The sequence below is a fragment of the Sturnus vulgaris genome, chromosome 1 (genome assembly GCF_052056855.1).
Source record: "Sturnus vulgaris isolate bStuVul1 chromosome 1, bStuVul1.hap1, whole genome shotgun sequence".
In the NCBI taxonomy this organism is placed as follows: domain Eukaryota; kingdom Metazoa; phylum Chordata; class Aves; order Passeriformes; family Sturnidae; genus Sturnus; species Sturnus vulgaris.
The window spans coordinates 42565566-42622011 of NC_142243.1; the positions used below are offsets into that span (position 1 = coordinate 42565566).

Genomic DNA, 56446 nt, shown 5'->3' on the forward strand with positions numbered 1-56446 from the left:
TAAAATTATGTTCTTACTATGCATTTGTAGAAGATAACTATGGAGGGTCTGATCAAGCCACGATCTGAGTGTCCTTGTTTTCCATTGGGAGACTAGATATATTCCCTCTCAAAGCACATTCAGCTCTTTCAGGGCCACATGGTATAAGTACAGTTGTTCTACTGGTTTGAGCAGGATAATTTCTTCCAAGAGAGAAATGGCCCAGGTTGTTTGGTTCGTTTGTTTTTGTTCTTTAATACAATACTGTTTATTCAGAAAATATATATACGAATGAATAATTTTTCAGATTACTGTAGAGGCAGTCAGCAGCAGGCACTTCCTTGTGTTTTATTTACAATTCTGCTTTTTCAGTGACTTCTTTACCTCAGGGAACTGAATGACTGTTTCTCAGGTTTTCTTTCTAGTGGCTTTTTGATTGCCAGATGGCATGGCTATTTGAATAGGCTAACATAAAACAAGGAAGGATCTGTGTTTGTGATGTGGCAGGCTACTTCATGCATATTGTCTTAAGCTGTCCATGGAGAATTTTGTGTTTGCTCTGTCCTCAGTAGGAATAATAAGGTAAGATACCTTCCATTTATTGCAAAATAAGTTATACATGTGATTTCCTCATTTTTTCCCTTTCACAGTCTAGTCTTTGAAGCTCTATGGAGTTCAAAAAATATGTATGTACTTCCTTAAACTACTGGGTTAGAAATCACAATTTTAACTAAGGGGTATGTTGTTTCATATGTTGGAGGAGGATATTCTTTTCTGTATTACTCTTGCTGTGAATGATATCTTTGAGGATGATGTCCTTTTCAATAAAATTGCCTAGTAAAATCATCCTCCTCCTCAGAGCTGCATAAATGGATGACTTCGGTTAGTATAATCAAGTTATGAATGTATGACTAATCTGTACTGTACTCTCTGTGAATTGGTAGAAAAACATAGCCCAAACAGAAAATAAGTAAAAGTTGTCCATATGAGGAACTGCCTTAGAATACCCTTAAAGTGTCTTAGGATGTCTAACAGAAACAAAAAAAAAAGTTATTAATATCATAAGAAGAGAAATACTGGCAATGAGAGTTGAGAGTTCTTGCTTGAAAGCAAACCTAAAAGAAATAATATATTCGGTAAACAAAATTACGAAGGTTCTTTAGCATGGAAGGAGGCCTAATTGTTTTGGGGTTTTTTGGCTTTTATTTAAGTCCTGGCAAGATCTATCCTTATGTTGTAATAAGAGATGTAATCCACAAAAACAACGAGCAAAACTGCCTGCAGAGTGCCAAGAATATGTGTTGTTGAGACACATTTTTAACACATAAGACAATATTTGAAGAATAGGGAGGGAGATACCATGGCATGATGGGAGAACATCAGATGTCGGCACAAGGCATTTGTAGTTGTCCTTGTGATAAACAGAGCAATGGGACAGAGCCATCATGGCCCTTTGCCTGACTGGTTAAAAATAAGCACTGTACACACTCCATATGCATCTCTCCTTTTAATGTGTGGGAGGAGAGAAAAATCCACACAGGAACAGATGCTCTGTTCTTGTCCGGTTTGTGGCACCCTCCCAGGTTCTTATCCCCGCCCTTCACTCAGTGATGCCACACTCAAGGGAAGGGCCTCTGATTCTTAATCCCTGTATGATGGGAGCAGGTCTATGGATGTAGTTGAGGATTACCTGATTTTTTAATAAATTTATTTATTCATAATAAGGGAATACATCTTTCATCTTGTGGACCATAAAAAAACAATTTCTCATTACTTTGGTAAGAATCTTGAGAGGATCAAGAAAAAGCATAAAATCTTAATTCAGGTCCTGTTCTATGAAACTGATTCACAGCAAGCATACCTGAGTGAGTAAAAGTAACAAAGAAAAGTAAGGAAAGAAAAATTCTTGATTTATTCATGTTTTCTAAGAAAATCAGGGGGGGCTTTTCTCCCCCCAAAAGTTGTATAGTTGTCCAGTGTTCTGCTTGTCATTGGGGCTTCCTGTGTTTGGTTTAATTTTTTTCTCTAAATTCTTTGTAAACTGACAACACAGCATCTATCTTTAAGATAAAAATTTGCTAACACTTGGCTATATGACTACAATGAAAGTATTTTAGCTAAGTACTCTGAAGATTTTGAAGTGATTATTGATATTTATTAATGCAATGTTCCATGTTTTGGAAAGAGATCAAGATCAGTTGAAGCATTTGTCTGGTTCACATCACATTACATTCAGATTGCATCTGAAATCTCCAGTTGCTTTGTTTTGCCTTTGGACAGGCATTCAGAAGGTTAGTCAGGGATGTTGGATAGGTATATGGGCACATTGTGGGGCTGATTCTTCCCTTGACTTGAACTAAATCAAGTGAAACCCCTATTAAGCCAGAGGTATTGCAACAAAGCACAAAGGGCATGAAAGGATAGTAAACACAGAATGTTTCCTGCAGGCTGTTTCCTCATATTCATTCATGTCTTCAATGTGTGAGGAACACAGAAGCCAGGTACAGTGGCAATAGGACATTAGGATAGCAGAAAGGGAAAGATGAAGTACCACTGTCCTGCTTCCTCTGCTAAGCAAACACATATCTTTCTAATTACATAATCTGATTGGAGATATGTGTTACAGATTAAAAAAAATGTTAGAAGATAAATTACTGTAAGGTAAACATTGTATGGTTTCATATTGGGGTAAATACATAAAGGCTGTATATCCAAATTCAGTAATATTTTGCTTTCATAAGAATAAATATGCATATACAGCTATTATGTGATACTATTCAATAATCAAATCTAAATTTCTGCAGAAGGCCACACATTAAAAAAAAAAATCTTTATTTTAAATGTTTTCAATGTGTCCTTTCTCTTAAGTGACTTTATCTTTCACAGCCCCTTTCTTACTCATCTGTAAAACATGAATGCCCCTCATCCTCCTACCCACACACTGGACCATTAAGGTCCTGAAGCTTCTGCTGTTGTGGCACTTGGGGGCATGATTTGGTGTTGTCAGTGTTAGGTAAATGGTTGGACTCTAGGATCTTGGAGGTCTTTTCCCACCCAAGTGATTCTATGATACTATGTTTCATTTGCTCTGTGATACAGCTCTTTTTATGGTATCCCTATGTTTTGGAGCCCTTTAATGTCCTCAAATTTTTTTTTTTTTTTTTTGAGGTTTATGTTGATCTTTGTGCTGGTCTTTCCTTCATGCTTGTGTCAGGACAGAATCCACTAAACAATTTCTCTCATTCCCGCTTCTAAACCCCTGCCCTTTCAGAATTCAGAAAAAGTGCTGATATGACAGTGAAGCACTCAGTGAGATAAGTGGTAGACTTCCTGAAACTGTGTTCTGTGTGCAGTGTCTGTTAGTAGGAGTGACTTGCAGCAACAAATCTGCAGTGTGGAATGCAGCCAGAGAAACCATGAGGAGTGAAAGATGTCCAGGTTACCTAAGCAAAGGGAAAGATTGGAATGTGTGAGAAATTAAGATAGACTGCTCTTAAAAAGTGCAGGACCATTGTCAAGTGTTCTGTCAATCTTGATTTCCTACTGTTTTAACTGCCTTTCTTCCCTTCTTAGGCATCTCTTAGGAACTTGGTGATGGTGATGTCAGTTATCTGCCACTACTGTATTAAGATGTTCCTTCCAAAACGATAAGAAGTGATGTCATTCTCATAATAGAATTGTCACTAAGCTTCAGAGTCATGATAGGGACTTGCAGGGCTCAGCATTCCAGCAAAGTCCCTAGTGTAAATGCTGAAAATCTTTTCAGTTTGTGTGTCAAAGATTATCATAGACTTTGAGATGTATGGAAAAATTGGAGTCTGTTCCATGGAAATTCTGCATTCCAGACAGGCAAATCAGTATAGAGTCAGTGAGGAGCAAGAGCTTGGTGATCCATGGGATTGGAAGTGTAGAGTGGGAAATTAAGAGTGTAATTACACTACACAGTGAAGTATAGTATATAAATAACTGATCTAACCACCACTAAACTCTTTGCAGAAGTGAGTTAGTGCAGCCACGGTAGTTTGGCTGTGAATACATGCTGAGGAAGACTGGCTGTCTCAGTGACAGGGCACATTGGCCTGAAAGGAATGTGCTAACCTATCTGCACAGCTCTTGGGACCATGAGGGGCATGTGGGTGTAGAATGTTTGCAGTGTCTGCTCTGACAGGCCTGATGTACAGCCAGCTGGGACCTCTTCACTTTGCATACCATGGTAGGAGAGATGTGCTGTGAAAGAGCTTGCCTCAGTGAGCCAAGCTATGTGAGTAGTAGCAGATAATATAATTTCCTTCTCTGAACGTACCATCACAGAGGTAAAGCTCTCTTTAAGCCAAGGAACTGTGTTAGTAGAAGAGCATAAGTCATGAACTGACTAGGAATACACCGACTCTAAAAATCAAATAGAATTTCCTGTCTGGGGAGAGACACTTTGAGACTGCCATCTGATAGAGTAGTTACAAAAGGTACTTTGGTCAGTTTCTGAAATAAATTAAGTGATACAACTGCAAGTGTAAGAGTTGAGTACTTGCAGTGATTCAGGAGTTCCCTTCTGTTCCTGTGTCTCACCATTCTGTTCAAGCATCAGAGTCAACAATACATCCCACTATTGAATTACTTGGGAAGAGCAGGTCCTAATTATAACCTTGTGGAGTAATATTCTGTTCTTATCTTTCATATATCTCTTATCTACATATATTTCAATTAACACAGTTGAGGTGTGAAAGAAGTGTTTTGTCTGGTAGCCAGAATTTATAATCTTAAAAATGTGTAAGGAATTAGGCTGCTTCAGTTGGACAGTTAATGAAACAATTTTGTTTTATCGTGATTCTTTTTCAGTAGCAGTGATAGAAGCAGGGAGCTCTTGGCCAAATTTCTTGTAACAATATGCCAAACAATATACATCGTTATTTCAGTCATTGTAGTCATGAGGACCTGAGAACTGCTGAATTCAGCCACAGAAAAAGTCTACCTAATCTAGTAAGAAGATACTTATGGAACAAATGTCCGGAGGCAGTCATGCTTACAGTGATTTTTTCCATGATGCTCTTCAGGCCTTCAGTGACTAGGAGACTCTTTTGTTTAACAGTCACTGCTGACCTACTGAATAGCACTGCTGAATCAATGAAGTTGTGATTTTTCTGATCCATGTACAATTTGTGTTTTGCAATATCCAATGAAAGTAAGTTTAGTTTATTATTAAAAAAAAAAAAAAAGCATGCCTTCCAATATTTATATTGTGAAAACTTGTGAATAGCTATTACCAGGTCACCTTTTGAATAAAGTTCATTACTTGATACAGTGCTCTCATATTTGTCTCTAGATACTTTTCTAATATATTTTGATAATCTTTTTGATAATGAAATTACTAAAGCTCCATATAGTATTCGTAATGTGTTTGTGGCCTGAGTGTTTACAGGGCAGATTTTTCATGGTTTTCCCTGTTAATTTTTAAATAAATCCCAGGTATATTTGTTCCTTTAAGCACCAGATGTTTTCAGATTTCTTTCCTGATGATACTAACACCCCATATATATGTGTATTTTTTCTTCCCTTCTTGATGTGCATTACATTTAATGACAATGAATAGCCTCTGGCATTTTATCACCCATTCAGTATTGAACTACCTCCAGAGCTTTTCATAGCCAGCCCTAGATTTCCTCAGCCTAATAGTTTTGTGGCATTGATTTTTTTTTCCTTTGTTTTATTATGTGTGTTCTTTTCCACATTGTTTATGAATTTATTGAAGGCCCACATCTGTCAGCTGAGCCTAAGTCAGTGAATCCTGAAAAAGAATATAAGCAATATAAAATTCAACCTATAAAAATAATTCAGCCTTTTTTCTTCTTACTAATAGGAATTTTACCATTTTAATTTTATTATAATTTATTACATAAGTAGATGTATTTTAATTTGTTTTCACAATACAGTTCTGCTTTTCAAAGCACTTATAGGATAATGGAAATAGAAGACAACAGAAATTCACTGCTTTCTGATAACTTAAATATCACATATATTGATGTTAATAACTAACATTTTTATTTCATATTTCACTGTATGGGATTCTGGCCCATACTGACAATTGAGGGTGATTGTCAGAAAAGAACCATATAAAAGAAACTGTTCTTTTTATTTTTTTAATGTTAGTATGTAAAGGTTGTCTTTGACTGTCTACAATCTCCTATTGGCTTAATCCACTATACTTACTTGTTAAGCTATGAATACCTGCAAATCCTTTAAAGGATTAACTGTATCTGCCTGCTAAGCTGTCCAAGGCAGTTAAAAATAACTGCAGGCTGATTCTACTGACACACTAAAAATTGGACCTGCTCTACATTTTGTGTTGTATTTGCTGCAGCTTTGACAGATGTGAGGCAGTCTGGAGGTACTTAAACCTTCTATGAAGTTGGGTTGACCAAGTGCTCTCAATACTGCAGTTCTGACTAGCAGCTGTTTACCCTTACAGCCCATAGAGGATCAGCTTTGTCTCATGAAAAATGCCAGTGACCAAGAACATACGAGGTGGAAAAAGAAATTCAGCTTAATATCAATTCACTAAATAAAGGTGTCCTTCTCTGAAGAAAAGGCTTTGATTTATACATGTGGTCTGCAGTGCAGCCCTTCCTGTTTGATATGTTTTTCTTCTCTAGCTGTACTAATTGACTTCAGAAAATATCTCCTTTCCACATTTACAAAATTTTTATATTCTAATACAGTATAAGCATGTATGCTGGATGCTGCTAGGTATTGTTGAGAAGGCAGCCAAACATATGAGATTGATCACAGTGGAAACCTTACAGGGAATGCACAGTTTCTCTTGATGGGCTGGAGAGCGCATGAGGCAGCAGCATATTAAAATGTGTACTGACTATCTCTATTCCTGCTGGCTGTCAAAGAAGAAGAGTTGAACTTCCCCACCTTCCTTGATCAAGGAAGTTAAATAGTGCAATAAATAAAATGGAAACTTTGAGACAAGACTTTGCACTTTCCGTTGTCTTTTGCCAGCTGTTTTCTCTTGGAAGTCTCGTACTGGTAAAACACAAATTACTGGCTGCAAAAGGATACCGTAAATGCTGGTGTTTTCTTGCTGTCAAAGGACATAATGGGACAGTGATTCTCTGCTACAGATAGAACTATCTTCATTAACAGATTGTTTAGGTTCCTGCAAAATAAAAGCAGAAGTTCAAGTGCACATAGCAGCTGAAACTGGTTCTCACTCTTACAAGAGCTGAAGGAATGTGACATAGCATAAAGTTATTTTCCCCCCAAGTGATAGGCACCAGGCCAATTAATACTTAGCTGGGTGCATGAAACTTGCATTTGTTTAAAGCTGAAGGGGGAATACTGAAAACAAACTTCAGTGAGATGCAGGTACTCAAAAGGGACAACTCTGTCAGCATCCATTATAGCGAGCTCCTGACTGTAAAACAATATATGAATATTGAAAAATACGAACTTGGGTTGGGGTTTGCCAGCCACCCTATTAGAGTATAAAGCACTGACACAAGTGCAGAAGGAATATTGGATCCATCAGTGTGGATTCAGCTTTCAATCCCCAAGAATATAGCTGCTAGAATTCTTTGGCTTATCTAGTTCAACAGCTAGGTAGGCACTTAATTATTATGCTGTTTGGCAGTAGGAGGGCTGTAGATTCTCCAGCTCTTCTAAATATGTTAGCAAACTGAACAACCCAAGCTGAAGGTTCTAACTTAGACACAATAAGCAATATAACTACATTAACATTAATATGTGCTAATTTATGTCTTAAATGTGGATTAAAAATTGTGCTGAGACAACTTCATACTGAGGTATATCAGGAAATCACATTACACTTTTACCATTTCTAGCTAAGGGAAGTCAACAAGAACTTGGGAGAGTTACATTTTAACCCCTTGTTCCAGTCAATGTCTGCCTGTGTGTGGCCCTGGTATACCCAAGGAAGTGCCATGGGTAAGCAGATACATTGTTTGTGATACTTCTGTGTTTCTTAGAAGTAATTGTAGAATTTCTACAGTGCCCTGTATTGCACTACTTAAGCAACAGATGACACAGATGTACCAGGTAGATCGTATGGTTCTATTTATTTCAATACTAATTTTTCTAATTAGGCATATATTCCTTAATGTTTAGTTTTATCTGAATTTCACTACAAACTGTCAAGTTAAATTTTACTCAATATGTATTTTTAGTGGGAGAAAATGGGCTTGTACAAAATGCATTTCCTAACGTAAACTATTTAGTATTTTGTTGTGAGGAGAAAGTAGCATTCTTATGTTTTAAAAGAGAAGTCTTGTGGAGCCCAAGCTTGTCAAATTTTTGCCAGAAACTTGCTGGTTGCCTGCCAGCTCTGTACCCATGCACTTGGCAGGTGGCCCAGCCTTCCAAGAGCTGCAGCTGCCTCTGAGTCAGGGCTGCAGGTCCCTGAGCAGGTGTCCAGATGGACCCTCCCAAAGGGTCCCTGTCACCCTGGGGTGACGCGCTGTGCCTCCTGCCCCCGGCAGGGATGGAAGCTAAGGAACTTCCTGGCCTGGAAATGTTTTATCTTCTGCCAGCTTTTAGTAGTTCTTTAAGAAATCGTTTCATAAGTGGACATTTTATTTCTGTCCCTAAGGAAGGCCTCGTACCTGAAAACAAGGATGGATGCCTTTAACACATCACTTTGCAGCAGTCCTGCTTTTGGAGAAAGTTCATGAAGAAATGACACAAAATGCAACAGCAGAATGTTGCTTTTTAAGTTGGAGTTTGCCTTCTGACATTAGTATTAGGTTTTGTTGAGGTTTTCTGCTTTCCTTTTATCTTAACATTCTTTTTTTTCCCTAATAATATCTAATCTTATTTAAGATTCAATCAGACATCAACAATATCTTGTGGACTAACATGCAATTTTTTAATCAGTTAAATATTCATGGTAGTTGATACAACCTTGGTATTAATAATGTATTGTGAAAGAACTGTAAGAATAAATAGAAGCTGATAAGCTTTATGTTGGTTGTGTACGTGGTTGTTGACCTTAGTATTTTTATCCTATCTTTCTAGGTCTGATAAAAGTACAATTTAAGAGCATGGAGCATTCTGGGGTATGTAACTCTTTGTATTAAAGTAAGTGCCAACTCAGGTTAATGAATAATAAAAGTGCACAAAGCAATTTTTCTGCCTTTTCCTGATTATTCTTTAATATTTTTCTGCATTTTGAATAGCTTGCTAGAAAATTTATCTTTCCTAATGAAACTCTTCTCCAAAAATAAATCAATTCCACAATAATGGACAGGGTTGAAGAAGAACTATTTTTTCTGCTCCAGCTATTGCTTGTAGATTGCTACTAGATGTCATGTAAATAAATAAGTCAATCTCAACTTTATTGAAGCTAAATAATGATATTGAAAGACACATGTGAATGTAATGAAGGAACTATGATACGCCAAATATTTCATAGACTGTTGTCTGGAGATGATACCTTTTTATGACTGCTGTCAAGGAAATGTAATGAAGAATTATTAATCAACTTACTACAGTGAAGCATATGAAAATCTGTAATTAATTTGGCAAATAGAAACAGTGGTAGATGACATTCTGATAAAATTTCTCCAGCTTAGTAACTTTTTCTGTAAATTTGCTTAGTGATTTTACCTCAGAACTAGCCCCACTAAAGGCAGTAAGTCAATTCCTGAAGTTCCTAGTGGGGTAGAGTAACAGTTTAAGAGTCTAGGTGGATATTATTTTGGCTTATAGAATGTTACCTCACAGTGCAAAAAGTGAAGGACTAAACACTGCCTTATTTAAAGAACCAATAGCCTGACAAATCAGTACAAAAGGTGAAAGCATTATAATTAACAAAAAAAAAAAAATCAATATTCCTCTCTTCCTCTCCTGTTTCTCAGCTAGTACAATATACTGGAGTGGAGGTTAGCCTTGTTGTGCATTTTGCAGATGCTTCCAAATAGCTGCCCAAAATGAAACCAAGCTCAATTGATTTGCCCCTGTGCTACTGCAGCTTTATGTGTATTGAAAGCACTGGGGGTCTGTTAATAATAAAATTAGAATCAAATAGGAATCAATCATACACACTGATTATTGCTGATGTGATGACAAGTAGCTTCTCTTTGGTTTTACTACTCTCTTGCACTAGCCAATATAAAAATTTTGCCAGCATGTTTTCTACAACACTTGCAGATTACCAATAACTGCCTAACTCCATTTCTGCTTCCAAACTTAATAACAAGATGCTTACATAAAATAGACTATGATGGTCACATCTTCAGCTACATCCTGGCATAGCTCCAACAGCATAGCTGCTGACTTCATGAGGATTTGGATACAAACTTAAAGTTAAGCCTATGCTTAAATGCTTTGTCAATCTGTCTCTCTCTCTCCCTGTCCTCCTGCTGTTACTATCATATAACATCTATGAGATTTAGCTCATGCTGACATATGAATGAATGTTCAGGTATTTCTCTACACCCTTTGTACACAAAGCTGTGATTGATTTACTCGTGTTTCAAGCCTGAAGAAAAGACTGATACACTGTGACTTCCAGAGCGGTGCGAGCGTGTGTGTGTGTGTGTGTGTTTATGTGTTCTCTAAGGCCATGTGTGGGCCTCTCATCCAACCAAAACTTCTGTAAGAAGGGAGACTGCATTTCTGAATAAAACATTCTCTGGGATTCCATGCCAAAACTCGTGCTTTTTGTAGCAGTTGTAAATTAAGTCCTCTTCTTTTTTGGTTTTTGATTTAAATAATTTAGAGGTATCAATAACTTGATAAACATTTTTTTTCATCGTATTTAAAAACATTTACAGCAAAATACTACATCAGCAAACAGTAGCAAATATTTAGAAAGTGAGTTGTATAACTACTATTATATATAATCTCACATACAAAGCAAAAGTTATTACACAAAGGAAGGTATAATAAAATTATGACTGTAGGCAGTGGCTTTCATGAAGAGTGTAAGTTTTTCAAATACTTAATAAACGAAGAGATTTTACCAGAAGTGTAACCTTGTGTTTATGTGATTTATGTGCATTCTTCCCCCAAAATAGGATTCAGCTACAATAAGGTTTAGTTGGGCATTTATACATGACCACACACATCAATGAATGTGATATTTGACTGTCTAGAGAGCTGTGGATATATTAAACAAAAGGTTTTATAACTACTTTAATTATTGTGATAAATCAGAGGCAAGGGACAATATTGTCATAAATTAGAGAGAAAAAATATTTTGAGCACGTATTTCCTTAAATTTTATCTCCTAAAAAGTTGGACAGCATTTCCATGTATCTCTTCATAGTTTAATATTTGCTAGATGTACTGTTGTCTCCCCTGGCATATGTGTTCTGTAAGGCAAGGCACAACAGAATCAAGAAATAAACATCTGACCATGTCACAAATCCAATTAACTCTGACAAGGGCTAGTAAAGTCAAGTGAATAACAAGGCACTGCTGTCTGGAAGCAGCTTTGCAGACAGTAGGACACCAGCTGGATGAAGCAAAAGTACTTCAGGCAGCTGAATTTTCTGCCTCCACTAAGACCATCTTATATCCCGGTGAGGTCACAGTGCTACAGCATTTTCAAGTGTCAGATTGCATCTCTTCACTGTTTCTAAGCGGCAGAGAGGAGGAGGGAAGCGTTCCCCTCACAGAATGTAAAATATGTGCTAATGTCATTACAAGGTAATGCAGCGAAGCAGAAGCTGCAGTTACCATTGCACAGCCTCTCCTCAACCACCACCACAGCGTTGGGTTATGATAGAAACCTCCCAAAGATTTCAGTGCAACAATCCTTGGGCAGAAATCGTGGTGGTTTTTTTAATCCCAAGGCCTGTGTGTGTTCAAAGCAGCTCTCCTTTTTCTAGCTCTTGACACTTGTAGCTGCCCTATATCCCATTTAATAAAACTGAATGATTAAATGATTGCTTCACCAGTCTGCTGCGTTCATCCATGCTTGAGACACAGAAATTGAGACACAGTGGGGGAATTTCTCATCTGGAGTATAGCAGTATCAATCTAGAGACATTCCTTTGGCAAAGTTATTTTGGGTTTATCTTGAGAGGAGAAGCCACTCCCTGCCCATCTGACTGAAATTGCAATTCTTCACTGTGTGTTTCCAGATAGAAAGGAAATACGTGCTCCGATTTCTTTATCTGTGTAACCCAAACAACACAATGTTACCCTTGGAATCTTTCCTTGCTCTAACCTATTTTCCTGTCATGCAGTATCCTTAGGTAAAATGCTTTCCACTTACGCTGTAGTAATGGAAGGAATCTTAGACCCATACACAATACTCAGTATTTTTACTGTTAATTGTCAACATCATTTGCAGTTCCTAATAACCTACTTTTCTAGTAGCCAGCAGAGTCAAATATGTAGTTTGTCAGCTTTAACATGGGTTATAAAACTGACACAAACAGATATCCTCAACTTTGGGATGCAGGAAGGAATATTGCTTAGGAAACAATAGGAGAATTGGGGTTAGCTCATAACTCACAGCTAGTTTGCAGCTGAAATTTCCCAACACTTTTCTAATATTTCTATTTAATTGAAACTAAAATTATATTAACTTCAGCAAAATTTTCCAGAGGGAGATTTTTTTAGTTTTCTAAAGAAATCTCCCTTTGGAAAATTTTCTGGATTCTAGAAACCAGAAACAAATACACATAACGACTCCGTGATTAGGTTATTCAATTACTAGATTTAGAGCAGGAAACCGCAACTGTTTCCCCTCTTTTAATTCTATATGTTTCTATACACTTCATCTTTTGAATCTTTCACCCCCTGGAACTTAAAAAAATATTTTTTTAATCTTGGAGTTGGTCCCAATTTTCCTGATCCTGAGAATTTAACACGGGGTGAGATGGGTAAATTGAAGTGTCAAGATGGTCTCTGAAATCAGAAAAAGGAGCAAGGAAAGAATAAATATGTGCAGGATTGCTTCTACGGAAAATTAAAAATTAAACATGTCATCATGCTTGTACATTTTTCAAACTGCATTGAAACTTGATCTTCTTGCTATAACTTTGGACACAAATAGAATTTAGCAAATGGAGATATGCTGTGGAAGCAGCACAGGCATATGCTGACATACGATTACCATATGTCAGTCCACAGTGATTCTCAAGCTCCTGAGACATGTTTTGTTCTTTAAATAGTTTTCCATCTTTTTAACATTTTGGAGCACATTGACTATTTTCGTTATGCTTTTTTCCTCCTTCCTTTGAAGCCACATGCATTTACAACTGACTTAGATTAGGCAGGAAGGACAGATATAAAGAACTTAAAATAGCTTTCAGAAATTACTACTACAGTCAAATATATTTGGAACTTCAAGAGTCAACATGAACTATTGAAATAAAAAAAAGTCTACATTAATCTTTATAAATAAAGAAAACATGTGGGTTAGGATTTTTGTCCTGCATTCTTCCAGGATCACATGCAGTATTTTCTTCCTGAGATGAAGTTAAAATTTAATTAAAACCCCCCTTTGTATTTAATCATGTATCATTAAAACCTGAGGTTTTGAATTGAACTGGAGTCTGAGTCAGAACCTCACAGACTCACACAGAGAACAGTAGCTGCCAGCAGGGTATTTCCTGTTGCTTTTCACAACAAGCAAACAAAAAAGGGATATTTTTGTATGATCTGCAGATGTGCAGCATGAAGGCATTTAGATGCAAGTTTTACAGAGACCTTCAATTCTAGGCAAATAATAGATAAAACCCTTCCTATTTCTTAAAAAGCCAACTCCATCACTATAGACTTAACATCTTTCACCAAATTGTGTGGCAGTCTTATGTTTCTAAGTTCCTAAAAGTTTTGGAGGAAAAAATACTTCAAATTTACTCAAATGCCCGTGAGAGCTTAAAAAAATATGGAAGAACAATGAGAACATACACAAAAATTCTACTGCACACTCTTAAGGTAGAAAAACTGTACTGAACACATTTTTTGGTTTTCACAACATCTCATATAGGCTTTATCAGAAAAATAATTTGTTTCTTTAGTGAAAAGAAATTGCTTTATACTTCTCAAGAGAGAAATAATCTATTTCTGAATGTCTGGAGAAATGCTGAGAATAATAACTACAACAAACAAGTCATTAGTAAGAATTTACTTTTTCAGTGCCTGGAGACATAACACAATTTCTTAATAAGCTCCAGCCTCCTAACTGTTGCAAACCAAAGACATCTAGTATTACACTTTCCTACTAAGTGTACATATCAGCTTGGGCCAGCACAGGAAGAATCCTTAAGGCTGGGCTGAAAGAACCAATGTTTCCTCAAAACCTCTGATTCGACATAGATACATTTGCTTTCTAATTCTGTGTCTTAAAAAGGGTCAAAGCTCTGCAATGTTGAAGGGCATAAAGTAGTGCTTGACACATTGAACATTAACACATATGTCATGCAGACATCCTCCTGTTAGGAATAAATCAATTCCTGCTTGCATTAAAAGGCACGGATGTAATCACAAAATGTTTTAGAGACCTTTTACTCCTAACTGGGTAACACTGGAAATTTTACCCCTCTGCAAGTTATGGATTGGGTCTTAGTATACTTTTGTTGAAATAAAGGTACTGCTGTCAATTTCAGAGCTGAACTGGAAACCAAAGTTCTATAAGATTTGTGCTGGCCTTCTCTACAGAAAGGTCAACAACCCAAAGTGTATGGTGAGATGTGAATAGTTGTCCTCCCACAACCTCTTTGATTGCCAGTGTAATTGTAATTGGGTAGGCAGATTTTTTCTGGATGACACCAGAAGAGAAAAATGAAGAAGATTATACAAAACCGTATTTTGTCTTTTATCCTAGGAAAGCCTTACATGGCAAAATTTCGATGATCTCTGGACTTAAATCCATTACCAGGAAAAGATAATGATGCTATTGTGAGAGACAAATGAAGGGAAAACACGTAATACCATATACAAGGAAAATCAGAAGAGATCTTGAACGAGCAAAGAGGAGGTACATGACAGAGTTATTTACCGGGTACTACAATGTGAAGAAAAGCAGAGCACCTCTTCTCAACAGGGAATTGAATTACAGAAATTTATTGAAAATATTTTAGCATCATTCCTCTAAATCCCTTATGCTCCACAGTTTCCTGTTTCCCAGTGGCATCCCCTTGCTGTCAGAAGTTTTGCACCCACTTGTTCTTACCACATCCCAACATCCTGTCTGTCTAAGCTTGCCTCCTAGGCTCAGCATCTCTGACTGTTAACAAAGCTGTCACAGTGGTAAACACTGTCAGAAAGATATCCTGTCTCTATTTTTTTTGTATGTGAAAGCAAGGGGTAAGAAAGGTGTACTCAAGGTGTTTCCTGGCATTGTTATAGTGCCTGGAGGGCAAAGGCTATTCCTTCTCCCCTGTGCCACCAAACAATCCATGTTCCAGCACCAGAGTGAAGAGCAGGATATCAAACAAGTAAAACAGTGTCACTCAGAAACTGGAGGAGAAAAGAGGGCTTCCTTCTGCCTGTGAAGTTTTTATGTACGTAGTAGAGACTGGTGTGAAACATATCTATGTAAGACAGGTGAAAGGGGAACTTGGTGCTTCTTAGAGGTTCCGTGGTCGAGGAAGTTTTGTGGGAGAGCCTTTTTTCAGGGAGTTTCAAAATAAGTGATGATGATGTGCAGTACTGGGCCAATTCCCACCAGATGCAAAATAACTTCTGTGTAAGAATATACTGGAGCTGTGAGGAACCTCAGCCCCTGCAGTTTACAGCTGTCAATCTGCTCCTGCTGCTCTGAATGACTTGCTAAAGTAACCACAGCCTCTGCTGTTTCATTCAGTGAGCACAGACAGAACAAATATATGTAATGCACAATAATTTTCCAGGAAAATATATTCCATAACACTCTGAAAGTAAAAATACTGTATTTAAATGAGAGTCACAGCAGCATGTTTTATTGACTTTGAGAGACAGATTCAGAAAAAGAGGATTACCAAGCTGAGACTAATAGCTACATTCAACATACTCATGCCAGTTTACGTTGTAAACAAGAATTCTACAGGCCCAGCAGAAAAGTACCTGGGGATGTTGGTTGACAGCCAGCTGAACACGAGCCAGCAGTGTTCCCAGGTGGCCAAGAAGGCCAATGGCATCCTGGCCTGTAAAAGAAATAGTGTGGCCAGCAGGAGTAGGGAAGTGATTATCCCTTGCACTTGGCACATCAGGTTCTGTGTTTAGTCTTTGGCCCCTCACTGCAAGAAAGACATTGAGGTGCTGCAGCGTGTCCAGAGAAAGGCAACAAAGCCGATGAAGGGTCTGAAGCACAAGTCCTGTGAGGAGCAGATGAAGAAGCTGGGGGTGTTCAGACTGGAGGAGGCTCAGGGGGGACCTTATTGCTCTCTACAACCACCTGAAAGGAGACTCTGGCCAGGTGGGGGCAAGCCTCGTCTCCCAGGCACCTAGTGACAGGGCAAGAGAAAATGGCCTCCAGCTGCACCAGGAGAGGTTCAGGTTGGACATTTTTTCACTGAAAGGGTTGTCAAGCATTGGAATGACCTGCTGCTCCAGGTGCTGGAGTTCCTGGATGTGTTCAAGAAATGTCTGGATGTGGCACTAAGTGCCATGGTTTAGTTACATGGTGGTGTTCGGCCACAGGTTGATCTTGGAGGTCTTTTCCAACCTTAATGACTCTTTCTTAATGATCATTCCATATTTAAACATGCCTTGCTTTATTGTACAGTGCCACCTAGGGGGTAAAGGCTTTTAAATTAGAGTGGCAAAGGCGAGGAAGCTTTATTAGTAACATAGAAAACATTTCTTTTTTAAAAATTCACTTTTGAATACACTAGGCAAACAAAGTGCTGCTGAGATTTTCATACTGTGGAATCTGGCAAAAGAACTGTAATTTTCACAGGTCCCTTTGGAGCTGGCTATACTCTTTTCTCTCTTCCAAAGCATAGCAGTGATTGGGGATGCCACAAATCCCAATTTTCTCCTCTGCTAGTCTTGCTGGTATGATCAGTGGAGAGGTTATCTACATCTCATTACAGCTGTAAGGCGGGTAGGAGATTGCTGTATTGCTGTTTGGGTGTCCAAGGACTTGAAATAGAGCCTTGAAGTTTGCTTTTTGAGGCCAAAAGCAGAGAGAAAACCCTGATCTACCTAATCTAGTCTGCTAAAGGAAGGTACTGTACAAGGCAGGAATGAGATGCTGAGACTACTCTGTCTGAGAGCAGATAGGTTTTATTCCTCCTGAAACTTCCCCCACTCTCCTTGAAATGACAAATTACAGTCGGCTCCTTTGGGTTTCTAATGATTTAGCTTAGAAATGGGCAAAAGAAACTAGAAAAATTGTCCATCTCTGCACCATGTTTATTTTCTTCAGAATGAGATTTGTTTTAAAAGCCTGAAATGTAGTAATTTCTTTCCTGAAAAATCAAAATTACAAGAATGGTAATATTTTAGGAGGATTTTTTTTTGTTTCTTTTTCTGGTTTTTTTCCACCCCCACTTTTTTATTCTCTCAAATGATATTTGATTTTATTCTGTATCTTCCACAGCAGATGGCGTGCCTGCCTCCCTGAGACCATTGATGCCAAGCAGAATGCAATTGATACAAGAAACTTGTATAACATAGAAACAATTGTTTAATATATGAAACAATTATGCAAGAAACCTGCTCCTCTTTCCTTACAGGAAAGTAGTGATGCTACCACAATATTTTTGAAGGCAAAATGTCAACACTTTTGATTGCATGACTGTGTGTTTGAATTGTAATAAAGGGCAGGTGTCTTCCTTTCCTTCAGTAACCTCCACTCACATAAGCAATTGAGTAGTAATAAGAAGAGATTTTGTGTTAAGTTCCTTTTAAAAATAATCCATACTACAAAAAAGGCCAGCTGACAAAAACTGCTTTGTCTGTCCCCTAGAAATGGAAAAAGAGAAATTATTTTGGAACTACAAGCCACAGACGTGGCAAAATGATGATGGAAGTTATACCAAAGCTTGCTGTAAGTACCCCTCAGGTAAACATGTCCTGTGGTAAAAATCATGGCATGATGGATAAAGCAAACTCTTACTACTGTCCTCTAGATGTCATGATGTGGAAGAGGAGCAGCTGGATACCAGGGCTGCCACACTTGAAGCTAAACAGGTTTTGACATGATTGTTAAAGAAAAGCTACAGTAGGGCACAGCAAATTCACTGTGGTGCCCATCCTGATGTGACATGCTCAGGAGCAAGCAGGCTCTTGCCTGTACTGGCAAGAAACCCTGGACCAAGCCTGGGAAGCAGGGACACAGACATCCACATCAAGTCCACATTGGCCATTTTGGCTTGGTCACTCAGCATAGATTTTTGGTGACTTCCTTGTTTTGATAAAATCAAAGAGAATATGCAGTTACACTTGTAGCACAGTGCTAGATTTTATTTCTTACCAAAACAGCATAGTTTTAATATATATATGTACATATAAATAAACAGAATGGCAACATAAATAAATAATCACACTGTTAAATATATACATTAGGAGGACTTCCTATTGTAACTTTACTTGCAGATATTTGCAAATACACACAGGTCTTGTCCAACAGCTCTTTCTTACAAAAGAAGATACAACAAATTCAGAGACTTGGAGTAAGGTACTTAAGGATAAGGATTGTGTGATTCTTTCATATATATGTGTCTAAAAGAAAGCCTGAAGATCAGAGTTGAGTGAAAATGAACTCAAGAAGTGGTGATAAATAGTAAGTTATTAAACATAATCTGGAATATTCAGAACTTCAATTACAAAATAGAAAGAATCATCCTGCTCTTCAAATTCCTGAAATAATCCCGTTCTTTTTCAGAATCCTTCATGTTACAGGGCCTGGCTCATTAAAAGCTGTGATTTAAAGGCGTTAAGAGCTGTGTTTCTTCCCAGCTGTATCCCTATGTTAAATCTTTCCTTACCTACAAACCTGACCTCTCTGAGGGGCCTGACAGCAGTTAGGGAGAATACTGTCACTGGAGGCCACTGCAAGAAGACTGTTAAGAAATCCTGCTTCCACTAAATCCCTGTAGCTGTTGACTTCCCCAAGGACAACTTTCCTCCTTAAACCTTTCTTTAAGGTGCAAGAGGCATGCCATAGCTGCAGTGTGCATGAGACACTGCACTGTCTTGATAAGTGTTGTCTGCTGGCAACGAGGTTCTCTTAATCAGAACTGAATGTATCTACACTGGCTGTCACAAGTAGAAAAACAAGGTGATGTTTAACAGGAATAAATTAGGAAGGATTGGGGGAAGGGGGAAATCTTGGAGACCCACATCTGGAGAAAAAACAGAAGACACAGAAGAAGCACACAGTGCACGTCAGTAATGGCCATTAAGGGTAACTGTCCCCATGTCTCTGGAGATTGACTCCAAGGGATAGAGACACAGGGAGCCTTTTGGTGCTTGAAGGGGACACCTTTGGGGTGCCTTCTAATCTCATTCCACTTCCTGTTGTAACTGTAACTATGAGTGTTCAAAAGAGAACCCCCTACCTGGCTCCTCTGCACTCATCTGCAGAGTCCACGCCCAAGGGGCAGAACAAGAAGTGGCTGTTGTGCCTACCAAGACACATCGAAGCAAAGATGCATACTTAAATACTAGGTATAGCAGATCCAAGTAATCACAGAATCCACTAGCTTGGAAAAGCCCTCTGAGATCATGAAGTCCAGCCTATGACTGAACACCACCATGTTAACCAGACCATGGCACTAAGTTCCATGTCCAGCCTTTCCTTAAACACTTCCAGGGACAGCAACTCCATCACCTCTCTGAGCAATCCATTCTAATGTTTAATTGCTCTTTCCATGAAGAAATTTCTCCTAATGCCCCACCTCCCCTGGCACAGCTTGAGGCTAGTCCTGTCACAGATTGCCCAGGAGAAGAGCCTGATCCACTTCACTACACTCTGCTTTCAGGCAATTGTAGAGAGTGATAACATCACCCTGAGCCTCCTTTTCTCCATCAACCCTGGCTCCCTTGGCTGCTCCTCGTTATCCTCTAGACCCTTTGCCAGCTTCACTGACCTTCACTGGACCCACTCTAGCACCTTTACATCCTTCCGGAACTGAGTGGCCTGGAACCAGACACAAACACTCAAATATCTTTAATATTCACGACTATGCCGATGCCATTTATCCCATGCCTGTTACTTTAATGAGAAATCTAATAACTTCCATTACAAAGGCTAATTGGGGTCTTCAGTCTGATCAGGGTTTTGTCCCCCCTGCCCAGGCTTCAGGTGTCCGGTGTCCAAACAGCCACTTAGGAAGGAACGCAGATGCAGGCACTGAACCTGAACTGGGCACTTATTGCCACTAATTAGTATGTGGAGAAGCACCTTAAGAACACTTTAGAAAGTCTGCCTGCTAATCCACATCAACTACAGGATATATTGAATGGAAGCCTCCAGGTCACCGCTATTGCTCTGGAGGGGTCACAGAACGGGTCGGGTTGGAAGGTACCACAGTGGGTCAGCTGGTCCAACCTCTCTGCTCAAGCAAGACCATCCTAGAGACATTGCACAGGATTGTGTCCAGGGAGTTCTTGAATATCCCCAGTGACGGAGACTCCTCCACCTCTCTGGAAAATTTGTTCCAGTGCTCGGTCACCCACACAGTAAAGAAGTTCATGTTCAAGAGAAACTTCCCATGGAAGTCCATTGCTTGGAACAACCGAGCAGAGCCTGACTCCATCCTCTTAGCACCCCACCTTTAGCTATTTACATACATTGATGAGGGCCGGCACGTCTGACGGGGCAGAAAGGACAAAACGCGTTCGACGCAGTCGCCGGCAAGTGCCAGCGAAGTCCGTGCTGCGGGAGGACCGGGCACTGCCGCACCTCCTGCCCTCACACGCCAACATGGCGGCGCCGCCTCGCTCACCTCTCCCTCCGCCCCCGCCGCGTCCTGGCGTCACATCCGCGGTGCCCCGGCAACGACCGGACGTCGCGGGCGCGCCGGGAACCCGGAAGCGGCGGGCGAATCGGGGCGGGCGGCGCAACCGGCGGGGCGGGCCCGGCGCGCGCAGGGCAGCGGCAGCGGCGGCGGCGGCGGCAAAGTAGTGCCTGGGGGGCAGCGTCCGGTTGGTGGCGGCGGTCAGGTAGCGCCTGTGGCGCAGCACGCGGGGGACTCTCGGCAACTACCGGCGCACTCGGGCTGCGAGGTCCCGCACGGAGCTGCGGCCGACACGGAGATGGCGGCGGACAAGGCTGCGGGTGAGTGCGGGGGAAGCGGCCGCGGCCCCGCCGTGCGCGGAGGGACGCGCGCCCCCGCGGGTGGCGGTGAGCGGCGGGAGAAGCGGCCGGCTGTGCGGCTGTGTGCCGTGTCCTTCCGGAGAGGAGGTAGTGCCCTGCTGTCCGGCGGGCGCGGGGCCGCCGTGAGGGGCCCTGTGACACCTGCAGGTCACCGGCGGGGCCCTCCGTGCCCTCGGCAAGCGGCGCGGAGCTGTTGCCCCCTCCTGGCCGGGAAGGGCTCGGTGGGAAGGGCCCTTATGGACGTATTGGCGGGGGGGTTTGTGTGTGTTTATTTGTGTGTGTGTGTCTCCCAGAGCTTAATAACCCCTAAAGAAGTCGAGCTTCTGGGTTAATTTGTTAAACTGGGGCATGCAGAAGGTACGAGGGAGGTTATAACTCTTGGTAGTGCTGCTTAATCGCTGGAGTTCAGTCTGATTCCTTCAGGGATGCTGCTTTGGTTTCAGGGCATGAGTGCGTCCTCACTGAACTCAGCCCTGAAAAGACACTGCAGAGAGAAATCGCCGAGACTTAAAAATAAGCCATGTTCTGGTAAACAGACAGAGTAAATCTCAAATGCAGTTGCTGTGTAGCACTGATAAACTGCTGCTCGTCCATCTCCTGTACAACTCCCCATCATGCAAGAAGTCTTCATTGCCGGAAAGGCCATTCTGTCAGATGTCAGTTCCTGGGCCATGGAGAAGAGGGCGATATGGAGGAAAGCCTTACTTATAGAACTGTATAAGTCTACTTAATGGAAGTGTAGGATATCCTGAGTTGGAAGGGACCGATAAAGATTAATGAATTCTAGTTCCTGGCCCTGCACAGGACATCTCTAAGAATCACATCATGTGCCTGTGATTGTTTTCCAAACACTTTTTTAACTCTGTTTGGCCTCGTGCCAAGTGGAGAACCCATTCTAGTGCTCAAACACCCTCGGAATGAAGAACTTTTTCCTAATATCCAACCTAAACCTCCCTGACACAGCTTCATGCCGTTCCTTCAGGTCTTGTTTCTGGTCAGTTGTTACCTTTTTTTCCTAGTTGTTTTCATGTGGGGGGAGCATTATTTAAAATCACCTTAAGCATTTTTTTCTCAGGATGCTAAATATTAAATGTGTCAGTATTTGAAAAAAAATTATGGGGTAAATAAGTATACTGCACTGAGTGATGTTTACTAAACTGTCATGTGTTTATTTATAAGAACTGTGACTGCTAAACTACAAGAAAAAATTGGCATCAAGTATTTAATACTTTTTTGTTGATGTTCTTTGAAGTGTTGAAGGAACTTTTTAGTTTTACTTTCTTAAAAGTACGTGCCAAATGAATCAAAGATGTGAGCTATGGCAAGATGTTCTACACACTGCACTTGTTCATAGCAGCGAGCTACAGGTAGCTTTCCACTGTGAAATGTTTGCATTTTATTGCACAGCACCAAAGAAGCCTATTGTACCTATACTGGTAGTGAAGGGCTTCATACTTCATAATTCATACAAAAATTAAAACGTAAATCTTGGTGCCACAAGCAAACGTAAATCATAAAACGTAAATCTTGGTGTTATCTTCTGATGGCTGGACACTGGCTGGGCTTCATACACTTCAAAATTCTTTTGGAGAAAGAGTTGTGTGATAGATTGCTCTCCTTTCATGAAAGAGATTATCCCTCTGCCTGTAGAGTTTGGAAATTAAAAATATTTCCAGAGATTCTCTCGTGTTCAACAGCACAGTTCATGCAAGATGTAATTTGCAGGGCATAGGAACAAGAGAGCTAAGGAACAGCAGCAGTCCTTGGAGAAACGGAGAGCAGGTATGAGCAGGATAATGACTGCAGTCCCTCTCAGGTGTGTATGTGGGAGATGTGACTTCTCGTTGCTTTTATGGCATTCTGGCAGCAAGCTTATGAGGACAGCAATCTTCCTTTTCAGCTGGCAGTCTCAAACTTTTCCTTGTTCTCCTCTCATAGAGTTAGTTTTCTTGAAGTTCTGTTGTCCACCATGATGTACCTTCTTCAGCAGGAGCAGCTTCCTGCTTGTACAAAGCAAACCAGCCTCCGTGTTGCTGCTGCTCAGCCCCAGGATCGATATTAGGAAGATAATTCCTTGATTCTTTAACATCCAACTCAGTGCAGCAGTTTCCTCCAGATCAGAATCTGAGCATTTGATTTTTACATCCTTTTCCAGGTTGCCCCTTTTGCCTCTCATCGTGATCCTACACTAGTTTTAGTTTTAGAGTTGGTCTGTACTCATGAAGGTTCGACAAATGAAAAGTTAAACAGGTCCATATTTAAATACAAATTACAGAAATAAATCAAATTCTCTCACTTGTGAAGTGGAGAATCTGCACTGCTCTGGATAGTTCAGCTGATAATTGTGGCTGCTGTACAGATGGGAACATGTTGGAGATGACTAGTGTGCCATGTGTTACCCACACCACGTGCTTCTGCAAGAATGCCAAAGGTCACAGGGACCCAAGTGAGCAAGGCATGCTGTTTCTTTTGCCAGGGAACAAGTTTCCTAACTTTTTCACTTACAAATGCTTCAAGGAACAGGGAAGTAACAGTTTTATTTGCAAGCACTGGGATAACCCTTTGCAGCCAAGAGAACAGGAGCACTCCCTCCCCACCACCCCTGCCACTTCAGTGGAATTGGTGAGTTCTGTTCAGTCTCTTGTGGCAGCTTTCAGGTAACTCCTCTTGGAGGGATCTCTGATAGTAAAGATCAGCTGAAGCAGTAGATCCCAGTCTAAACAAGAATGGCAGTATCACATTAGACTGGAGTGGCTTTTAGGTCTTTAGCAAGTTTCAGGTATGTTTGGACAAAAAGGGTAGAGAGTACCCAAAGTGGTTTGTTGTGCTTTTTTCAAAGGAAGGAGCTATGCTGTGAACTACATCAGCTGGATGTTAGTTTTTTTCTTGATAAGCTTCCAGTTCAGGTTTCACAAACTGCTTTGTTTACTGAGTGGCAGTAGGTGCAGCTGATTGAATTACAGAGACAGCTCTGGTTTTGCTTAAAGTAGTCCCCAGCTTAATTTTATGTTTTGGATTAGTTTGTTTAATGTACCAACAAGCTTAGAGAAACAGTGAAATTTGAAGACCTGTCCTGATTTTTCCTTTGGAATTACATCAACCCAGCTGTGTAAATGCAGTTTTTATTGCAGCCCTTAGACCAATATCTCTTGGTTTATCTGTCACTTCATTGAAGACATTTTACTTCAGAATTCAGACTTCTTTGAGATGCTGGTCTTACAAACCTGCATACAAAGGCAGTAACCAGTAATGTGTGTGGAAGTTGATGGCTCTCTGCTGGATAAACCCGTATGTGAGCAATCTGATCAAATTGTTACCAACTTCAAAAGCTTTAGAGTCTCTCAAGGTTCTGCACTGTGGTTACCTTTACTAGCACAATCTGACAGGCATGCTGAGCAAGTAAAGCAGATGCAATGCCACTGTTAGTGTGAAAGTTTGAGGGAAGATGCATTTCCTTATTTCCTTCTGTTCTAGAGATCCTTGGAGGGTGAGAGCTTTCAGTTCATCTGTATAATCACAAGGTTTAGAACTGGAATCAGATCTATGCTATATTTAGGTTGAAGCAGAGGTACTTCCTGTTCCTTTCCTCTTTTACTGTGGAAATCTTTTGACACATCAGAAATGTTCTGAGCTTTTTTTATGGTTTAAATTTCTCTTTTGCCCTTTCCTTTGAAGGAGAAGGCAGTGCAAGTGGTGTAGATCAATGCATAGCAGGTGTAGGCCCTTGAGGATCCATTCCACCAGAGTACTGAAATTGCTGAACCCTGAATTTTGTCCAAATGACAGATACTCTTGATGGTGTAAGATTTGTTGAGATTTTAATATCTCTACTTTGTCGACATCTTAATGCAGGATGAAAATCCCAACCAAATATTTACAATTCTTGCTCTAATGCTGGGGGCAATAGTGTTATTGCAGGTGGAAGGAATCTCACTATTTCCCAGCAACAGGCACAAACTTAATAGATTACTAAATATATTTTGTTCTTACTGAGGATATTATTTGATGAATCTTCTAAGGTTTGGCTGCCCCTTACAACTGTCATTTGCCCTATATTTGTAAATTTTCGTGGTCAGTAGTAGAAGATCGAGATATATTGGTGATTATAGGGAATGGATTTTGCCAGGAGCTCATAGCTAAATGTTTTAATTTGTTCAAAGTGAAAACAAAATTAGTGGAGTTTGCATTATATCTCTGAATTATAGGGAAGAGGAAAGCAGACATTGAGTTTACAAAGCCCACATAATCTGAAATGTGTATTAGAGCAGATCTTCCACTGTGAAATTCAAGAAATAATTTTCTGCAGAAGCAGATACCATTGCTGGTTTATAAAGTCTTTGTTTCAAAAACATGAAATGACTTTTGTATATTCTAGCACATTAATGAATGCTACTAGAAATACTCTCTCCAGTGTGGTGGTTGTGTGGTTGTTTTATTTTTTCTTAGTAGTTTGTGTTCACCATAAGGAAGGGCCTAGTGGGGTTTTTTTTCAGCTTCTTTGACATGGAATGTTTGTACTTGCTTTTTGATGCAACTTCACTGAATTCTTAGTTACATGATGACAAAAGGATTTAGTAGCCTTCTTTCTGAAAAATTTGCTCAATGGTGACTGAAACTTAAATTATTAGGAATTCTATGTGAAAAAATTGAAGGTAATTAAAGCCTTATTACATTGCTATATAAATGCATAAAGGAGCCAACGTCATAGTTGCTACATGTTGTTCTTGTCTTAGTCTGGAAAAGAGTATAGTAGAAGAGAAGAATCTGGAGAAGATTCTGGGAAAAAAATATGAGGAAGATGGAGAACAAACTGCTCCTGCTCATGTTGGAAGAGAGGTGATTCAAAGGAAGATCTGTAAGATTTGGAGTGAGGCTGAAAAAGTGAATAGGCAGCATGTGCTTGTGCCTTGCAATATAATCACCAGACAACATTTGATGGAGTATATTGAAGAATACAAAAGTAGCGAGGTTTTCTAAAAAATATATTAGATCTGTCAATGATCATTAAAAACAATGGTTCAAGTGCAGCCTCTTATTTGGGGAGATATTCTTCCAAAGTAGGGAGTTGTGGGGAAGTTCCAGTGTTTACTCTTGTTTTTCTTGCACCCTAAAGTATCCCTTGCTTGCTGTTTAGGAAGCACTATACAGGGTTTTGTGTGGGTTTTCATCTAACCCCCTGTGGTTCATATTTCATGATGCATGGCCTTCACTGCTGACTTTTGAGGAAAATAAGACAATCCTAGTGCATGGTTGCAGCTTTAAAGAGAAATCTAAAAGGTATGAGTTGTCAGTCAACTTGCAGGACTTTGATTATTCATTGAGCACCATAATTTACACTATGGAGAGGAATTCACTAGGAGTATATAATAACTTGATATATAGTGGTAGGAGATGTAACTTGGGATATAGGTAGTGTAGTAGGGACACTGCTACAGTTATCTGGAAAATTACTTGTATGGCAGGAGGACCTTGAGAACTGGAAGAAACAAAGTTTTTAAGCTGCACAGCTGTCGTCACAAGTGCAAGCTTTGGTGTAATCTTCTGTCCACTTTACAGATCAAGGTACTGAAAAACATGAAGGAGCAGGTACTTCTGGGATTACTGATCAGGAAAAGGAATTGTCGAGCAGCGCATTACAAGCTTTTCAGGTAAGACAAAGTCAAACTGAGACTTCTAAGTTACCACATTACTGCTAAATGGGCATGTGTAGTTGTTTTTCCTGTTTTCTAAATACGGTTGCAAATGCATAAAGAGGACGTTCAAAAGTAGCGCTAGTTGTGTTGTAAAGACAGCACATGCATTTGCATTTTCCATCTGCTGTGATGTGAGAAGATGAACAGGATACTTGAACAAGAGCTTTTTTAATATCTTGATTCTCAACACTTAGTAACCTTAAAAGCTGTATGATGAGTTAATTAGAAGAAGCAGACTTCTCTTCTACATGAGCATTGGAAATGCATGATCTCTCAAAATAATTAATCATATCAAGCTAAAAATGGTGTTTAAAGGAACCTCATATATTTAAAAAACAGCAATGAAACAAACAATTTTGTCTTTTAGCATCATGCTATATTCTTTCACAAAAAGTGTTGTATAATGCCCTGTCACTTTGCTTTAAAACATATTTTTGAATGTGTAACACCTACAGGCCATATCTACTACTTGTTTATATTTCTTGGAAGATTTTTTTTTATTCTGTGTTAAAGTTCAGGTACCAGTTCTTTTAGTTTATTTCTTTCTTTGTATTGTCTCCTAATTTTGTCTCCTACACTATGTAGTGTGGCAGGAAGTATAATTGCTTTTCCTTTTAGTTGTATCTTTGTCTCCAAAATGCCTTGCTTTAAATTCAGTTTTAAATTTGTGAAATAGGTTAGGGAAGAATTTAAATGTTGTCTTTTGAGATTCTTGCTTCGATGTTTCACTCAGTACTTCTATGTTTCACTCATTTTGTTACATGAAGTGCATGTAATTGGTTCTTAACACTGGGTTGTTCACTGATGTCTTCTTGAGCGCTGTCTAGCTCAATTACTCATTTTCAGTAGCATTTTAATCAGTGTTATTTGAACCTGAGAACCAAAGACACATGAGAGATTAATTTCGTTTCCACCTTACCCACACATCGAAATGCCTAAAATACTTTTGATCTGCTAATGATTTCATCTTTAATTTTATCCTGGTCCAGTATACCTGGTTTGTCTCATCAGGTTTTTTCTGGCTTTAAGAATTCCCTGAATTCATGAAGTAAGGTGGCAACAGATGTGAGCAGAATGAATTTGATGCCTTGTTTGTCAATTTCTTGCTATTGATTAGCTCCAGACAGCATTGTGGACTGCCTCGCATGCTGCTTTATCTTATACACGTCCAGTTTGTCTTGACAGAATTCCTATAAAATTTGCTATTACATTCTAGATCCTATCGAGTAGAGTGGCATAAAGGACTGTTAGCTGATGAAAAACATCACAAAATAAGCTGAGCATTTAAAGGTTCAAGGTTTGTAGTCCAGCCATGGTTAAAGGCCTTGTTGCTGTGATCTGAAAGCTCCTACTGAAGAGAAGCTCCAAGTGTGAGCACAGGAAGAGAATTACTGGATGTTGAACTGTCTCAACTAAAGAACATGCCAGCAGTTGAGTTACAAGTTCCTGTGTTCGTGCACATGATCACAAGGCAATCCATGCTGTTGGTGCTTACAGTTGTAAAAATGTGTCAATGTCCTGCTACATCTCTCTGTGTTGTATAACTGTGCTTGTCTGGGAGATTGAAGGAACTGGAATGGTTCCATGGCAAGGAGCTGCAGAATGGCAACTTTCCTGGGAAGAGCAGAGGGACACCAGAGCTCTTCTCTGTTGTATTCTGCCCTTAATATGAAGTTACTCAGGAGTCTGGGAGAAGCTCTGTGGAACAGCACTTGAAAAGGAGAAGTAAGTGTAGGGTGGTGCTCAAGAGCTTAGCTTTTGGGTGTGAACCATTGACAGAGATGGAAATGCATCTGCTGATCTGTCTGACCACATTGGAGGAAACTCTGATATGGAAGAGGTGGATGTGATTGTTCCTGTGTAGGAATTGAGCAGTTAAAAGTGAAGCATCATCTAGGCTTAATGTAGTTGAAAGAGTGAGGAGTTTTCTTTCATTCCTTGATGCCACTAAAGTCCTCCTGTATCAACAAAGACCAAAACTGAAAGCAGGCAGAGGTGCATGAATCTGAAGTCCTTGTTTATTCCTGTGGTCAAAGAAAAGGATTTTTCCATTAAATCACACATCAGTGGAGTGTCATGCTTGACTCCTAGCTTCTCTTTAGGCATGCCTAGGTAATCGAATCCAACAGCTAAAGCTTGTAAAAATGTTTTTAAATTCTGTTCTGGGAAAGTGACGCTTTCTTTTTTCCAATCTCTCTTGGGCTAAATTTCATAGTTCAAATTGTAAATCACTATATATTCAGATGAACCAAAGACTGAACATAAAATTTTGGGCTGGAACTTGTGTAAGCAACTGCTCAGTGTTCATGAAATGGGGAAAGATTATGAAAACTGAGGAAACAGTGTCTTGAAATTTAATATAATAAGAGAAATGAGAATGACACATTTCATGGGAGCATCTGTTATAATAATCCAGTACTTAATTTGTCCTTACTCCACCAAATTATTTTTTAAGTTTGGATATGGCTTCAACATTTAGACTTGCTTCTCATCCATGTTAATCTGCATAAATAATGAAGTATGTGTATAGACATTTAGTTCATTTGTATTGGTAAAGAAAAGACTGTATCTTCTAATGCATGCTTCTGGTATGTGTGCAATTTACAGGCTGGAAACTATGATGCTTGTTTACAACACCTAAATACCCTTCAAGACATAAACAAAGATGACTACAAAATAACTTTGAATACTGCTGTTGCAGAGTTCTGTAAAAGTAATCAGACTACCACAGACAATTTGAGACAAACCCTTAACCAGCTGAAAAACCAGGTAATGCAACCATATTGACACGGTACCTGATTTTGAGTACTGTTAATGGTGGTGGTATCTTTCAGTGAAGTAGGAGTAAAACTTCTTGTCCTGTAGATTTAATAAAATAAGGAATTACCATTACTTTTAAACATCTGAGTCAGTTTAATCTTGTAGGACAGTTTTTCTAGTTGTATTTTTAACTATTGTTGAAATTGGTCTGAGATGATAACAATAGAAAGACCTGCTATATTCTTTCAGTAGAAAGTTCCTTAACATGGAATAGTTTGTGAAATAATAGAAAAGTGAAAATAATACTTTACTACTCAATTGACAACTTTCTATTTCATTGTATGTTTGGTTTGGGGTTTTTTTTGCTGTGTTAATGTGCAACAACAGTGAAGTTTATTAGATCAGTAAGTTATAATTTACCTTAAGAAAAATTTATAGCTTTGGAGGTGTTTTGGTTTTTTAAATACGTAGTACTTTAAAATCATAGGTACTGAAAATTTAATGAAATGAGTGGGATTTTTTCAGGTTCACTCTGTTGTTGAAGAAATGGATGGTTTGGATGATGTTGAGAACAGTATGCTGTACTACAATCAAGCTGTTATCCTGTACCATCTGCGTCAGTATACTGAAGCTATATCCGTTGGGGAGAAGCTGTACCAGTTCATAGAGCCTTTTGGTATGTAGGCAGAAAGAAGAATCTTGTTCATTCAAGAACTACAGAAAGATTATTCAGTCATTTTCACTATCAGACAAGTGGTTTTTGATTTGTCTAATACAGTTTTAAGAAATTAGGTAGGGTTTGGAATGAAGAATATGTTTTACTTACATCAAGGACAACAAATGAATTTGGGAGAAGGTGCTTCAGAGAGCTTTAGCAGACAAGTGCTATGAAACTGAAATGGATTTTTTTCAACTTGAGAAGGTATTTATATAAATAATATGTACAAGCTAATGAAATTATTTAAAATCTAATGTTTTGAGTCACCGTGCAACTTCACAGGTGGGTGTCTGTTTTTCAGGGCACTCATTTTTAAATACCTTTATTAGGTAATACATAATTGTATGTGCTTATATCTGAATACAAAGTCTGCAACTTTTATGAGCTGTGATATTTTGTGTAGTGGAATTGCCATACTTCTATAAAATAATTTCATAGTCCTTATTGAATGTTAGAAGTGAGAAGGCTGAAGGATGTATGTGTGTGAGTCTCAGTAAATTAAGTAAATGCTACAGTGTTTCTGCTCCAATTCCTCTCAGTTTTCAATATGCATAATTGGGACTTACTCTGTGAATTCAGCTGTTTGTACACTACCTTTTAGAGTTCTGTGGGATTCTACATCTGCATATGGCTCTGTTTAGATGCTGCTTCTTTGGTGCTGATCTGCTTAGATCAGTTCTCAGAACCTATGAAGTACTTGTTAAGCTGTCTTTACTGTACTTTTATGCTGATGCCATTTGAATGAATGAGCTTTCTTATAATTATGTACTTAGCTGTGGATTGGATATGACCACATTATTTTTTCTTATGTAATATATTGATTTTTCTCAAAACGTTGCATAGATTGTGCCTTATAGTAATTTTTTTTCCACCTGTGTTTGGAGGGATTGGTATTAGAGCTGTAAAACAATCTTTTCTTCTTTGCTTTCCACAGAAGAGAAGTTTGCCCAGGCTGTGTGCTTCTTGCTTGTAGACTTATACCTGTTAACTTATCAAGCTGAGAAAGCCTTGCATCTCCTTGCTGTTCTGGAAAAAATGATTTCACAAGGCAACAATAATAGCAAGAATGGAAAAAATGAGGTAAGCTTAAAATCATACAAATGCCATTAAATCTTTATCAGAAGTATGCTTTAGCTCAATCTAAAATTAGTATCTTAAAAGACTTCTGAATAATGAATCTATGTTAGATCACCTGTAGCTTTAGACAGCAGCTTAAATATGTTAGTAACTGAGTTAATTGTGTAAAGCAGCTGTTTATTCCCTTTCACCCTTTTCTCTTATTCCAGGGAGCTAAGATGTCTTTCTTCAGTCAGAGACTTGTCTCCAGGGTCAAATATTGTTTGTGTTTGATTATGACCATATGAGACCCTAAGTTTGAAAGGGAAGTCAGTGTCAGAGGAACTGCAGTTGCAGAGCATAGAATGGGAAATTAAGTATCTTTTTTACATAGTGTCTGAAGTATGAGGCATACTTTCAAATGAAATCTTTTGTGTGCTTTTTGGAAAAAACAGTAGAATTAGTGGTGGCTTGGGAATGAAGGGAGGGCATTTCAGTGTTTTCCTGTTGATGGAATGTCACACCGAAGATAAAATATTCTTTAAGTATATAGTAATTCTACTGAAGGAAGTATTAAAGAGACACTCTAGAATGTGCATGTAGTCCTTCTAGGTAAAAGAATTCTTCTTAACTTCAGGGCAACATAATGTAACACTAATGTTAGTACAAAATTCAGCTCTTCATGGTGTTGTTCATGGATTTTGATTGTTAAACTCAAGTTAGTTTGTATATGTATATTTTGATATTAAATACTCAAAACTATATTATTACTAATACTATTAAATACTTATTTTTCTTCATGTGAGTTGAATCTGTCAACTGAATTTAAAAGGTGACTAACAGTAATGCTTTCTTTTTTTGTTTAACAGTCAGGTAATAATACCAATAAAGATTCCTCTAATCAAAAAGCTGAAAGTGGAGCTTTAATCGAAGTTGCTAAATCTAAGATACATCAGGTAAGGGTCTGCATTACTTCAAGGGTTCTCTAAATTTGAGTGTCATCTCCTTCAAAATTAGTATAGCCCAAATTATGATGCTTTCTCTCTCCTGGCTGTAAAACAAAACTATGAATTTATCCAAGTCTTCATTTTTGTAAGATATATACAGGAAAAACTGACTTAACATCCTGCCTACCACCACCATTTCAGTCTCTGTGTGTTATAATAATTTCTTTAAATGGCAGTTTGCTTCATTGAACTTGTCTGTTCAACCTTCAACAGTCTAAATCAGCTGAGGTTTTATTTCACTCTTCTGTTCTGTTGAAAAATATGTGAAGAATCAGAATGCTTCTCTATTAACATTCACTTACTGGTGTTTTCAGTTTACTAGGTAAATGTCTGGGATTAAGATGTTAGATTATTTTAATTAGTTTGTCATTTTATTTGCTCGTATCTGTGTTTGAATATATAGCAGCTGTTGGCTATTGAACAAAATGTTCATCTTATTGTACATACAAACCCTCTAAATGTGGTGTTTAAAGTCCGACTAGAATTTCTTTTTTGTGAAGACTTTTTGAATAGCTTTTTGCTGCCTATTTTAAAGATGTATACAAAATATTCTGCAGTAAATTTCTAGATACCGTTTATCTTGTAAACTTGCAGAAATTATTGTATATTATTTAACAAATATAATTTTTAACAGTATAAGGTGAGAGCCTATATCCAGATGAAGTCATTAAAAGCATGCAAAAGGGAGATCAAGTCTGTTATGAATACAGCTGGGAATGTAAGTATTCTTAAGACTGTTGTTTTACAAATCTAGATGTCTTCTCTATCTTAAAACCGAATTTGTTAATGTTCTCTACAAAAAAAAATCTTACTGAGGGTGGATGTTTGAAGTAATTCTTTATGTCGTCAGCTGGGTTTGTAATCTCTTTGCAAATGTAATTAATGTAGAATTTTCTTATTTGTGCTGTTTTCAGTTGCTAAAAATATGCTTTGTGGTGCCAAAATAACAGTGAAACACTATATAATAAACAGGTTCAGAATTCTTTATAATTGAAATAAGTTTTTGTTTACTATAGATGTTATGCATATTACAAACTTTGATGTAATTGGTAGTTTAAACCAGTTCATAGAAGATCAATTCTGGCATATGTGGGCATTTTTTTGTTTGTTTTTTTTCTTTTTGTTGACATTTTTGGAGGCTTATTTCTTGCTGGAAAGCAAGTTTAATAGAAAACCTTCTGGGTCGTGAGGTCTCTGTTGGCAGATCAGGAAGATTACAGCCCACGAGAACCTCTGCAGGGAGGGGAAGGGTGGGGAGGAAGGTATTAAAAGGCAGGTTAGAGATCCTCTGCCCTTAGCCATTTCCATGACAGGGTTCTCTAAAATTCACAACAGAATTCTTGAAAGCATTATGGCCTAAACCCATTTCTTTTTAAATAGCAGCAGAGGCAAGTTTGTGAAATGATATAACACTAGCAGTAGAACTCATCAACCAAGAGATAACTAACTATTGTTTTCTCCTTCACAGTCAGCTCCTTCTCTCTTTCTTAAGAGCAATTTTGAGTATTTGAGAGGCAATTACCGTAAAGCTGTCAAACTTTTAAACAGTGCCAACATTGCTGAACATCCAGGCTTCATGAAAACAGGTGAAAGAAAAACCCTTCATTCTGCACATACTTCAGTGTCTAGTATAATAGGACTACTTGTTGATAGCAATTTTAAGGATTAATGATTACTTAACAGTGTCAGCCCTGAAAGTCATGAGTTTATATGCTGGGTGTGTTTCATCTTTCTTCTTGTACTCTTTCACATAACACCATGGTGATTGTCATTGAATGTTCTTCTACAGAAGGCTATGATTGTCCATGAAAATGGATTTATGAAGCTGTGTTATATTTGCAAGGCTCATAATTGAGTCTCTTAATAAATTAAACAAAAGGCAACTTACTAGATCTAGAATTGAGGCACCTCTGCCAGTTTTTATGCTTAAAGTTCTCTTTATGATTTAAAATTTTTTTGAAAACTTTACTGTCACATAACTTTTTTGCATTAGCTTTTTTCGCAAAGTATAATGTTCACTTAGTAGTCTTCCTAGCCTGTGACTAAAATAATGTTTGTTTAATTTGTTAATGGTCTGATTATTTGGATTTTCAGGGTGGGGTTTTTTTTCTTGTCTTTATTGTCCATGTTAATCTTGTAAAACTTTAGTCACCAGTAGATAAGTGAAGAGTTTAATTTTTTTGTCTTTTATTCTTTAAAAAGAACCTCCCACAGTGTTATCTAAACATATATTTAGGAAGAAGAGTGCATTTCTTTCTTGTATGGTTTGGTTGGCATAAATATATATGTATGTCATATTGGCTATAACATCATCATCCATAAACATAAAAACATGTTTAATAGACTGCTGTAATATGCTGACCCATGAGAAAGTGGCTGGAGCATTTCATGGGCTTAGCAACAACTTTCACTTCCTGAAATTGATCTTTTGTTGTTCTGTCAGGTGAATGCTTAAGGTGTATGTTCTGGAACAATCTTGGCTGCATCCACTTTGCAATGGGAAAGCACAATTTAGGAATTTTTTACTTTAAAAAAGCCTTGCAAGAAAATGATAATGCATGTGCACAGCTGGGAACAGGCAGCTCAGATCCAGGTAAGCAAGAGATTAAAACAAATGGTGGAAGAGGGGTTGGCAAATCTAGGAAATAGAGAACAGAAGGTGTGAGTAATTATCAGCAAAATATCCCTCCCATCTCTTTGTGGAGGGCAGGGTAAGAGGGGTGAGAATTTTGATGATAACCTGATGTAAGAATATAGTTACTGTTGCCAGAAATACATGATGATGATGAAATATGTTCTTTATCTTTTTGTTTTTCTTGATGTACCATGGTGCTGGGACAATTGCTTCTCTCTCTTTTATAGACTTTGTCCATCAGTTAGGGAGGTATGACCAAAAAGAAAAGGTTTTGTGGCCTATTTTGCATAGGTTATTTATAGTCCTGCTGACCGTGTGTAGAATCATCAGGGCATGAAGGATCTCCAGATTCTGGGTAAACAGGTCTTCTGTTTCCTTGTGGACAGGGCTTGTACTTTGCCTAGTCTTCCTTTTATCACCAACATACCTATATTGTCACCCTTGATGTCCTTGGTCAGATTTAATCCTGTCAGGGCTTGAGCTTTCCAACCTGATCGCTGGTTGCTCAGTTTCTCTGTATTCCTTGCAGGTTACTGGTCCTTGCTTCCACCCTTTGTAGGCTTTATGTTTTGTATTTGAGTTTGTTCAGGAGGCCTCCCTGCATTTTTGCCTGACTTCTTTGTTGAGATGCATCACTCCTGAGCTTGAGAGAGGGGATCTTTGAATATTATTCAGCTTTCTTGGGATCCTCTTCCATTCAGGGCTTTATCCTGTGGTATTGTACCAGTCAGACCCCTGAAGATGCCAAAGTCTACTCGCATCAAGTCCAGTGTAGTGAGCTTGCTGTGCATACTTCTTGCTGTCCTAAGGATCCTTAACTCCACTATTTCACAGTCCCAACCAGTCCCTCCTTGTTGGTGAGAGCAGTATAGGACCTGTCCTCATTGGCTCCTTCAGCATTTGGAGAAGGAAGTTATCATAAACACATTCCATGAATCTCCTGGATTGTTTATGCCCTTCTGTATTGTCCCAGGGAGCGGGACCAGGGCTTCTGAATGTGAGACCTCTCCTGTCTGACTATAGAGGGCCTCATCACTCAGTTTTCATCATTTCATGATGAAGTTATAATTGTTTTCATTTCTTGTTTTCTTTAAAAGATACTCACTATGAGCCATTTAATTGTTTTTCCTATTTCTCCCCTGGACCTAAGTGCAGCCTTAGGTATTAATGTGAAGACAGAAAGCATTTTATGCTTGTTAACAGCAAAGTGGTTTTCTTCTGGAATCTGTATTCTCTGTACTGTGTCTAGATGTGTATTCTCACAAATCTGGGATTCAGTATTATTGCATTACACTTAGCTTGTGTGATAAGGAGCATATGAGGTTACCATTGAGTGTATTTCAATCTCTATTAAGCATACAATTAACTTGTCTTTGAATTCAGTTTTGGTATGAAAGAAATTTACAGAGAGAGGTTAGTGGATTTAAGCAATGAGAGGGGGTTTTGGTAGCTTTGAGGTGTTTCTCACAGCTTACCTCTTCCTCTTGGAGTTTTGTGCTCTCTTGAGCTGCACACCCAATATGATGTAATTCTTTTCTGCAGGTAAAAAATTTTCAGGGAGACCCATGTGTACACTACTGACTAACAAACGGTATGAGTTGCTCTATAACTGTGGAATTCAGCTCTTGCATATTGGGAGGCCCTTAGCTGCCTTTGAATGCCTGATTGAGGCAGTCCAGGTTTATCACTCAAACCCTCGTCTGTGGCTGAGAATAGCAGAATGCTGCATTGCTGCTAATAAAGGGGTAAGTAGCTTTGGAAAATTCTTCTAAAGAATGGCATGTGGTTACAGAAAGGTGGAACTAATACCTAGAGTTAAGCTGTGTATTTTGAAGGCCTGATGCTGTAACACCTCTGTAAATCCAGATTTCTTGGGTATATGTATTTTTATGTGTTTAGTCTGGAGCTACAACAGGTGAAGGGAACTTTTGGCATGTGGTCTTTTTCTCTTCATGCAGCCAAAGCTCATCTGAAGTTTCATTGTTTGCTCACTCATTGTCCACTAGAGATTAAGAGGGGTGAGACTTTGTAGTGTGGGTAGCATGAAAGTGACAGAGCTGAGGAAGCAGAGGTCAGCCTTCTTCATTCTGAAGTTGTTGGGATCACAACTGCTGGGAAACTGAATCTCTAATTGCTGAGTCTTCACCTTCTTCTCCTGGAAAAGTTGGTGGAAAGCTGCTGATGGCAGGCATATTGCATATCCTCTAGGCCATCTTGTTTTCGACCTGTTGATCCATGTATGTTTAGGATAAACCCATATGGTAAAATTCAGAGGGCCGAGGACAGGGTTGTTTGCTCTTAGAAGAAAAAACTGCACCTAAATAGTACATCTGAGAAATTAAGAAGCACTGTACTTGATTCTCTGTAAAACTGTAATTCACCCCTTAAGTGTGGGGGAGTGATGATGTAATCTGTAATTGCATGAGCCTATGCAGTTATTCTCACAGTATGGCCATTTCAGTTTTTACACGGGATGTGTGGGATGAATTGAACAAATAGCTATATTCACTCTTATTTTCCCCCCACCCCTGAATTCTGTTTTTCCTCTTTGGTTTTTTCTGTCTCTGTGCATTTATTTACTGCACACTATCGAAATACAAAATTAATAACTTTTCCCTTGGGAATTTGAATAGTATTCAATATTTTGGTATTTTTATTTCAGAGAACTTAAGAAAGATGCAACTTTATAGCAGAGGTTTGCTTGTATACCAATTTCAGAGGCAGAGCACTGAAGATTCAAGACTGTTGGGTCAAAACTGAACTGACTGTGATTCTGTATGTGCTACTTGTCAGATTGCCTGAGTTTTATAAAGCAGAGCAAATGCAGGAAGAACAGCTTTCTTCATACTCATTTTGCAGTTTTCTGTATCAATCCTACTGGGTACAAGTCACACAGATAAAGAAGACACATCTGATCATCTCTAGTGAAAAACTGAGTGTGAGAGTGGATTAGCTTAGGTTTTGTGGCAAAAATCCAAAGCTAGGATTCAATTTACAAGGACAGTGTTTAGCAGTATGGAAAAGGGAAATACCAATCCTTTGGGGCACTTCCCTATTTACTGCAGACCAGCCAAACTAGTAGATTATGCCAGGTTCCTAAGGTTTTTTTCCTGTACAGTTATGATGATGTGTGGTGTACCAGAGAGCTTGAGTTCATGTCAAAAAACCAGCTTATTGTTCCCTAAATGTGTAATCTTAAAAGAAAAAAAAAATTACTTTGGATGCTATTAATATTAAAGGCAAGGAGAAAGTGTCTTTAAATTGTTAGATTTGCAACATGACAAGGCCCTGAAGTCAATAATATGTTTAATTTGACCTTGTAACTCAATCTGCAGTAATACTCCTTTATATCTAAGCATGGATTCATATTTATGCTCTGAACACCATGCAGAAAAGCAATTTCACTGAAGCTGATATTCACCCACTTTCATATTTTAGTTTATAAAATATAAATGGAAGAAAATTCTCTTTTAAATACTTGCATTTCAAACACCTTTTTTGAATTATAAGCTTCATATCCGAACTCAGTGTATGCATTCTTTTATTTGGCAGTAAATGCTACTATGTCAATATTTTTACAATAGATTCTGGTAATTTTTTTGAAACTTGATAACTGTTGAAAGTACAGATTTAGGATAAGTTTTTTCTCAAAACTGCAACTCTTCATCACTCACTAAATTTACCAGTGAAGTTAAGATGGCTCATGGTAAAACAGCCAAATAAACCCCAGTAAACATGGTGTAGAGATAATTCTTGGGACTGACAATTAGGGTGCTGCATACTCAACAATCTATTAAACAATTTAATGTAATGTACCTTTGCATATGTTGTTCAGCTTTATGCTCCCCATGGAACAGTTTTGGAGCAGCTTTTCCAAAGAGCATTTTGAGTGCTGTGTAAGCAGGGAGAGGAGATGGCAAGCATTACAGTGCCAAGTCTGAATGTTATTTGGCAGATCAAATTATTTCTTTTTACATATCCTGTCAGTTCTTTTAATATGACTTGGTTCATTGTTCTTTTGCTTTCAAAACAGAGGAGAAACTAGGTCAGTAGGCTATCAGACAAGCTGTCAGAACTAATCTGTGCTTATACTGTGTGCAGTAAAACCCCTCTGCAACACAAAGACAATAGAAGGTGCCTGATCCTTCATTGTACTTTAAATTTAAAACTTTATCCATTATTCTTATATTTTAGCAGGGTTCAAGGTCTTCTTTCAACCTTCACTTATTCATATTCACTCATTCAATAGCCTTGATATTTAAGATTTTTTTTTCCTTTTTCCTTTTAGACATCAGAACAAGAGACTAAAGGTCTACCCAGTAAAAAGGGAATTGTGCAATCAATAGTAGGTCAAGGCTATCACCGTAAGATAGTCCTAGCATCCCAGTCCATACAGAATGTTGTTTATAAGTGAGTATATTTTCCATGGGTTATTTATTTGGTTTTTTATAGCTTTGCTAATGATATCTATCTGTTTATCAGAGATTTTAAAACTGTTGTGGAATAACTGTTCATTCATGGTGTGAAGAGAGAGGCACACTAAAATGCTTGGTGAGTCTTAAACATAATGTTGTGCCTCCTCTGTGACAGCCAGCAGAGGGCTTAACTGTGTGTTTATTGTAAGTAAGATGAGCATTAAAGCTTAAAATTTATTAATCTGAATTTTTTATTTTCAGATAGCTAAATCTCTTTTTCTCACTTAAAAGATATACATTTTCAGTAATCCACATTAGAAAAATGCAGGAAGAATCTAGTTGCTCTGCCACAAAAGTTCAGTAAGTGAAATCAAGAAATTATGTGGTTGAATCTATTTGGGTATTGTGATGTATTTTCAATATGTAAAAATAACAAGATATAACGTCCTCATAAATTAAATTAATATTTTTAGGGTGAAGCTTTCTCTGCATTCAGGTTTTTCTGGAGCTCTGCTTTTATTCTTAATTTAGTAGGATGTCTACTTATTTGTCAACTTCTCTATCTCTTTAAGTGATGGGCAGTCCTCAGCAATACCTGTAGCTAGCATGGAGTTTGCAGCGATTTGTCTAAGAAATGCCTTGCTCCTCCTGCCAGAAGATCAACAGGAGCCCAAGCAGGAAAATGGATCCAAAACTAGTAATCAGCTGGGTGGAAATACAGAAAACACTGAAAGCAGTGAAGCATGCAGGTAAACAAAATTGAATATAAACCTTTCTTTTTGTCCAGAGTAACTCTGAGCTGACAGTCTTTGTCTGCTACTTACCTTGTCTGGCCAGCAGAAAAATAGAACATATTTGTAAATTCTCTTAACAGTGCTGGCCTGTTCAAGGAAATTGTTCAGCTCTTTGTTGTTTTAATTTAAGAATAAAATATTGAGTTGATTCCTCCTGTCCTTAATAACTTTTATTAAATTAGACAGTGAAATTATTTTTTCCCTTGGCCATCTTTTTTTCTGTGCTGCAAATGTTATGTTTTCCCACACCCTCCTGCTGTGCATATTTGTATTTCTCTAATTGTAAGTGAAGTTTCACATGTTACAGTGATTTTGTGGGTGTGCGCACGTGCGCCGTGTACTTGATTCAATATATGTATGAATGTCTGGAAACTCAGTTGTAAACATTTCTCCATGATCAGATTTGACATTAATCAGCCCTAGTATGCTTTATTATGTTTGCAGTAAAATGGGAAACTAGATTTAGAAGGTAGGTAGGAAAGCAGCATGGAGCTATTGCTTAATAAATCATATTTTGCAGAAAAGAATTTAAGAAAAATCTTTTTTGTCAATGAAGTTTCAGAAAAAGTAATTTGTAGACAGTGTATATTAAAGGAAGGTGGTTTAATATATTGCAACACCTCATACATTTTGTACTTCCTTTAAAGAGTAACTTTTGATCATAGCCTGCACTTTCATTAAAGACCATTTTGAGGGGAAATGTTACAATAACTCATCTGGAAAAAGTGTCTGTGGTAGAACTTGAACTACTTTGAGAGTAATGAAAAAGCACACTGGTTTTGTCAGACCTGAGTACAGATAAATGTTAAGAAGATAAGATCCATTTGTCACAAGGCAGGATTTACTGCACACATACTGTGTTGTGTAGGCACAAGGTGCACCCTCATATATTTTGAGGTTGTCTGCAGATAGACTGGGGCTGGGGGTCAGTGGCTGTTACTGTTAAAACAATATTTGAAAGCTGTTCTCTATAATCCTGCTTTTTCAATTACAATCTATCTTGTCAAATGACCAAATGATTTATAAAAGTTGGAGGGGGGAGAGGGTTGTTATGGGTTTTTATTTTTGTTTGATTGTTTATTGTAGGGGTTTTTTTCTTTTTACTAAGGTTGCAGGTTCTCTGGCAAGTGTATATGCAGCCCATTGAGATGAAGCTTCTCTGGTTTAAATGGAACTTCAATTTTAAGCTTTTGGGGCTCACTAAGGGCCAGTGATCAAAACAAAATGGTGGCCCTTACTCATACAAGACATCTTTTTTTGTTTTCTATTGGGGTGGTTTTCATTTATTTTTGTAGGAGTGAGGAAAGGAAAACATGCCCTGTATGGGAAGATCCTTTGCTACCTTCTGCTTTCAAAACCAGATGCTTCTTCAGCTGAAAAAAAGCTAAAGAAAGGACTCCCTCATATCTCCCAGTATTCACTGCCAATTTCAAAATACCCAACAAAGGAGGCTGTTCTTGAATTTCTGTGTCACATTCTGAAAAGTTCTCTAAGGATTTGTTCCTTCTGACAAGGGAACCTCTGTGAGAGAACAGTAAAACATACAAGGCATTTGAAGAAAATCACACTAATTGAACAGGATGGTTTTAAAGCAAATCCCACTAATTGAGCAAGCTGACTCTTAAGGCAGATTCTTCTCTCATTCACAAGAAAACAGTGAATGCTTTTAGTGGTTAAAGGTATTTTTTAAACTAATTTTTGGTAAAGGCATGAAGTAAATACATCAGTATTGAGTATGGATTTCCTTAGAGTTTTCTGCTGTATGTTTTGAATTTGTAATAGACAGACATGAAACTCATAAATTAGGTTCTTGTTAAGTGGACAGATTCAGTTTCAATTCTGAATTTTCTTTCAAATCTTTTTCTAGACCTTAGTGTCTCTCTCTGCCAAGATACAGCCATTAGCTATCTCTTCAGTTCCCATTCCAGAAGGAGGTTCTTTCAGTGTATTGGAGGGTGAAGTTCCATACTTCTTAAAGGGAATGAATACTCTCCTGAAAAAAACAAGGTGTAATTTTAAGAAAGTAGAATTTTGTTTGGAAAAAGAGGGGAAAAAAAAGTAAAAAGAAGATACATTTTGTAATAAAGGATAGCTAGAAGTCTAAAGGAAACTGTAGCACTTTGTGGGTTACCTTTCTAGAATATTTATGTAACAAGCTTTTAGAGGCCTAGAGAGAAAACTAGTTTACTGCTTTTCTTACAGGCTAAAAGAAGAGAAGCTACTAATGCAGTAAATTCTGTCCCCCCCAGTTAAAAATGCTTATCCTACACTGAACTTCAAAAATAGCTCAAGGCTGTGAAGAATGGTGTGCGTTGTTTGGTCTGTCAGTCAAGTCCTTTCCAGCAAGTGTCCCAGTTCTTCCTTCTCAAATAGAAGGGTTAGGAAAAGAGCATGTGCCTCAATCTGTGAATAACTTCAACTCCCTCTATTACAGGCTGCAGAATTTATGGTTTTTTAAATGGAGTGAATTAATACTCTGAGAATTTAAAAATTATTTATTATAGTAATACACTGTTTTTATTCTAGCAATAAAAGTCATGAAGGGGATAAATTCATTGCAGCTCCTCCTTCTTCACCTTTGAAGAAACAGGAATTGGAGAATTTAAGGCAAGTAAATAATATAAAATATCTACCATTAAATAAGCCTCCTCCTTAATTGTGACTCCTATGGCTTTCTTTTTAGGCACTTGCAATGTTGAATTGCAGCTGGTAATCTTTTTTTTCAAATGTGTGTGCTTCCTTTCTTCTGGGCTTTGAATCTGAACAAATAGAAACCCTCTAGAATTTCAACTTAGGTAGATCAGTCTGTTTGATACCAGTATTGTAAGTTTAGCATTATATATTGGGCAAAGCTGAAAAGATCAAGTCCCATAAGGATAAATCGAAAACAGAATGGCTATTGACATTGGTGGAAGGGGATGGAAATTACTGTATGTTCCTTTTCCCTTTAAAGCCACAATAAGGCTAGTTTGGAATTCAGTCCCCACGTTATATGCTTGTTGGATGGGAAAAAAAATGAAAGTGGAAATCAGCATAGCTGCTTTTACCAACGAGAATTATGTTCCTTTCAGCAGGAATAAATCCATAGTTTGCATAAAATAGAAAGCAAAAATACCTCTGTCCAGGCATTTTGCTTTCTCACAATGAAAAAACATAGGTAGAATTTCACTGTAGATTTCTTATGTGTTCTCAAAGATCCTCACGTAGAATAACTCATGTGTGCATACATAAGTATCATGTTATCTGGAGCCTCTTTACTCTTCCTCAACAAGATTACCATTTACTTTCAATGTTAATTATTTCAGGTGGCTTCCAGCCTGTTGAAAATTTCTTACTATAAAGCTTGCACCTGTTTAGAACAAAGAAATCTGTTTTAAGTTTCCATTATTGACAAAGCATACAGTAATTTCCCACTTGAACTCTTAGGTAAACATTCTGTTTCAGCCTAACCCCAGGTAACCTATGTTTTATAATGACCAGCTTAACCTTTCCTTTGCTCCACTACATGTAGCAAATCTTCTTGTACTCATTTAAAAGCACTTCAGGAGGAATCTGTGGGGCGACTTTGATTATTTATTCTGAAGTGGTACAAGAGTGTGCTACTTGAAAATAGAATGTGCTGGATTAAAAACAGTGATGTGGATTGCTTGTGGGTTTTGTGGGTTTTTTCTCCTCCTGACTGCTGAAAATGTGGCTGCCACATGTTGAAATTACAGAGTGTCACTTTGTGATTTCTTTTTTTTTATATGTAGTCTTATCTTTCACAATCAGCTGTTGTTATCTACTGATGAAATCTGTCAACATGTCAGGAAAAACTTAGCAGTTCAGCAAGAAGTGAGCTGCTTCTGGTAAAGAACTTCATATAAGGAAAGGAAAAGCATAGATTTTTTTTTTTTTTTCCCACTATATGCTTTGGTTTAATCTAGAGGACTACACATTCCTAGAAAGTGATTCTACTGAAACTGTTTCTAAGTTTCTGGAGATGTGATTAGCAAAATACTTTACACTAAAATAGTAGTCTTGTATATTTATATTTTAAATAGTAAATTCCTGTAGCCTTGCTCACTAAGGTGCTAAGTAAGAAAATTGAAATTCTTGTTGAGTTGGGGAAAATATAAGAAAAAATAATTCTGGGTGTTGTTTTTTTGGATTGTTTTATACAGTTGCTCATCCTTGTAAGAGTTCAAAATGCCTGACTTACCTTTGCCCCCAAACAGTTTTTAAAAGCTAAAAATATAATCTGGAAAAGGTTTACATGTCCTATGTATTGATACTTCTGCACCAATTGGTTGAATGAACTACTCTTATAATAAGCAGTAATTCAATTGCAAGGTTTTAAAAGCAGCAAGGACACCAATCATTGCTAAAAATTTATGCATTGGAAGTAGGAACTCCAGATTTTTCTTCTGAGTTTCCCCCTAAACAATTTTCATTGCTTCTTCTCGTCCTTGGACAAGCCAGTTCCCCTTCTCTGCTCTCAGGCTGTGGTATGTTCCACACACCAGAACCACCTAACAGTGTTTGGATACATCAAGAGAAAAGAAGTTCAGGTAGACCACAGTGTTACATTTGGAAAAATTTGTGGATTTTATTGTAGAAGTTGAGAGGGACAGCAACAGACCTTGTTGTAGTCTTTCTCCCTAGATTAAAGGTCTTTGTGTGAGAACCTTGATTTTGCCCCTTCAAAGCAGATAGAGAAAAAGGAATAATTTGATCATTTGTTTTCTCCACACTTACCCAGTTTTGCCTCAGTTATCTAGTTAAACATTGCAGTGGCCTGTTTGGCCCTGTCATGATACTAGAAGCTTACAGTGATTATCACCCATAGCTGTTTCACTCTCTTCTTCCTCATTCTTAGCCACTGTGTAGTTCTTCCCCATCTCCCCTTTGCTGGTGCTGATTTTCCCCTTGGAGTAAGCAGTTTGTATTCTGTATTTCTTGATGTTTTGTATTGTTTGCCTGTGTTGAAACATAAAAAGTAGATAGTTTGTGCCCGTTGTTGGGCTTAGCTATTTGAAATTGTTTCAGATTACTGACATTCTCTTAGTGGTTTAGAAGTGTCATTTTTGGTGCCTTCATACTAAGTTTTGAAGAACTGGATTTGCTCTGGCTTGCCATTTCCCTGAGAAATAAGGCAAGTCAGATGTGGAGTTTGGGTTCCATAAACTTACAGTCTGTGTGGGCTGACAAATCCTGTTGCCTAGACCTACACGAGAAGCTGTTTGACATAATCTGGCAGTTTAAAAAAACATTTTTCTTTTTCCTAGTGCAAAGGCAGCTTTATTTAGGGCATGCGGAGGCTCGGTGATGCTGGAAGTCTGCCGTGCTCAAAGGCGACCTGTGGAGTTTTGTCAGAATCCTGACCGGGGTGAAAAACTAGTTTGTCTTTTCCCTTGTGGTGCAATTCTTCTGCTCCGGTTGGCTGTCAGCTCTCCTGAGCGTTTGGTTCAGCCAACTCAACAATGGATCCAAGGGCAAGAGCACAACTGCAGGGGAGGAAACCTGAATGTTTTCCTCCTTAGATGGCTGTTGCTGAAGGCTTTTGCCAGCTCTTATGTGGCCCAAACCATGACTAGTGCTTATAGCAGAGGAGTAGGTTTCATCCTGTTGTGTGATTGGAGCATGTGTTGTGTTTGAATTTACGCTTGCAGAAATAAAAATAAGCTTTAAAAAAGTTGTGGGAAATGTAAGACACATTGATGGAAGGGCAATAACAACCAACTCTGCAGGCCCTGTCTTGTGTCTAAGGGTATTTTGCTGGTGACACTCAGCATCTCTGCTGATTTAAAAGCTGTACTTCCTTGAGGCAGAGACAAAAAGAGGTTAGTTAGAAGCAGGCTGTTATTGCAGAGATTTTGTCTTCCCATTCCATCCCCCTCCCCAGTCACAACCTTTCAGAAATATTTTAGGTTTGGGACTTGATCTGGGGAAGCTTTCCTCTCCTTCTCTCAAGCTTTTGTATGTGTTCAGATTTGATGTGACATCTGGGCACGGTGGAGAGGAAGTAGGGGGTAGGGGGAAACACTGGAGGAGTTTCTTATCCTGCTTGTGCATAATTAAGGAGCATGCCTCCTGGGAAAGGGGAATAAAGGCACCCCAGGTCCTGCCATGAATTACATGACTTACTGCTGGACCGAAAGCGGGCTTGACAGTTGCCAGAAGGTTGGCGCAATAATAGCCCGCCTACCAGCAGGAGAGCCGACTGCTCTCCTCCCATCGCTCCCAACGTGGGACCCCACTCAGAGCATCCACTTGCCCTCCCTGGAGAAGAACAGAGTCCTGCTCACAGCAGGGCATCGTGGGCAGAGGCTTGTGCCCTGAGGACAAGGCAGCTTGCTCTGAATGATGTTTTACCAAGTGGAAAATATCCCCAAGAACGGTGTTTGGAGAGGGGGGCAGTTATTGCAAAGTGCAAAGCTTGGCCTAATGATGGCGTCCTGATGTGGGGTTATTGTTTGAAGATGGAAAATGTGAGTAGTTCAGATTTCATTAAATGAACTGCCAGAGATTTTCTGGTTTTGGAAAGATAAGCAAGTCTGTGATGGCAACAAAATGCCATGGATCAATCAGAGCCTTGGTACTGGGTTACAACCCTCAGTTGGACACAAAACTGGAAATGGCAAATTCTCCAGTGTTTGTCTCCCTGTGTGCAGACATTGTACAATAGAAGAGTGAAATATGTTACAGCTTAATTGATAGCTACTGTGTGTCTTATAGCAATCTAGAAATCTACTATTCTTCTCTACAACAGAAGGTGAGGGCAGAAGAGTACAGAGTCCAAGGCAAGACCAGTAACAAGAGTGTGAAAAGGGAAACTGTCCATGAGAAAAATGACACGTGATGAAGTCCATCTTTTTTTAGTCTGTTATTTATGATAACTGCAAAATCTTACTGAGCGCACCATGGTGATTCTTGGTTTATACTGGTCATTCAACTGAGCCCATAAATAATGAAAACTAACTCTTTTACTTCCTAGTTAGATGGGAAGTCATTATTGAAAGTTTGATTTATTTATTTAGCACTAAACAAGAAAGAAACTTTAACAGGTGTATTTGGAATCATGGAATTCTCCATTTAACATATTGGCTCTCTCCCCCTCCCTTTTTTTTTTTTTTGTCTGTTTCCTTCCAGGTGCTCGATCCTTGCATGTAGCGCTTATGTGGCTCTGGCTTTGGGGGATAACCTTATGGCATTGAATCATGCAGATAAACTTCTGCAGCAACCAAAGCTCTCAGGGTCTCTTAAGTAAGTCTGATGGGGTAATTTCTTCTTTCTCAGCCCTGTTTTTTGCTGGAGAGTTCTGAGTTGAAGCTTCCAATGTATGTAGTTGCTTGCCAAGTCTGTGTTTGATGCAAAGAATTGCTTGGCCTGCTTCTGTTCTTGTTGGAGCCTTGACTATATGTCCATTGACACACAGGAACATGAATTCCCTTCTTTGTGTACAAATTCCATGTAATTTGGAATCAATTGCTGCTTTTGTTGCTGTTTCTCCAGCTCTGGGTCCCATGCAGCAGCAGGACTATCAGGTCTCTGTCATGATTCACTGTGGGTTTGCACATGCTTGGCACAGCACAAGGGGCAGAGATGTGCAGCTGTGACTAGACAACATCAGCCCAAACCCACGCAGCTGAAAGGTTACTTATGAAACTGCAGCCTCAGAGGGGAAGGTTTCCTCAGTCACTCAGGGTAACAGATCTTGTGTGTGCAAGACTGTCACTTCACCTGCTACTGCTGCTTATGTAGGTTCCATTCTTCAGTTTCTCTTGTTTACTTCTCATTTGGCACTGTATTTTTTGGAAGGATATTCAAAGAGTGTTATTTTTCTACCCACCAGTTCTCATACAGCTGTACAAATTCAAAAAAGCAACTTCAGTCCAATCCTTTCTGACACTGCATTTATGCACAGGATAAAGTATAGCAGAGGTTTTTACAATGGCAATATTTTTCAAAACTGGTATTGTACTTGTGGAAGGCAAGGTAGCTAGTGCTTATTTTTATATGCTGGCACTATGCTCTAAACTGGTCCATGCCAATTAAATTCTTTTGCTCCTGTTCACACTACTGCAGGAGCTCATCCTTTTGCACAGTCATTGTATTAGCAAGATCTTTGCGGAGTTTTCAGGGTAACACATAAGTTTGCATTACTGTTATGTAATGAAGGAAATGCTAAATAAGTCTTTTGCAAAGACAAGGAGGTGTGTCTCTTGGTCCCAGGAAAATAGGTGCTTTATTTTTCTTGAATGTAAAATAATGTAACACTTAAAATTGTACATATATCCATATTCTGGGGTGGCTTTTTTAAATTCTCTGAATAAAGCCCCACCAAGGTACTTTCTCTGTGTAATGGCAGCTCCTGTGCATGGATGAATTGTCATTATTCAGGTGTGGATTTTTTTATAGTTTTGGTGCCTAGTAGCAGTAAATGGTGGAATTGGGTATTATGACAATACCTTATGAGAAAGTTAACTTCCCTGAAAGTGTTCCCAGTAATAGTTCCCATGTGCTCACATTAAAAGCTGCACTGTTTGTCTCACATAACAAACTGTGGGGATTGCTGTGCTGACATTTGTACCCTGACCCTTTGGTATTATAGGTTTCTCGGGCATTTGTATGCAGCAGAAGCTCTCATCTCTCTAGACAGAATATCTGATGCCATCACTCACTTGAACCCCGAGAATGTCACTGATGTTTCCCTTGGGATCTCTTCAAATGAGCAGGATCAAGGTTAATGCATCCACACTTCATTATAACTGGTTATGGTTTCAACTGCTTTCCTGCTGTAACTTTGTAGACACAAATATAACGATGATTAAGACATTTTGTTTTAAGACCTGTAGGTTATTGCAGGGTGGGGGAGGGTGTTTGTGATTTTGTTGTTGTGTTTTTGTTTTCCTGGCTTCAGTTCCTACTTTGTGTTTGGTGTGTCTTTTCCTTGTTTGTCATTCTTATGAGGTGGTTAATTCTGTAGCATTAATACGACTGTATATTGTAGTATTTTGACTTGTTTGAAGGAAACTTTTGAAAGCTGCTTTTGTTAAATGTGCTAGTATGGTTAAGTTTGGGTTTTATACCATCTCTTCCATTTTGGTCTTTAAACCAGGCTTTGTCATACCACTGGAGTCTGCTTTAGTGAGGTATAGGAGTGGGGAGAACTTTGTTAATCTGGATCTTAGTCTTCTTGTTAGGAAGTGTGTATTCTATAAGAGACAAGTACTTCAGAACCATCTGTAATGAAGTCTACAGCAGCTCTGATTCCAGTGACATGCTTGCAGTTTAAACTTCACTCATCTGCAAATCTAAAAGCACAACATTGAAGATAGGAAGTCTTAAATTATTTAAACTCTTGAGCAAACTGATCTGTTCACTCTTTAATGTCAGACTGTGAAGAAACCAGAAAATTTTTCTTTGTATTATTTTTGTAATAATCTTTTAGAAAGGTCACACAACATCATGGGTTTGTTTGGGTTTTTTTTTTCTCTGCAGGGTCTGACAAAGGAGAGAATGAGGCAATGGAATCTTGTAAGTACCAGCCACTGTATTTAGCAGAGTACAAGAACTTACTTGGCCAGTTGGAATAAAAGTGTAAGAAAAACAAGAATTTTATTTTTTTTTCAATTGCAGCTGGCAAGCAGACACCACAGTGTTACCCCAGTTCGGTCACGTCTGCACGAACAATGATGTTATTTAACCTTGGAAGTGCTTACTGCTTGAGGAGTGAATATGACAAAGCTCGAAAGTGTCTTCATCAGGTATGAAAAACAAATCTCAAGGCAGCTTTAGGGACAAATGTACTTCCTTCAAAGTGCCATTCAGATCACAGGCTCTGAACTGGTGATTTCACAGCTTTCACAGGCTTATTTGCAGACCCTGCTGAGATGGTGGCTTTCTTCTGTCTTTGTGAACAAGTCTCTATTAGAAACAAAATTAATTCCAAATTCTTTACTTGTGTAAAAAGTTCAGTGCCACTATAGGCAGCATTTTATTTTCCTTAGGTCATATCAGAAGAATGGAAGATGGCTAGGAAGCCTTTTCACATTTTCTAGGTTTACTTGTTTGTTTGGGGTTTTTTGTGGTCCTTTTAATGGTCTAGTAGTAATTGCTATAATTCAGAGAAGATTTTCTCCCTAGTCATTTAATAACTCGCCATCAAAACTATTATCTTTAGGGCTGTGAGAACAAACTGCAATTCTGCTGAAGGTATGCTCTTTGTCTGCCTCTAGTCCCAAGAATTCTCAAGTACAGCTTTTGAAATGCTGTCTCCACTTAGCCTGTGTCATGTCACTTGGTCTTTCTCATGGCTGGGACCCATCTCTTTCAGCCATGATGTTTCTCTTTTTGCAGCCACTCCTGTCTGTGAGGAAGACTGCTTGGATGCATTGTTGAGCTACAAACTGAAACAGCAGCTTCCAAATAACACTGACAGTAGTTGTGTATGTGAACAGATTCAAATCCTATGAGGCTCTCAGCTGCTTAAGGCAGTTGTCTGGCTCTTTTTCCTCCTGAGGCTTCTTATGATGGGGCAGATGTCTGTGCGTGGGCTCTGTAACACCTGTGTAAAGCCCAAAGGAGTGCAAGGCACCCATGGATGTAAAATACAGTGGGGCTCTGCATCTACAATAAATTAATTTACTTAATAACTGAAAAATGGTTGTATATATAAAGCTAATGAACAATCTTTGTAAATTTTGTATTATGAACTTTGGAGCAGTGGAGGTTACCTTCTTCACCTGTCACCTCACCAGGAAACCATGCTAGGGTGGCCCAAGAAATACAGATCCATATGAACATAAGCACACAGCAGATGGTCTTGCTAATTAGTGTGAAACAATCTTGCTATGTAGATAATCTTCAGTCTCTCCTTGCATGCTTAAACCTGATGGAGTGTATGAGTTTGGAAAAATCTGGTCTTAGTTGATGAATTGTTATTTAGTTTTGTTACCTAAGAGGGTGGTAGCAATCTTGTCAAGAGGCACTTTATTTGTGCTGGTTATTTCTCTTAAGCACTTTTTCTCTTCACCCTCTTCTTTTTCAATAAGGCTGCTTCGCTGATCCACCCCAAAGAGATCCCTCCAGAGGCCATCCTGCTGGCTGTGTATCTTGAATTGCAGAATGGTAAGTTGGGAAATGTTCTGTCAACCTAAGTTTAGGATACAAAGGGAGGAGGGCAGCAGTTGTCATTCTTACTCTATATGGAGAGTTGTGCTAGTATTTTGAACAATACCCTTTAGGCCCTGCCTCCATTTTACACTGCTGTGGATCCATGTATGTGCACCTTCCCCTCTACAGTTTATTGCCATCCTGTTCTTACACACTCTAGACCTCTTAAACATTTAATTCCTGAGCTGAAGTTTTCTATCTTAGTGCAGAAGTCAGCAGTCTTGGATAGCATCAGTAAAACCCTTGATGAGGTTTATACTATAAAGAGGGTTTGAAAAGGTTTCTCCATTAAAAGACAACCACAATCCACGTTTCTCAAAGAAGCTGTGTCAGGTCTGTGTAGCAAGTATGGCAGCAAATCTTGTAATACTGGTAACTCTGTCTTTCACCATGCTTTCTTTTGAAGGTTCACTCCGTTTGTATGAGGGGAAAGCTCTAACATAATGTGAAATTTGAAAGCTTGCATTTGAATTCTGCAGTGTGAGCAGACTGATGCAGCTGCTGCTTGGAGCTCTCAGGGTTACAGACCTGTGTCCCTTGTGGGGACACTTCATATCCAAGCGTTGTGAAATGTTGTGCATGCCTTTTCCCCTTCAGTGATGTTGCATTGCAGGCAGGCAGAGGATTTGAGCATTTGCATTTGGAATTGAGCATTCTGCAAAGCTTTTCTTACAAAGAAGTTTCTAAGCTGGAATTTTGGAAACCTTTATTTCTACAACAAATATGTACAGAGCAGAAGAGAATAGAAAGTGGGATTTATATGCCTCACCCTCTTCTAAGTAATTAACTAAAAGAGGCTAAAGACATTTTTTTTTCTATAAATGACCATAGAATGGTGTGTCTCTTCTGGAACTAAAACTTCAGGGAAAGAAATACTCTCAGAACTCAGTGTCTTTTCTCCTGCAATTTTACAAGTTTAATTCTTAGCAAAGAGTAAGTTTTCCATATATACTGGCCGTTATTTGATGGACCATACATACAGTTGAAAATCAAACACTCTTCTTTTACAAACCTGTTTTATCCCCTTGGCATTTGCATTACTGTCTGCGGTATCGCTGTGTGAGGGGATTCTGTGTGATATCTAGCACCTCACTGTGCACTGGGAGAGGTGACCTTTAGGAAATTAGAAGGTGCTTTGGCATCTTCCATCTCTGAGGTAAAAGCTTGATGTCTTCAGCTGAGAATAGGTGGACTCGATCAAAATTATTTTTTTCAAATTTCCCGTTGTCTACTGCATTTCCTATCTCTGCAAGCATTTCACTGGAGAGGAAGGACTGCTGGTGTACCTGGCCTGGGCCCAGGGCTGGCTCATCAGCTCTGTCCCTGAACAGTAATTCATATGTCATAAAATGGTATTTTGGGTGTTTTAATTGAAACTTGTCTTGTAGGTAACACGCAGCTGGCACTGCAGATCATCAAGAGGAACCAGCTGCTTCCTTCTGTGAAAACACACTCTGACATGAGGAAAAAGCCTGTGTTCCAGCCAGTCCACTCGATCCAGCCCATTCAGATGCCAGCTTTCACCACTGTTCAAAGGAAGTGAGGTTGTGCTTTAACCTGCTGCTGCCCTGATCATGGGGGCTTGGGATTTTGTATATTTTTTTAACCTAGGACACCTGAATACCCCAATTGCTGGAGTGTGTTTGTTTATGTAAATTTTTAATAAAAGATGTAAACCAAAAGACTTGTTCGGAAAGGTTATTTCATGAATGATGGGAGGCTGGTACCTGCTTTGAATGAGAGTGGCAGTTTATTTACGAAAAACAGGTTATCCAAGTGTGTACTTCAGCTTTTTTTGAAGGGAATAGAGGAGAGAGCCGTGAGTAGAGAACTATTTACCTGAACTAAAGTCCTGCTGAAAGAGCAGTTGAGCTCTTGTGTTGGTTCCTGTTTTGATGCATATGAGCCATGCTTTTCCTCAACGAAGAGGGAATCTGTTTCTGGTGGCTTTTTTTGGTGTGCGTTTGGTTGGGGTTTTTTTTCCCTCTCCCTGGTTTTTCTTTTCCCAACAGAAAGGTGTAATGGTGCAGGTACAGAGGAAACATGGGCCTGGCTATAAGAAAAAGGTTGGGTTTAGGGTGGATTTTTGTAGGGTGGTTTTTGGTTGTTTTGGGGGGGAGCAGGGGAGTCGGGGGGTTTTGGGGGTGTTTTTGTTGAGGGTTTGGGGTTTTTTGGAGAAGCTCTGACAGTTTTTTAATCTAGTTTTCAATGTAGAGGAATACGTCTCTAATTAAAAAAAAATTGCCTTTTACTCCAATGAAGATGGCAGCATGATCAAGGGCCCTCTGGTTACAGATTGAGCACAGGAGGGGAGGAGCCATCCTGCCTTGAGACCTAATGCAAACTAACATAACTGGAGCCCAGCAAGGAGCCCAGCATTCCTCTCACAGTCCCTCCAGGTCTGTTTTGTGCCATTGCAGCTCTCCTGCTAATCTCCAGGGTAGAGTTGAGCTACCACCTTTATCTCCCTGTGCTGCTGGCATTGTACTTTGCCTCCAGCCAGCACCAAGGTCACTTTTCCAAGCAGCACCTTGGATTCGTGGCCTGCCACTTCTGCTCTCAGTAATGTGTGATGAAATGCAGATGTGTCCAGGAGAGGAAGGCAGAAGGACACCTCTGCATTTGTATCCATCATCTTGAAGAAACCAGCTGACAGAACAGAAACAGAACAGCAAGTGTATTAAACGATGTGCAAATTGTGGAGTGAGCACACGTGTGTCTCCAGCAGGAAGCAAGACAGCAGCAAGCTTGACACCTGGTACTTGCTCTAGTGTCAGATAACTGCCTGCCCTACTTTTCAATCCTTTCAGAATAAACCCAGTAGCTGCCTTTTCCAGTAACTTTTCAATCACTGCACGATCTGCAATGCACCCTTGTCTATAGGTAGGGGCAAACAGTTTAGAAACACTAGATAAAAAATGTATCAGGAAAAAGTAGGTAGGTAGCCATTACCTTTCTGAAAGAAGGAAGAAAGGGAGCTGATACATCCTTTACATCAGAGTAGATTGACTGATTAAATACAAAAAGGTTCAAGATGCTCCCTGTGTGGTCCCGGGCCCTGAATAGAGAAGATTCTTCCCCGCCCCCCCAGGAATGCGGGGCATTCACATGCAAAAGATGCTCCGGCCGTGCCCGGGCTCGGTGAAGGATGCAGTTGTTTCCCAGATAAGGCACATCTTATCGCAGCTGCATTTGCAGGGGAGCCGCAGCTCCCCCGGCTCCTGTGCCCCGAGGCGGCTCAGCCCCACCGCAGCTGTGCCGCTGCCCGGCACACAGGGAGGGATGGAGGGATGGATGGATGGATGGATGGATGGATGGATGGATGGATGGATGGATGGATGGATGGGCGTTGATCACGGCTTTCAGCTCTCATTGTGATTACTCTGAACAGAAAGGAAAAAATAAATATCAAAACGCAAGAACCTGGCTTGTCCCTTCAGTCCTTTTCCCTCAGTTGCTTTTAGTCTCTGTTAGGAAAGAAGCGAACGTCAAGTAAAGCAGCCCTTTTGTAGAAAAACGAGGAGCATGAGCAGCCCAGGCTCACCAGTGGGCTAAGTTAGTAAACCCAGTAATGCTTACCAGTTTGGTTTGGGCCACTTGCTGAAGAAAAGGGTGCCTGTCCTTCCCCTGCTACTCTCCCCTTACCTCCAGGACCTCCCCTGCAGCCACACACTGCCTCATATTCCCACAGCAGGAGAAAGGAGGTGCATTCCCTTTTTCCCCCACTGCACACCACAAGCCTTGTCACTGCCTCAGGACTGATCCTGCACCGTGGCCATGGCCACTGCTGTTCGTCTCGTCAGAACCTTTAGCTCTGCCCATGGCCCCTGTGCAAGGAATGGACAGCAGGCAGTCAGCTGTGTCCTGAGCCAGCTCCTGCTGTTCAGGGAGCTTCTGGGTTCCAATCGCCTTCAGGAAGAGGGCACAGAGGAGCCAAAGGAAAACAGTAACACAGGAAACTGGCCAAACTCACCTGGGCACACCTCCACAGCAACTTCTCCCTCCCTCTTTCCCTCCCACTTGAAGTGATCTCTATACTCCTGACATGTTGCCAGCCGCTCCAGCACGGAGAAAGCAATGGCCTGGTCAAGGATTTTGGTGAATAGAGCACAGCATCGTGCTGAGAGAGCTCTAGAGTTGTACAGGCCCAGAAGGCATCTCCGCTTTGAAAAGCTAAAGCGGCCAGCACTTCCAGAGCCTGGAATCCACCTCTACTGCTACTCATGCTGGGAATTCAATCAGAAGCTTTAATTCTCAAACCTTACTTGAAGAGCATCTTCCTATGCTCATCATTTCTTTTCAAACTTTTTCCAAGGTAGTGAGGAAAAAGGGCAGCTTTCCACTCACACAACTTTTGTTGACAGCCTGCCCTGTAAGATGTCAGAGACTTATTAAATATTCTGGTGGCTTTGCTTTACACTGCCATGCAGAAGAAACATTATTTCAGTGGCCAAGGTAAAGGAATGGAAACCTAAAGAAGTTAAACCAGAAACTTTCTGGCAAAATATTGGAAAAAAAACCATGGACTTTGAAGCATTAAGTTCAATATCACAACTCTTTCCTCCGGTCATGACAATGAGGACTTTTTCTAATAGCACACAAAACTAGGAGGGGCTTTTTCTTTTTTGTATCCTGACAGAAGAGAAAGTTTTTTTCTGGGTAATACAGAAACACACACACACACAGAGTTGCCGTGAAAAAAACCTCACATTTATTTGATTAAACAAAAATAAAATAAACTGCATAGGAACATTTTAAAGTCCAGAGAGACACTGACTTTGTTTTAAGGCTGCCAGTAGCTGATACATCGTCTCCTTGCTACATCCTTCAGCCTTCCCTATGGACCACAAAGATACATTCAGAAGCCTCCATTAACACAAGGGTTCTAACATTTTTTTCACTTATTCTACGCAAAAGTTTGCACATAACCTGTCATGCCTTCTTCTCTGCAGTATTCAATATCTGACAAGTAAAAATTGCATCACTTTTTGTCCAAGTAGAAATTT

General features: G+C 39.2%; 1 protein-coding gene and 1 long non-coding RNA gene across 4 annotated transcripts; both read left to right on the forward strand.

Moving 5' to 3' along the window:
- The first annotated feature begins 569 nt into the window (after positions 1–569).
- On the forward strand, positions 570–18824 carry LOC148225172 (uncharacterized). Of its 2 annotated transcripts, none has more exons than XR_015803628.1 (3): positions 570–9053; positions 14783–14935; positions 17483–18824. It is a non-coding gene; the product is annotated as an uncharacterized LOC148225172 (long non-coding RNA). The 2 variants fall into 2 exon arrangements; XR_015803629.1 differs by having other exon boundaries at positions 17486–18824.
- Positions 18825–20936: 2112 nt separating this feature from the next.
- Positions 20937–53122, forward strand: CNOT10 (CCR4-NOT transcription complex subunit 10). 2 transcript variants are annotated; one of them, XM_088164581.1, is made up of 20 exons: positions 20938–21166; positions 26762–26853; positions 29506–29667; positions 30184–30334; positions 31311–31456; positions 32302–32388; positions 33074–33157; positions 33908–34025; positions 34883–35032; positions 36617–36819; positions 39363–39484; positions 40062–40238; positions 42810–42890; positions 47415–47528; positions 48877–49007; positions 49767–49802; positions 49905–50031; positions 50581–50713; positions 51320–51395; positions 52829–53122. In XM_088164581.1, exons 1-20 carry the CDS (start codon positions 21145–21147, stop codon positions 52981–52983), a joined length of 2367 nt encoding a protein of 788 aa, XP_088020707.1. In that variant the 5' UTR covers positions 20938–21144; the 3' UTR covers positions 52984–53122. The 2 variants fall into 2 exon arrangements, with proteins under 2 accessions (XP_014739551.1, XP_088020707.1); XM_014884065.2 differs by lacking the exon at positions 50581–50713 and having other exon boundaries at positions 20937–21166; positions 49905–50032.
- The last annotated feature ends 3324 nt before the right edge of the window (positions 53123–56446 follow it).

Coding starts and splice junctions, on each gene's coding strand:
- CNOT10 (XM_088164581.1), top strand. CDS start 21,145: ATGGCGGCGGACAAGGCTGCGG. Junction 31,457..32,301: donor GCAAGAATGGAAAAAATGAG/GTAAGCTTAAAA, acceptor TTTGTTTAACAG/TCAGGTAATAATACCAATAA. Junction 36,820..39,362: donor GCATTGCTGCTAATAAAGGG/GTAAGTAGCTTT, acceptor TTTTCCTTTTAG/ACATCAGAACAAGAGACTAA.